Source organism: Xenopus tropicalis, chromosome 2, assembly GCF_000004195.4.
Source record: "Xenopus tropicalis strain Nigerian chromosome 2, UCB_Xtro_10.0, whole genome shotgun sequence".
Classification (NCBI taxonomy): domain Eukaryota; kingdom Metazoa; phylum Chordata; class Amphibia; order Anura; family Pipidae; genus Xenopus; species Xenopus tropicalis.
Window position 1 is genome coordinate 75,082,555 of NC_030678.2, and position 71,890 is coordinate 75,154,444.

Sequence of the window (71,890 nt, forward strand, 5' to 3'; positions counted from 1 at the left end):
ATATATACTAACCACTATAACCACTAATAATAACTGTAGATATTGGTATCACAATAGCTTTGGATATTCTGCTTGTTCAATAACTCATCCAGGCCCCTCTTAAAGGCATTAACAGAATCTGCCATTACCACATCTCTAGGAAGGGCATTCCATATAATGTTCTTACGGTGCCAGTTTCTGCTGCCATGCACTGACTGCTCTAACCATATATATGTTGATATGCTGATGCTATTAACCATTTCTGTGTTGGTATAATGTCCTGGGGATGATAATTGCAATGTCTCCATGGCAGTGAGTGCTATTAAAACATGCTACAAAACAACAGTGTCCCGATACTAATGAATGTATTATGTCCTTCATATACTCCAAAATGCACCCTCAAAGATAATTCGCACCCTCTTTGAACAAAAACTAAACCCACAAAACTTTCTCTATAACTTTATTTAAAGTAAAGAAACTAAAACTTACTTACCTGGTATATAGCTCCCTTATTTCATCAATTTCTACGTTTAAGCAAATGTTTGGTTTTCTTGAATATTTGGTGAAAACATACATTAAAGTGAGAGGAGTCTAAAGGGTGTGGTCATGCCCTGCAAATCCTACCTCTCATGCCCCCCCCCCACCAAAAACATCTTCTGCTGCCCATGAGTGCGACATTAACCTTAAGCCACATGCATTCCAATGGATCTTCCTCTGTCTTGTGAGACACAGATTTGATCCTGGGGGCTTATTTAAAATTGTTGCTATTATGAAAGATAGGCTTTAGTTTTTTTGCTAGAAAGGAAATAAGTAGTAGGCATGATGTTAGGGAGATTATGTAAGGCAGGTGAGTTCTGATAAAACAACTAGCTGAGTTTCCAAGGAGATAGACTATTTTCTAGGCAAAACCGCCCACCTTCCACAAGAAAAACACCTTTTTTTTAGCAGAAGAGGGTATTTCATGTAGATTTATACAATTTGTGTTGAACAAATGAAAAGACTAAAGGGGGCCATACACGCTAAGATCTGCTCGCTTGGCAAGGGACCGATATTGGCAGCTTAAATCGGCCCTAGTGTGGCCACCTTTAACTCATTTAAAAAGTGATAGCAAAAGTGCCTTCCATAATATGCTCGTTTGTGGCTTACACTGGCCAGTTGGCTGTCGTCTTAACACGCTGGCGTCATGCAAACAAGGTTGCCAAGCGAGCAAATCTTCTCCCGATATCCCCACCTACGAATGGGTGATATCGGGCTAATTTAGCCATTTGGCCCTGGGGCAAACGATCAAATTAGAACGACAGGTATAGGCGTCCGTCTTTCGGGAACCGCATCAACGAGCCAATGCAGTCCCTGATCGGACTAAATTATTAAACCTGCCCAATCGAGATCTGGTCAATTTCAGGCCAGATGTCGGCCAGGCAGGCCCGTTGTTTGGTCTAAGGGACCGATATTGGCAGCTAGAATCAGCCCTCCATAATATGCTTGTTTGTGGCTTACACTGGCCAGTTGGCTGTTGTCTTAACACGCTGGCATCATGCAAACATATAGATAGGCCCCTGTACAAACGAGTGTGCTAGCTATTCTATTCATAATATGTAGATTCACAGTCTATTATGTAAAACATACACCATAGCTATGTAAAATAGAAACGTTAATATTTTGGACAGGCGTTGTTTCAGTGTTTACTCCTGGATTTTGCTAAACTTGCTGTGCTGTAACCAGAGAATCCATATATTGATAGCTCTGTAGCACAGATAATGGAAGGAGGTCTCTGATATCCAACACACCCACTACTCGGGTCCCCACGCTTAGAGATCTCTGTGTCACGTGGGTCGCTGACACGCTCAATATAGACAATGAAATCCCATCTGCGGTTTGTAGCCACGCCTCTCCTGTCGTGTAACGTGACGTTACACCCCGGCCAATCCTCATGCTCCGTCAGGCTCTTTAAAAAAATTAGTCCCGGCGATGGTGTGGCAGTCAGCTGTAAAGGGATTAATCCGCCCATGTAAACACAAGGAGTGGATCCCACAGTTGGAAGCTATTTAGTCACTGTATGTAGTCACTGATTGGAGAATGATTTACGAACCGGCCGAAACGGCTGTTTATAACCAGCATTGATTTTTTCAAAGCAAGATACTTTAATCCTATTCTGATGCCAAGGGCAAACCAAATGGCACATTAAAAACGTTTGCGAATGCGTAAAAATGTTTACAGTCGGAAAGTATCGATTTGCAGTAAAGTTATGTTATATTGCATCGATAATCGATATAGGATCCGTATCGTCAAACTCAACGAACGTTCTTATCCGGTGTTGAGTTAGCCCAGAAGCATAAAAGAAAAGCTATAACCGCTTTAACAGTAATGATGCACTATTTTCCTGCTTCAACCTATGGCCATGCTGCATCACATAATTAAAATCTACTACAGTGTGATTCGAGTTTGTTGATTTAGGAACCTAAGGTTACGTGCGGTTCAGTTCGTGTATGTCCGTATTCTATCAGGGGTTATGACATGTACAGGTAATATACGTGAATACGATAAATTATAGATGAGGTTTCTCGACGTGATCACTGTCTACACCGGAACTACTTTTTCTGCCACCCCTTCCCCGCGGAGAGACACCTCTCTCCACGTTCTGCTCCCTACGGTCTCGCTGTGTCGTTCTGTGTCGGTTGGTTTCTCTCGCTCCTCCTATTCCCACCCTCGCGAGCTTCACAACCGGTGTCCTCGGGTCTCTTGCTTTCCATTGGTTGGACTGAGTTGCCCGGGCTGTTGACTCCTCTCTGCCGGTCGCTTTCCGGAGAGATGGAGTTCGTGCCCCCGCCGGAGTGCCCAGTTTTCGAGCCCACCTGGGAGGAATTCGCTGACCCCTTTGCGTTTATTAATAAAATCCGACCGATTGCTGAACGGAGTGGGATCTGCAAGGTCCGGCCGCCTCCGGTGAGTACCGGGATCCTTTCGCTATGGACAGGTCCGCTTCCCCTCTGTGCGTTTCATTATTCAGAATCCTACCTGCGGACCTCCAGTTGTTGTTAAAGTCCCAGCATCCCCTAATTGTGTTGGGAATAGTAGGAGCTGGAGGCCCGCAGGTTGCCCTGTATTCATGCTCCATCCATGTTAAGGTGAGTATGGCTTTAGGCAGCGCCTCACGGTAGTGTGCATCCATATTGGATCTAGTGCAGCTAACGAAGGGCATTTAACTCCCGGAAGTCTTTAATTGGAAATATTTTATTTTCTTGGCTTGGAAAAGCACACTAAGGCCGACAGGAAGTATTCAATATGGCGCCGGAGCCCCCAATCCTTTGTGTGTGAAGAGAGGGGGGCACAATGTCATAGGATGACAACAAGAGTATGGTTTAGCTTGACACCACGACCTTACAGCACAGGGCACTAAGGCTTAGTTTAAGCCATGCACTGGAGCAGAGTCTTGGGGCTGGGCAGATAAATGAGCCCCAGTGGATTTAAGTGACCACAGTTAGAAAACAAAGTAGTGCAGGGCACCCAGTTCTATGTGCAACCGTGTTACTAGTCATAAGTCCTGTACATGCAGAACAGGTCAACTACAAAATGGTGTGTAATGAAGAGAGCAAGGGGTTTGTACTTAATTGTGAATGCCACATACAATCATTTGGTTATTGTGATGACTGATTTTCAGTTATTTTCCAATGGAAGATGGATGCAGTGCCCAAGTGTCCTTAATATCACCCATCATGACTTGTTGGTGATTTAATGCACAGAAACCCTGAATCTAGCTGTTAGGAAAGTTAACACGGTGCTCCACCCTTTCTGCTCATATGTTTTACTCTCTTGCTTTCCTTATTACAAATTATTTCAGTAATTGTTTAATGTCTCAGTAACTTCTGTTTTAGGCTTTTAATCATTTTACTTAACATGAAAAATGCACAGCCACATTTCACTAATCTGTTTTAATTTTTTTTTTTTTAAAAGGTTAAATGTTTCCTTTAGTCTGTAATGATTGATTCTCCCCCTTTTCTTTAAAAACATTCATACTTATTCAGAATGGAGACAGCTATTTTTAAAAGGTTGGCCATCCCAGCATCCTGTGAAAAGTACATATCCAATTTTCCTGAGTTGTGGCATTTTCAATTTTACCAATGAATCTTGTCATTATTAAAATTGTAAAAACTTATTAGTTGAATTTTAAGGTTTTAAACTTATCATAGTAATATATGTACTGAAGAAATTGTCATTCTTGTAACAAATTATGACAATTTCATTTCACATTCTGATCTGTTGCAATTTAGACATATAAACACACCCATTTATTCAAACAGGTATATAGATATATATTTTTTTCTCTGTGAAATTTTAATATTTCCTGACATCACTGTAATAACCTGCAGTTGTTTCCAGTGGGTGGTGTTTGTGCTATTTTGTTCAGTTTATGTGCTTTTGTTTCCTTTAATGTGGCTACAAAAATGTTCCTTTTTGGAAGTGCAGCGTTGCTTTGTAATACTGTGGGGTGGAGATTATATTCTTGTCTTGTTCAAACAAGACAATAATAGTCTCTTATTATCCCATGGTATGTTTCTGTAATATTTAATGTATAGTTTTATCTGGTTAAAAATGAAAGTTGTCAGTGTGCACTAATGCTGTTGGAAAAATGTGGTGGAAGTAGAGTAGGTATTGTGTGTGTGTGACCTAGGCTCAATTGTTTGTTTGTCTTAGAAATGCAACCTCAGCACAAGATTAGTGCTGCTCCATCTTGTCATTGTAGTGATGTCGGATGGTTGGTCTCAATAAACTGTGTGAATGGGTTGTTGGAATCTGAGGTAGCTTTTAAATGGTTCATCTTACCATGCTTGAATCATCAGAGTAAAGTTTATAGAGCATGTTGGTTTGTCTGCCTTCTCCATTTTTCTTGCAGTAGCAACCACCATTTTACAGTCATACAGATTGGAAAGGCAGCTACTAATGCTACACTTTACATACTGCTTGCATAAAGCTGATCAACTGTAATGCAGTATTTTCATTTTTATACTTTAGACCACATTTTGTTTTACTAACCGAACTCCAATAATTATTGTTTATTTTAACCCGATTAGAAAGCTATCATTACTTTATTTCAGTTCAAATAGTCTTAAATTGTTTCTTTTTTGTTTCAGAGATATTATGAAGTGTTATTTAGGGAAATTGTAGGTTTCTGCTTTATTGAAAGTATTTTTTAAACTATTTCCAAATATTGTTGGTACTATGTAAAAAAAATATTTTATTTACATTTTTGTGTTCTATAATATATTTTCTGTGTGTGACATTGACCTATTTTGTTGTAAAGTTAAATGAGACTTAAAATGGCTTCTCTTCATTTCAAGCACAGACTGTGTAATGTTGGTTGCCTTAGAGCTTGGCATGAACTGAACTGTCAGCCATGTTTTAAAGGCACAATATATATAATATATAATAATCATGCCTTGAATGGAAATAGTGTTTTAAAGGCTTTTAATAGGTAAATGAGCTAGTCTTTCTTTCTGAGAATGTTTTTATCAATACTATAGTGCATCCTAAAGCATTGAACTGCAGTAATACTTTTTAATAATGTTTCATGTATTTTTTCCATACTTCTGTGTTTTTCCACTTTTTTCAACTGTTTCTGGTATTTTGTTGTATAATATTTTGGCACGTTGACATCCAGCATACACATCTGGTTTTGTTTTTTTGCTCTCTAAACGTATGGCCTGGCTTTATAAAGAAGTGTGGCTTACTGGTTACATTCTGTGACCACATTCCTGACCTGCTGCACCAATATATATTATATATTTTAACTGTTACATACAGCATTATTCTAACTGGCACAAATGACTGTAAAAGGTAGGATTAAGAAGTTTGAGTATGCAGTTAGTTAGGCTACTGATTTGTATTCTTGATTTCATTTTTAATGACTATTATCTGAAGGGCAATGTATTGCAGACAGGAACAGTGCTATCTGTGTTTAGATGTGATATTGCAATTTCTTGTCATTCTTGACATCACTTCATCTTATTATAGACATTGCCTTGTGCCAGCTTTTTTAAGAAGAATTTGTGTGATAATATCCTGGATTCAGATACAGAAAAATTGTCTCTGTATTGACCAGTGATGAAAGCATCATGCTTTTAATATCTGTGCATTGGTAGCAGGGCATATTTCTTTTATAATAAACGTACTTGTTCGCTTTGTTCTAATAATCATTATCTTCTCTAGGACTGGCAGCCACCATTTGCTTGTGATGTGGATAAACTGCACTTTACTCCAAGGATCCAAAGACTAAATGAGCTTGAGGTAAGGCAAAGTTATTTCAGGATAACCCAAAACTATGAATCCTTTAAATGTAATAAAAAATGAAAATACAAAAAGTGATTATAACCCGAATGATGTGCATGTTAAAGTTATATTAGAAGTATGTTGCATAATAGTTAACAGTATGGGTATAAAAAAAACCAAGGTTTTTTTTATTACTTTATAATCACATGAACTGTAAATATTCTTTATTATCCTTAGAAACCGTGCTTAGTGATAGTACCAATTTTAACTCATGACAAATGGTATCACGACTAACTGAAACTGTTTTATAATTAATAAGCTACCAAATACTAACTTTTGTAACGTATGAGGATATTAGAAGTAACCTCTGAGTTCCATGACCTTTATAAAAGCACTTGGGCCATCTATCTTGAATATGGTCATGGAAATCCCTAGTGACTTATACTTTTAAAACAGTGGGTACTTTACTATATAAACCAGCATATTTCTCTTTGTATTAAACAAACACATAAAATTCAAAATACAACAGAGGTAAAGTGGGACCTGCTCAAAAGAGCTTGCAATCTACTATCCTTTATAATATTATACCATTTGATTCACTTGTTTTACACAGATGAGTGTCTTATGAGCTGGAACAAGTTGTCAAGGAGTTGTAGAGTGGGGCTTTATTTACTAGAATAAAAGTATTTCAATATCCCCATGGAAGTGAAGATATACACAGTCTGCAGTAATTGTGTGTGTACAATGTCCACATGAGCTGACATTTTCTATCTTCCCTTAGGCTCAGACTAGAGTGAAGCTAAATTTCCTAGACCAGATTGCTAAATTTTGGGAGTTGCAGGGATGTACTCTGAAAATTCCTCACGTGGAGCGAAAGATTCTAGATTTATTTCAGCTGAACAAGGTGAGGAAAATGTTTGCTTGTATTATCTTTTTTTTTTTTTATTTTTTTTTTTATTTTTTACCCCCTTTTTCTGGGCCTTCAACAGGAAAAACAATGGTAATCTGTAATCAGCAGTGCTGTACAATAGATGGATGTATACATATAGACATGTGTACATATGTTGGGAGGGGCAAGATAAAGTAATGATAGGCTATATAAAGGCCCCCCATACACGGCCGATAGAAGCTGCCGATATCGGTCCCTTGGACCGACTCGGCAGCTTATCGGGCCGTGTAGGGGCAGAAACGAGGGGCCTGGCCGACCGATATCTGGCCTGAAATTGGCCAGATATCGATCGGTCAGGTTAGAAAATCCAGTCGGATTGGGGACCGCATCAACGAACCGACTGCCCCATGGCCGCAAATGTAATCCGATCATTTGGCCCCAGGGCCAAACGATCGGATTTTTTTTTTTAAGCTACTTGCTACCCGATATCGCCCACCCGTAGGTGGGGATATCGGGTGAAGGATCTTATAGTGTATGGGGACCTTAAGGGTACGCTACTGTAAAGAAGTGTGTTTTAAGAGACTGTTAGAAAAGATTAGAAGGAAGTTAGATGGAACATGGGAGGAAATTTAAGAGAAAGGGGTGTAGCTATAAAGAACACTTAAGGAACAGTAATACCAAAAATATAGTGTTTTAAAGTAGTTCAGATATAATGTACTGTTGCCCTGCACTTGAAAAATTGTGTGTTTCCTTTACAAACACTACTATTGTTTATACAAATAAGCTGCTGTGTAGTTGTGGGGGTAGCCATTCAAACGAAAATAGGCTCAGGTTACATAGCAGATATATACTATGCTGAATTTACTGGCGTTATACAGAGCTTATCTGTTATCTGCCATTTTTTATCTGTTTAATTTAGTGTTTTACTGTTTCTTAAGGGCTCTGGCAGATGGGCAGTCGCCCACGACAAATCTCCTATGTCGCGGGTGACTAATAATCGAAATACCATCCCACCAGCGAGTTTGTAAATTGCCGATGGGATGGCATACACGGTGCTGCAATTTCTGCAAAATCGCGGAAGTTTCCTCTGAAGGCAACTTCTGCGTTTTTGGGGAAATCGAGGCGCCGCATATGCCATTCCACTGGCGATTTACATTTTCGCCAGTGGGATGGCATTTCGGGGAGATTAGTCGCCCGCGACAAGGGAGATTCCCCCCCCCCCCCCGTCTGCCAGAGCCCTTAAATGTGTATACAGTGGTGTGAAAAACTATTTGCCCCCTTCCTGGTTTCTTATTCTTTTGCATGTTTGTTACACTTAAAAGTTTCTGCTCATCAAAAACCATTAACTATTAGCCAAAGATAACATAATTGAACACAAAATGCAGTTTTTAAATGAAGGTTTACGTTAAGGGAGAAAAAAAACTCCAAATCTACATGGCCCTGTGTGAAAAAGTGATTGCCCCCCTTGTTAAAAAATAACTTAACTGTGGTTTATCACACCTGAGTTCAATTTCTGTAGTCACCCCCAGGCCTGATTACTGCCACACCTGTTTCAATCAAGAAATCACTTAAATAGGAGCTACCTGACACAGAGAAGTAGACCAAAAGCACCTCAAAAGCTAGACATCATGCCAAGATCCAAAGAAATTCAGGAACAAATGAGAACAAAAGTAATTGAGATCTATCAGTCTGGTAAAGGTTATAAAGCCATTTCTAAAGCTTTGGGACTCCAGCGAACCACAGTGAGAGCCATTATCCACAAATGGCAAAAACATGGAACAGTGGTGAACCTTCCCAGGATTGGCCGGCCGACCAAAATTACCCCAAGGGCGCAGAGACAACTCATCCGAGAGGCCACAAAAGACCCCAGGACAACATCTAAAGAACTGCAGGCCTCACTTGCCTCAATTAAGGTCAGTGTTCACAACTCCACCATAAGAAAGAGACTGGGCAAAAACGGCCTGCATGGCAGATTTCCAAGGCGCAAACCACTTTTAAGCAAAAAGAACATTAAGACTCGTCTCAATTTTGCTAAAAAAAACATCTCAATGATTGCCAAGACTTTTGGGAAAATACCTTGTGGACCGACGAGACAAAAGTTGAACTTTTTGGAAGGTGCGTGTCCCGTTACATCTGGCGTAAAAGTAACACCACAGCATTTCAGAAAAAGAACATCATACCAACAGTAAAATATGGTGGTGGTAGTGTGATGGTCTGGGGTTGTTTTGCTGCTTCAGGACCTGGAAGGCTTGCTGTGATAAATGGAACCATGAATTCTACTGTCTACCAAAAAATCCTGAAGGAGAATGTCCGGCCATCTGTTCGCCAACTCAAGCTGAAGCGATCTTGGGTGCTGCAGCAGGACAATGACCCAAAACACACCAGCAAATCCACCTCTGAATGGCTGAAGAAAAACAAAATGAAGACTTTGGAGTGGCCTAGTCAAAGTCCTGGCCTGAATCCTATTGAGATGTTGTGGCATGACCTTAAAAAGGCGGTTCATGCTAGAAAACCCTCAAATATAGCTGAATTACAACAATTCTGCAAAGATGAGTGGGCCAAAATTCCTCCAGAGCGCTGTAAAAGACTTGTTGCAAGTTATCACAAACGCTTGATTGCAGTTATTGCTGCTAAGGGTGGCCCAACCAGTTATTAGGTTCAGGGGGCAATTACTTTTTCACACAGGGCCATGTAGGTTTGGATTTTTTTTCTCCCTAAATAATAAAAACCCTCATTTAGGGCTCTGGTACACGGGGAGATTAGTCGCCCGCGGCAAAACTCCCGAGTCTGCCTTCCCCCCCCGGCGGGATGGCAGACGCGGCAGGGCGATTTCGGGAAATCGCCGAAAAAGCCTCGCGAGTCTTTTTCGGCGATTTGCGCGAAATTGCGCCGCCGCGTCTGCCATCCCGCCGGCGACTTACATGTTCGCCGGTGGGATGGCAGGGGGAAGGCAACTCGGGGAGATTAGTCGCCCGCGAGCAGGGAGTTTTGCCGCGGGCGACTAATCTCCCCGTGTACCAGAGCCCTTAAAAACTGTATTTTGTGTTTACTTGTGTTATCTTTGACTAATAGTTAAATGGGTTTGTTGATCAGAAACATTTTGTGTGACAAACGTGCAAAAGAATAAGAAATCAGGAAGGGGGCAAGTAGTTTTTCACACCACTGTATATGACTTGGTAATAAGTAAAGTGTTGAGGATCAGTTCTTTGGAAGTGTCTTGGAGTACTTTGAGAGAACTAATCTCCTCGAAATGCCATCCCATGGGAAAGAATGTAAATCGCCGGTGGGATGGCATATGCGTTGTTTTAGTTTTCCGAAGTTGCCTCGCAAGGAAACTTCGGGTGACTTCAGAAAATTGAAACGTCGCATATGCCATCCCACTGGCAATTTACATTCCTGCCAGTGGGCTGGAATTTCGGGGAGATTAGTGGCCCGCGGTAGCAAAGATTTATTGTGGGAAACTAATCTCCCTATGTGACACCTCCCTAAGGCTGAAGACACACAGAGCTACTAAGTAGCAGGTACTGCTAAAAGCCAGAAAATACCCTGCCATAGACAATACTGAGAATTTCCTCTACTAAAACACCCACAAAGGCAATTATCAGTACATTATTGTCATAGTCTGTTTTTGTAGCCATGACAAGTAGCTGCTGCAAGTAGCACTATGTGTCTTCACCGTAAGGGCCGTGACAGGCGGGGAGATTAGTCGCGGCGCGACAAATCTCCCTTAAATGCCGTCCCACCGGCTAGAATGTAAATCGCTGGTGGGATGGCATATGCAGCGCAGCGATTTGCCAAAATTGCTTTGAGAGGAAACTTCGGCGATTTCAGCGCTGATTAATCTGTCGTGCGCTGACTAATCTCCCCATCTGTCACGGCCCTAAGATGTAGGGTGGAGCAGTAAAACTTTCAGGGTCAATAGTCAAAAATTAAATGCCAAATGATAATGATGAGCTAATCTTATTTTAGAATTATTCCCTAGGTGAAAGTGATGTGACATGGTAATTGGTCGCATATAAATGGTGAAGCAGATGGTAAAATTAAAGATTATCCAAAGGCACCAGGCATTAGGAGAGTGGATGATAGCAGAGAAATTAATAGTAAAATGTACTTCTGAGATGTAATGTGGTGTTGGATGGGAAAAGAGAAGCATTTCTGTCTGAGATAGGTTTGTATAATGAAAACACTAAAATGACAGAAATGTAGTTTCACCCACTGGAGGTACAGACAAATAGAGTTTGCACTCTGAATAGGGGACACAATATTTAGAAATTGGTCCCCACTGTGCTGTGGAAGCCCACTTCTGGTGCAGGTGGCCATGCTAGGCCACACACACACACACACATTATGAGTAAGTGTCCAGCTAACTTATTATGCACATTACACGATTCCATGTTATGTGTATATAGTGTTTTTTGCACTGGAGTGTCCCGGCTCAGATTTAATTAAATCTGTTTGACAGTTTATAAGCATGCCTCTCAAATTAAATTTCCGACACAATAAATTGGATAATTCATCGGGAGTTATTTATTACAGTTTTAGTGTACAATTATGGGATATGTTACCTGGAATCTATTATCCAAAAAACCCTACAAAGTATACCAGTACTATCTTCATTAGTATTTATTTTAAACCAATTTAATAAGCGCAGTACCATTGGGTATTTTTATTTTTGTCTTAATGGTTGTTTTTTTTTTTTTTTTTTTTTAGTAGCTTTAAAGGGGTATTATTGCAATTTGCTGAAATCCTATATCAATTGCTCTCTTCAGTTCCCAAATGGTTACGCAGTGTTGTTAAAAGAAGAGACAATACAACGCAGTGAAAAACTTGCCTCTGTCCCAACTTTTTTGAAAGTTCCCATCTCCTCTCCCCACTGCTCCGTATGGGGGTTTAAATGTTTGCACATGCACACTCGCGCGTGTGGGGGTGATCAAGGGTGGCGGCCTCGGTTGCCCGGACCGCAAATCTGGCGCTGTATATATAATGCTTTTTTGAGATGAAATAAAATGTTTGTCTGTTTTTTCAGTTGGTGGCTGAAGATGGCGGATTTGATTTAGTTTGTAGAGAAAGAAAATGGACCAAGATAGCTACAAAAATGGGATTTTCACTAGGAAAAGCCGTGGGTTCCCATATTCGAGGCCATTATGAGCGAATTCTTCACCCTTACAACTTGTTCCAATCTGGGACCAACTTACTGGTAAGAGTGTATAAGCCAAATCTTAATCACCTTTTCTAGGAAGTTCTACTTTTGTATTTCTCTGCTGTCTCAAGTGGGGGAGGGGGGGCACAGGAATTTTCCAATTTATGTGTACATTTACTCTATCCATATTTTAATTAGAGCCTTTGGGACAATATTAATTGTTTGCAGGCTTTCAAAATTGAGTTATGTTTACTTGTACACGTCACCATTTTTAGTGCTGTTTTAGATCAATATAACTATCCAGCTTCTTTTATCTTAGGCTCCTGTGTCTTGCTCGAAGCATCCAGGGACCACAGACAATAATTCTTATGATAAGGTATGCTAAATTACATGTCTCTTTTTTCCATCTTCTGCTTTAATTCATATCATTTTTTTTTTCTGGTCTCCTGCTGGACAAAAGAGGAAGAACTAGATTGCTTACAGATTACTGTAACTGGCTCATCAGTTATCTACCTCTAGAAATCATTCAGATTTAGGGCTCTGGCACACGGGGAGACTAGTCGCCCGCGACAAATCTCCCTTGTCGCGGGCAACTAATCTCCCCGAAATGGCATCTCACCGGCGAGAATGTAAATCGCCGGTGGGATGGCGTACGCGGCGCAGCGATTTCCCCGAAATTGCGGAAGTTGCCTTAAGAGGAAACTTCCGCGATTTCGGGGAAATTGCTGCACCACGCAATCCCACCGCGATTTACATTCTCGCCGGGGGGATGGCGTTCCGGGGAGATTAGTCGCCTGCGACAAGGGAGATTTGTCGCAAGCGCATAGTCTCCCCATGTGCCAGAGCCCTTAGAGAGCTAAAAGCAGGAAGTAGTTTTCTGGCTATAATGTTGGACATCTGCTCACTCCAGCCTCTCTAGATTACATTTTTGCCTAACTAACTATATGACAAATATTTTTTATTTTGCGCAGTCTATCTATTTTACCCTGTTTTCATTTTTATACTGAACTGTTCCTTTAAGCATTTGTTACTTTTACATTATTTTTTTTACTTGTTCAGTCCTGCTATAATTTGATGGTTTTCTTTTTAGCCTTCCTTATTTGCAATCTTTACATTGTTTTCTGTCAGAAATTTGCCCAGCAGATGCAGCCTTGTATCCACCTCTGTCATGTGATCCTGCAAGCAGTGGAAATGTAGTTGCTCTTGGTGGGCATTTTTATCTGCCTTTCTGTGCTTTTGCTTCCCTGATAAGACCTTTAGTCCAACGTGGCAACAAAGTATGTTTGTCACTGTAGGCAGAGAATGCACAGTGGTGCTTAAACTCTTTTGCATGCGATATTTTTGCATAAATGACCTAAAACATGTTCTGTTTTTTATGAAAGTCCTAAATCTAGATCATGAAAACCCAGTTAAAAAAAAAAAGTGCTTGTTCTCTGTATAATAAGAAAAATCACCCAAAGTTATACATTTGTGGGTGACAAAAGTATGTCAATAACTGCACCTAAATGTTACAACAGTTAATCAGCCCCACACATCAGCTAAAGGAAGTTTAGTCTATTACTCCTTACACAGCAGCTGTACAACTAAGAGATGTTGGCAGGATTTCTCATATGATCGGTAACTTTAATGTACATTAATATTTTAAAGGGTAGTTGTTTGGTGTCAGTATCATTAATAACTGTCCTCAGAAATCTCCTTTGTTTGATCCATGGCGCACTTCCACAAACCTGTGGTGTTAAGATCAGATTTGAATTTGGAATACCAAACTATCTGTTCTTTAAGGTAGGGCCTCTCACACTCCCCACTTGATTATAATCTCACGATTTAATCTCCCCTTCAGATAAACTGAAAATCCCCCAGTGTTTTCTCCCAATAATTAAAAGAACAAAAATAAAGTTTGTGATTTTAATTGGGTTTTTATTGCCTATTTGTAGGATTTGCATGAAAACAGATAATGTTTTAGGTCCTTTATGCAGAACTTTCAATCACCACTGCAATTGTGTTTGAGGGTGCATGTTGTAAGCATAGAAATCAAAGGCTGAATATGTGCTGGCCCATGTAGCACTGATGGCAATCCAGAATTTTGCATGTAGCAATATTTACTTTTGAAGGGACACTAAACATTCACTTAACCTTCTGGTATTTGAAAGATCATATTGAAAAGATATATTGAAAGATCATATTATAAATGAAACTTCCCAATGTCTCCCTGGAATTTTAAGTGTACATTGGTGTGCCTAAACCTAGAATTTTGATGTTTGCACATTTTATTGCCCTTATTCTTTCTTTCACTAAACATAATCTTGATCAGAATGGATGGAATGCAAAACCAAGGATTTTTCATTCTGCTGAACAGCATGCTAAATATTCTATATCCATTAAGTACAGTTACTGCTTGACTTTTTAACCTAAAACTACATGCAAGGTATTTTGTTATGCTTGTCTACAGCTATCTTTTTAGAGTTCTTTCCTAATAATATTTCTCCCATTTCAGACCTTTTTCATTGTGGCTTGGCTTTACATTAACAAATTGCTTGTCCAATAAACACTCTGCCTGTTTTACTTACAAAATATCTGATCTGCTTTTTTCTTATGCAGTGGAAGGGGGAAAAATAAGGGCCAGTTTGGGACAAAATGTGGACCTTAATCACTAGGAATGCCTTTTCCTCTCTAACCCACTTGGCCCCCTCCCTTAGGAACTGAATTTGGCTCTTGGCTAACTGAGCATGCATGGTTCTTCTAAACTCAGGCTACCAAACACACTCTCCAGTCTAGTAGCCAATGAACTGATGGCATGACAAATGGGGCCGGAAATCAGGCGCTGTGTGTGTGAGAGGAAAAGCTACCACCGGCTGAAAGCTGTTATTTGTTTTAGAAAAGTGTGATGGTACTGGTGAATGGAAGGGATATATGCAATACAAATTGTGCGGTTTGGTGGGGGAGATGTACCCAACTTATATACATGATAGGAGTGTAGTGTTTACATGTCCTTCAAATATTCCTATGATAATAGAAAGATGAATGTTGTGGGAAGCCTGATTAAATGTTTACTCACAAGTAGGGACTGGAAATCCCTGCTCCAACTCATCACTGCATATTGTTTGCTTTTTAAAGTTGATTGTAGTATGTTATAGAATGTCCTATTCTTAGCAACCTTTAATTGGTCTTAAATTTTTAGGGTTTTTGTTATTTGAAGTGTTTTTCTATATTTGTTTTATTTGCTGCCTTTATGAATTCTAAGCATTTACACATCTATGCAACTAATAGAGTCGATCAGCAGCTAAACTGTACTGATGTACTAAGGTAATTCTGCTTGCACTATAAGTAATGCTTTATCCATTTTATATTCTTGAAGAAGCCATTTCTTGCACCTGATCTCAAGGACAAGGAGTACAAACCACATGACATCCCACAGCGACAATCTGTCCAGCCCCCAGAAAACTGCACTCCTGCCAGAAGGGCCAAACGGATGAAATCTGAGGTAGTTGCCTATCTCAGTAAAGCTGAAATCATGAAGTTTTTGTGAAATTCAGTTGTACAGCTTGTCATTATTACCTTCTTTAAGGTTGTTACCATTAAAACTGAACCAGTGGAAGTTCCAGAACTAAGACCACGTGCCCTTCGTCGTAGAATGGGATACACCCCAACTAAGTGTGAAAAGGGTGAGTAGAAGAAAGAAGGTTTTCATTCATAAACCTAAGTGTGAAAGGGGACGTAACCTTAAATAAACCAATTTTATTCTAAAGTTTTCAATTTGGTCTTAATTTTTTGTTAGTTATTTTCAAAAAATTTGCATTTCTATTTTGCCCCTTTTTCTGGCCTGCAACTGATAATGCTGTCTGGTTGTTGGCAAAAAATTCACTGTTTTTATAAATCTTTCTACCCAGCTGCTCAGTTGTTCAGATTATCTTATAATATCACTGTGCACAATACACTAATTTAATATTATACAGGAATTGGACCCCTTATTCGGTAACCCATTATCCAGAAAGTTCCGAATTACGGAAAGGCCATCTCCTATAGACTCCATTTTAATCAAATAATTCACATTTTTAAAAGTGATTTTCTTTTTTCTCTGTAATAAAACAGTACCTTGTACTTTATCCCAATTAAGATATACTGAATCTGTATTGGAGGTAAAACAATCCCACTGGGTTTAATTACTGTTTAAATAATGTTTTCAGCAGACTTTAGGTAGAAGATCCAAATTACGGAAAGACCCCTTATTCAGAAAACCCCCAGGTCCTGAGCATTCTGGATAATGGGTCCCATACCTGTAGTGAACAAACCCTTTAATATGTATTTGTTGAATAAATCCTTAAATGTGCTTCCTTTTCAACAGAGGACAGTTTCCTTATAGTAAAGAAAGAGATAGTGGAACCAGTTATTGAGAAGCCCAAAGCACGGAATAAAAAATGTAGAAGCCAGGTGAGTATGTGACGTCCCACTGCATTCCTGCTATTTGCATGGTACTTATAAACTAAGTACATACACAAATACAGTAAAACACGCCTGTTTTGGTTGCCACTTACATTCAGTTGCATTGCAGGTGGATTTGTATGCTTGTCTTGTGTGTGGCAGTGGAAGTGATGAGGATCGACTTCTGCTGTGTGATGGTTGTGATGATAGTTACCACACTTTCTGCCTTATTCCTCCACTCCAAGATGTTCCCAAGGGAGACTGGAGATGCCCTAAATGCCTAGCACAGGTAACATACTAAAAACTTCTTAATTGCATCTACTTGAAAAGTAGCATTTTGTAGTAATTTGATCTTATGCTACAGTATAAACAACTGAAAATTTAGCAATGTTTATGTAGCCAGTCACTCTCTTACCTATATGTGTAACCTTTATGTCCTTACACTAAATAATGACTGCATTGTACACTTACATGACTGTCATTGATATTTCACTAAAATATCAGATTATTCCATTGGGTCTATTTTGTTGTTGTAGGAGTGTAGTAAACCACAGGAAGCATTTGGGTTTGAACAGGCATCCAGAGATTACACCCTACGCATGTTTGGAGAGATGGCTGATAACTTCAAATCAGATTACTTTAACATGCCAGTGCATGTAAGTATATTTGTAAGCAAATATTTTTAAAAATGATACCACAGAATGTGACTGGTAAACAGAGCTTACGAACATTGATCCCAACAGATGGTTCCCACAGAACTGGTGGAAAAAGAGTTCTGGCGCTTGGTGAGCACCATAGAGGAGGATGTGACAGTAGAATATGGGGCTGACATAGCTTCTAAGGAATTTGGAAGTGGCTTTCCTGTGCGTGATGGTAAATTCCGTGTTAAACCAGAAGATGAGGTTAGTGGTGGACTTTGAAAGGAAGAAAGATAATACATAGAAGATTAGTGAAATTCCTGTGTTTATAATTGAATTTACCTTCCTCAGGTATATCTGAATTGCGGGTGGAATCTAAATAACATGCCTATTATGCAGCCTTCTGTATTGGCACATGTCACAGCAGATATATGTGGCATGAAATTACCCTGGCTTTATGTGGGCATGTGTTTCTCATCCTTTTGCTGGCACATTGAGGACCACTGGAGCTACTCTATTAATTATCTGCATTGGTAAGTTTTTAACTCTTTCATACTTTTTTCTCTGGACTATCACATTTATTTCCTTAGGGCTTGTACTGATGAGTTTCTTCCTTTCCTGCAGCAGGGTTTTTTTTCTTTTTTGCTTTCCATTACAGGGGTGTATAGGAAGAAATGCATCACATTCTTACTAATGGGGCTGTAATAACACAGGCACACACAAGCACCAAACGTAGGTGGAATGCTGCAGTGGCAGTTTTTATGCACCCTATTAACACTGCCTATGCTTAAAATGGGGTGCTTAGCTTCTAAACACTCTCTATTTTCTGTTAAATTGTTCTCCGTACCCTAGAAATGAAGTCCTTTTTTTTTTTTTTTTTTTTTTTTTTTTTAAAATACCATTTATCTAATATTGAAGTCCCAGAACTGTGTCTCTAGAACAACTCAAGGATGGATGGCAAACTGTACTAAATTGATGCTGTTGAAACATTTCTTATCTTTGACCCTGGTGATTAGTGATGTGCAGGTCGAACCCGCCCCATCTCTGATGTCGTGGAGGGGGTGGAGCGAGGCAGGCACACATACATAAATAGCCACTGCCTGAGGCCATTATGTTGCAGGCAGGGAGGGCGGCTGGAAGGGCTCAGCCCAAACCCGCCTGAGGAAGTTGGGTGTCAGGCCAGCCCGCACATGACTACTGGAGAGCATAATCCATATGTTTCATTGAAGGAAGCTATTACAATTGATACAGTAGTTGCTAATATCCCACAGATGGTGCTATGAAATATATCCGCCAATTGTAACAGTCCGTACTTAGATTACTGAGTGACCAGACCGAAACAGGAATATTAAAGTTTAAAATTCAATACACATATGGGATCTGTTAACCAGAAAGCTCCAAATTAGGGGAGGGCCATCTCTCCTAGACTCCATTTTAATCAAATAATTGAAAATTTGTAAACATTTTCTTTTCCTTTGTAATAATAACAGTATTTGAACCCAGTTAAGATTTAATTAATCCTTATTGGTGGTAAGGCACCTATTAAGTTTAATATTTAAATAATGTAGTAGATTAAAGGGGATATATACCATACATTTTTACAATGCACTGAACCATGTAAAATAGAAGTGCTTTTATTTTAATACCTTTTGGGTTCAAATATTGTCCATAACTGCTTGAAAACTGTGCTCTACCCAGACCTTTTGCAAGCTTCCGGTTTAGACTCTTCGGTATGTGGCTGGGACCTTTGGCTAATAGATTTTAGTAACAGAGCTTTAGCTACTTAAAGTGCAGTGAATATACATAGGGTGGGCGGGGCTTTGCAATGTCCATCTGCTCTGCAGCAGAGAGACACAAAAGGAGGAAACTGGGAGGGGTTTACCCTGCTACTGTTGAGCAAAGCCTGTCAGTCAGTGCTGTGACCACTTCCTTTGGGAGACTGAAGAGACACTCCCATCTTTCATTTGGCTCTGGCTTCTGACTTAGGAGGTTATGTATGCAGCGCTCATATAATGCCAGTTTTAGGAGGTAAAATGCTTTCAAAACATCTTTGTTTCTGCATCATTTCACATTTTGAGGGAGGATGAATATTATAACGTAATATGAACTTTATATAAAATGTCTCCTTTAAAATATGGAGACCCAAACTAGGGAAAGACCCCTTATCTGGGAAAACACCAGGTTCCGAGCATTTTGCGTAACAGGTCCCATACAAAATTGAAAAATAGTACATAAGAAATAAAGACTTGTTTCAATTGCTTTATATCTAAAAACTACTGAACTGAAAAAAGGCATTTGAAAGGTGAACAGCCCCATTAAAGGAACAGTATACGCCTAAACACTTTTGCTAAAATTAACATAAAATATAACTTGTGTTGAAATTACGTTGTTGAAATTGTATTTCTTTAAAATATTTTTTTTGCCATTATAATGTACTTATTTGAAAGGACTGTTTTTAGTTTTCAGAGCCAGAACTAGGAGGAAGGAACACAAGACATATTTAGGGCCCAACAAAGGGTAGGCAGGTGCTGGCCTCTTAGCCCACCCCTAGGTTGGTATAGTGAATATGCCCAACTGCTGACTGTTAATATGCAATGGCTGTAATGAGCTTCTCAGCATAATCCCTTTTTAAAGGAGCAGTAAAACCAAAAAAATTAACTTAATTATCAGATGAGTTTTGTAGAACACCATTATATTCTACATCGTGGTGGGCAAACTTTTAGGCTCAGGGTCACATTGACTTTTAAAGTTTGCCAGATGGGCCGGGCCAGCACCAGACGCCATCTCCGCTCGTCAATCCCCTTGGTTTTGTGTCGCTGTGCTTACAATGCAGTCTTGACGCAAAGTCTTGTGTGATGAGACTTGCAGAATCAGGATTTTCTGAAAGACAGAAGCGTGAGGTTTGCTGTTAACTTTTCTGAAAGCATGAGTAGCGATCTGGGACTGCGGTCCCTGTTAGGAAAAGCAAGACACACCAATCCTCGGCAGGCCGGATTAAAAAGACCAACGGGCTGTAGTTTGCCTAGCCCTGTTCTAAATAGCTTATCTGCTATGTAACCTGAGCATTTTCTCTGCTGAATGGCTGCCCCCATTGCTACACATAAGCCTTTTTATATACTGCTATATAACTATAGTGCAGGGCAACAGTACAATATATTGTATTTACTTTTTTGGGGTTACTGTTATTGTAAGAGTATAGCTGCTCGCAAACTTTAAGGATCTACAGGTTCCTGTAATGATGTAAAATGGACAGTACTGTTTTCTAAAGCAATACAAAACCCATTATGGGTGTACAGTACAAAATGCACGTTTTTTTGTTGTTGTAATGCTATTGTTATCTTATAAATGTGATCTTTGGTAGGGGTGAGCCAAAAACTTGGTATGGAGCACCTGGATATGCTGCAGAACAGCTGGAGGAGGTCATGAAAAAATTGGCGCCAGAATTATTCATTGCACAGCCTGACCTCTTGCATCAGCTAGTGACCATAATGAATCCAAATACACTAATGGCTCATGGTGTTCCGGTATGTGACAACATTAAAAGACCTTATATTATCAGTTAATTTTGTGTGAAAATAACTATTAAACTGCACTTGGTTAACTATCCAAACACATGTTTTAAATATGGTTAAATGAAAACAGTCAAATAATTGTCCATTGTCATTCTCAGATTTATCGAACCAATCAGTGTGCTGGAGAATTTGTGATCACTTTTCCACGTGCATATCATAGTGGCTTTAATCAAGGCTTTAACTTTGCAGAAGCCGTCAACTTCTGCACTGTTGATTGGGTAAGTGCAAAGCCTAAATCAACTTATCAAATGTTGAAAGAGCATTTTCAAAAACTTACAACTCTATGTACTGCCTTTCAGCTTCCTCTTGGCCGTCAGTGCATTGAACATTACAGAGGGCTAAACCGATACTGTGTATTTTCCCATGATGAGATGATCTGTAAAATGGCCATTAAGGCAGATAAACTTGATGTTGTACTAGCATCTTCTGTACAGAAAGATATGGCTAGCATGATAGACGAGGAGAGAGCCCTGCGTGAAGCTGTCCGACAGATGGTAAGTATACACTAGAGCAGGGAACACACATTTTTGGGCATGAGCTAGAATTGTATGCATGCATTTTCTAATTTGGTTGTTTAGTGTGTGTGATATAATAATTGTATATATGGGTGATAAAATATATAAGGGGAGGGTTAAATCTTTTTGAATTCTTTAGCCATTTTTTTCCTTAGGGGGTTTTGAAGTCAGAAAAGATGGACCTTGAACTCCTAGCAGATGATGATCGGCAGTGTACAAAGTGTAAGACCACCTGTTTCATATCAGCAGTGTTCTGTTCGTGTAGCCCTGGGGCCCTTGTATGTCTTCATCATGTGGAGGATCTCTGTGATTGTCCAGTCTACAAGTACACATTGGGGTAAGGACAGAAGGATTACTGACTTATGTATTTTGTGAATTGGCATGGTACACTTTTTCTAGTCAGGTCTTCTGTTGAATAATTTTTTTCTTAGCAAGCTAACATAAGTGTTATTGACTTGTTTTAAAAGCCCTGACCTATTCTGCTTTGCTTTACGATAAATAGACATACATTGAACATGCAACATCACATACAAAAACAACTAGTACCTGAAAGGCTAGGTAAATATGGCCCTGCCCAACAAGCTTGCATAATAACTCATTTTTGGTTTTCTATAAAAATAATTTCAAGATGATATTTTTAAACCTTTCATGTACATACACTGTATATAAGCCTTAAAATTACCCAAATCAATGGTATTTGTATGAAGTTGGTCCTCCTTTCAGCTGTAACAGCCTCTACTGTTCTGGCAATGCTTTCCATAAAATTTTAGAATATTTTTTTTTATTTTTTTCATCATTTGAGAGGTCTTCTCTAATATTGGTGATCAGACCTGGCTTGTAAGTTAGCATAACCTGTTCATCCCACAGGTGTTCAGTAGGGATGAATAAGAGTGTAGGGGCACGTTAATCTATTTCTGTCATTGCTTATTGCATTATTGTGCTGAAAAAAGGAGCCTTCCCTAAACTATTACTAAAATGCACTGCTGCTTGTCAGGGGAGGGCGAAGGGAGCAGCATCACTACTGCAGAGAGTGCAATATCGCTTTCTAGATGAGCCAAAATTCAGATTTTAAAAATAGGAATTTTGGCACTTAAAGTTACCAGAAGCTGCTGCCTGAGGCTCTCAACTCACCTCATGTCAGCAGCACCCCTGCTATAATGTAAAAAGTACAGAATTATCAATAATTTCAGATGATGGAGCTTTACTTTTTACTGTACCTAGGACTAGATGATTATTTCTCCTTGTCCAACAACTTTATTATTGATATGCATCCAGACAGCTAGACCTCTCCTCCTACCAACTATCAAACTCAGTCTTTACCCAATGTGAAATTTTTCACTGTTTCAGGGTCCAGTGGTGTTGAACTTTGCATCTAACACTTGGGGGCACATTTACTAACCCACGAACGGGCCGAATGCGTCCGATTGCGTTTTTTTCATAATGATCGCTATTTTGCGATTTTTTCGGAAAATTGTCGCAACTTTTTCGTTACCAATACGATTTGCGCAAAAAAACGCGAGTTTTTCGTAGCCATTCCGAAAGTTGCGCAAAATCGCAACTTTTTCGTAGCGTTAAAACTTGCGCGAAACGTTGCGCCTTTTAAGTTAACTCTACGAAAAAAGGCGCGACTTTTCACGCAAGTTTTAACGCTACGAAAAAAATCGCCAGATTTTGCGCAACTTTCGGAATGGCTACGAAAAACTCGCGTTTTTTCGAGCAAATCGTATTGGTAACGAAAAAGTCGCGATAATTTCCGAAAAGTCGTAAAGTCGCTGAAAAAAATCGCAAAAAATACGAAAAAGTCGCAAAATGTTCGTTTTCCAATCGGAATTTTTCCAATTCGAATTCGTGTCTTAGTAAATCAGCCCCTTGGTATGCATGTGGTAGTGTTGGCTTGTTTACCTCTGGGCAACCATAAAACCATAAATACCTGACAGACAATTCTTCTACAATCATTGTTCCTACCCATGATGTGTTAGAGTGTCCGCATAATTTTGGGAATAACGTATGGGATACTTTTTAACCATATAGTGTAGGTTACTTAAAAAAAAAAAAAAGCCTTTTAAAAATATTGAGATTGTGTATTTTCCACAGGTATCGTTACACTGTTGATGATTTATATCCCATGATGAACGCTGTTAAGCTGCGAGCAGAGTCATATGACAGTTGGGCAACAGAAGTCATTGATGCTCTCAAAACTTCAGGCAATAAACAAAGTAAGCAAATTAAAGCAGATGTAGTTTGGATAGTGTTTGAGGCTGGCCTCTTGTTTAAGGGTAGTGACACACTATGTGATTAGCCGCCCATGCTAGATCTCCTCTAATGTGGATTACCGGTGGATAAACATATGCGTTGCTTCAGCTAAGTGAAGTAGCCGAAAGCTGCCTCTTAAGGAAACTTTGGGTTACTTCAGAAAGTAGTTGCATATGTCTCCCCACTGGCGATTCCCATTGTTGCCGGTGGAAAAACAAACGCAGATAAGTCAGGAGATCTATTACAGGGCAACTAAGCGCCTAGTGCAGTGCTGTCCAACTGGCGGCCCGTGGCCCCCCCACCTGTCTGGCTGCTTTGATGGCTTACCTTTGTGTAAGATTTAAATGGTATCAGCACTGAGATTAACTGCTCCCCTGCATGGTTCTCACCTCAGATTAAAGCTGTAATCCTCCTGTATTGTTTAAAAATGTAATTTGTGTTGTTCACACCTTTTAATACCTGCATTGTTCACCCCCTGCAGTGTTCACACCTCCGGCTCAGGCTGTAATCACCCCCATTGTTTACCTGTTCACACCTCAGACCTACACCTATGTAGGTGCTGCCTGGACTGTGCTGCCTGTGTGTATGGCACACACAGGCAGCATAGGGCAGGGAGGGTATGGCACACACAGGAAGGGTAGGGCAGGCAGAGTATGGCACACAGGCAGCATAGGGCAGGCAGAGTATGGCACACAGAGGCAGGGTAGGGCAGAGAGAGTATGGCACACACAGGCAGCATAGGACAGGCAGAGTATGAAGACTAGGAAGCACCTAGCCATTGTTTGGTATAGTATGCTTTATATGTTAGTTTTGTTAATTTGAGCCAATAAATGATGTTGTTTTTTATTCCACTTAAATTTTTGCTGTTTATTCTCAGGCATAGTATGGCGCACACACAGGCAGGGTAGGGCAGGCAGAGTATGGCACACACAGACCGCATAGGACAGGCAGAGTGCTGCCTCTGTGTGCCATACTCTGTTTGCCCTATGCTGCTTGTGGGAGGTGAACCTGGCAAGGGTTTGTTGTGGGAGTTTGTTAGCAGTTGGAAATAGCCATTAAATGGTCCCTAAGGTGTGTAATTATGTACTGGGGGTTGCTGTGCTATCCACAGGGGAGGAGGAGGCATATGGAATTTAAGGGTATATCTTAATATGAAATAATATAATTCTTTCACATATGAATGACGGTTGATATCCCCACAGTAAGGACCAAGCATTTGGGATTTTGCTGTGCTACCACTATTGTGATAAAATAGGTGTGGTTTGAAGTGGGTGTGGTTTCAAAAAGGGGAGTGATCAAAACTGGCTTCCATTAGCGGCCCTCCACCATGTATGCTAGAGAAATTCCGGCCCTCGGCACCGCAGAAGTTGGACAGCACGGGCCTATTGTGTCATTGCCCTAAATTATCAAGACTAAATAAGCAAATTTGCAGCCTAATATACCCTGTTATAAAACAATCTACTGGGCAGTAAGCACCTGAAAGATCATTTCACTTTACTTCAAGCCATGTTCAAAGCTTTTCTTTCATTGTTTTCTTAAGTGGATACAGGCTTGCAGTTATAACTTTTTGCCTTTTCAACAGTGAACATCCTTTCTAGCATCTCTTTGGCATTTCAGGTCTCTCCTGCCTGAAGTTATTAATTCAGGAATCCGAGGAAAAGAAATTTCCAGAAAATGATCTTTTACGCCACCTACGGGTTGTTGTACAGGATGCTGAGAAATGTGGAACATTGGCGCAACAGCTACTTAATGGGAAGCGTCATACCAGGTGACAGCATAGTTTAACTGATGTATTTAAGACATTTATAATGCAGGTATCTGGAAATCGGTTATCTAGAAAATTCTGAATTATGGGAATGGCATCTCCAACATATAATTTAAGCAAATAATTGAAATTTTTCTAAAAAAAAATTTCCACTAATTATAAAACAGTACCTTTAAACTTGATCCAAACTAAATTCAATAAATCCACATTGGTGGTAAAACAATTCTGTTGGGTTTTTTTTTAGCAATAAGGAATTTTTTAAAATAAGATCCCTTATCCAGGAAACCTCAGGTCTCAATCATTTGGTCTCTAGACTATACCTGTATTTGACTGAAAGAAAGCTTAAAGAAAACAGATGTTTGTACTAGATGTCATGTCTTAATATATAATTTTTTTTATTCCATTCAATTTATCTTTCCAGTTTTTAATAGTTTAAATATAATACTTAAAGGAATACTGTCATGGGAAAACATGTGTTTTTCAAGACGCATTAGTTAATAGAGCTTCTCCAGCAGAATTCTGCATTGGAATCCATTTTTAAAAGCACAGATTTATTTATTTTTTTTTATATTTAATTTTGAAAATTTACATAGGTCTAGCCATATTCTTTATTTCCCAGGGTGCCACAGCAAAGTGACCTGTGCTCTGATAAACTTCAGTCACACTTGGAGTGTCCCCTCTCCCCAGCAGTCAGTCAGCAGAACAATAGGAAGGTAGCATGATAGCAGCTATATTGCTAAAGGTAGATATTATAACGGCATTCGATAGTCAGAAATCCAAGTCCAGCTTGGGACTCCTTCAGTTACATGGGAGAAGAGACAATAGGTTATCTGAAAGCAGTTCTAATGTGTAGCGATGGTTCCTTCTGAAATCTCAGACTCTGGCACAATGCACTGCCTACACACCAATATAACAGCAACAAAAAATAGATTTGTTTTAAGAATACAATTTTAAATGGTAGTAAATTATTTGCTATGTAAACAGTGTAATGTAGAAATGAGAAGTACACCATAAAAATCATGACAAAAATTTAATGCAGTAGAATATAACATTAATTGCCTGCCAATAAGGCCAAATTTTGAAAGTGCTATGCATATAAAGCCAGTTTAGCAGACACTGCCGGACAAGTTTTTTAAATTGCCATACAAAAGTAAAATAGTGCCTTCACAGCAGTGCATATTTAATCATAAGAAAGACTTTATTTTCCCTTCTCTAGGAGATTTTTCTTTTCTCATTTGGCAGAAATGGACAGTTACTTGGTCAGGAGTTCATATTTGGTTGAGCAAGGGGTTGAAAGGAAATGTAGAAGCATTGCATAATGCTGTGTACAATATATTTTAGAATATTAAAATATTAGAATGTTGAGTGGTGGGCTAACTGCTGGATTCAAGTATTAACAATAGTCTGTCTGCATTTTATCATGTTGATTTATAATTCAGAACAAATTATCTCCATTAATCCTAACTAACCACCTCCTCTTGTTTTTTTCTGTTATGAATGTTGTAGATCATAATGCTTTTGTCCTGGTTAGTCCTTTATTTGTGTTCCATTTTAACAGAAATTTTCTCTTTATGTTATGTTAGGTTCAGGTCAGGTGGTGGGAAGTCGGCAAACCAGCTAACTGTTGCCGAACTCAGGTCTTTTGTAAAGCAGCTTCACTCTCTGCCCTGTATTATCACCCAGACACCTCAGCTTAAGGTAATTTGAGTGTCTGAAATCCAGTGTTTTTTTTTCTTTTTTTGAGGGGAGGGGTTCTAACTCTCCTTGGTCTAAAATTATTCTGCAAGAAAGTTAAATATATAAAAAACATTGTACTTTAGTTAACATTGTATCCTGCTACTCTAGTTCACCCAACTGTCCTTATGTGTCTTGTGTATGCACACTTCACATTTTTGTCCTGTAACTTAATTTTTGCTACTTTGTGTCCTGAAGGATCTGCTTTGTCGTGTGGAAGAATTCCAGTTACAAAGCCAAAGACTTCTAACAGCAGAAATGCCACAAGCTTGTGAACTTCAAGATCTGCTTGACTCTAGTTTTCAGTTTGACTTGGACTTGCCACTGGTAGATATTCGGGAACGCCTTGAACAGGCTAGATGGCTAGAGGAGCAGCATCAGGCATGCAAGGATCCTAGGGCACTTACATTGGATGTCATGAGGAGACTTATAGATTTGGGTGTGGGTCTCTCTCCTCACCCTACTGTAGAAAAGGCAATGGCCAAACTTCAGGAGCTGCTTACTATGTCTGAACATTGGGATGATCGGTGTAGAAGCCTTCTCAAATCCAGGTCTGTGACAAGTCTGTTATCACTGTACTAATCCCAGCATTGGATGCAAAGTGGGGTGAAACTTCATGTTGCACATTAATTGATTTAATGTATTTCAAATAGGCCCCGGCAACCACTTGATTCCTTAACATCAGCTTTAAGAGAAGTGGAAAAAATCCCAGCTTTTTTGCCTATTGTGGAATCCTTAAGAGATGCTGTACAAAGGGCTCATGAATGGTTGCAGGAAGTGGAGACTGTACAGGTTAGAATCATTTCACAGTTTATTTGTTATTTGACAGATTAATGTCATTTTGTTGATGATTTTTTTCCCACTTTTTCTTGCAGGCTGGGCCCAGGGTTCCTGTGTTGGACACATTGGTGGAACTTGTCGCCCATGGACGGGCAATTCCTGTTCATCTGGCACCTCTGCCAAGGCTAGAGGCATTAGTGGGAGAAGTCCATGCTTGGACTGAATGTGCAGCCAACACTTTTTTAACAGCCAACTCCCCATACACACTGCTTGAGGTAAAAACAAAAAACAACTTAAACAGATACTGACACCAGAAATTAAAACTTTTTTTATAGCTATCATAACACTGTCTTTGCATGCTATTTTTAATTTTGACTTAAAAGTATTTGCCTGATGCTTTATATTATGTATCTGAACGCCCATTTTTTTTACGGGGGGGCTGCTATATTTGTGCAGCAGGAGTACTTTAGCATTAGAAGCTATAACGGACAGGCTGAAAAGGGACAGTCAGGTTGGCAGAACAGTCAGGTTTTGGAACTTAAATGCAGCCCAATCAGGGAAAAACAATCAGCATGACCTATAAGTAATTTTTAATGTACATTCACATTTTTAAAAGTATTTTTTTTAGTGTCAGTATCACTTTCATTTTAAGACTCCTAGGTGATACCAGGTGCAACATTTTAAAAACCTATAAGATTTACCTTTACTTATGAATTTGATTTTTTCTGATTTTAAGATGAAATTATGATTTTTGGGAAAAATGGAGATCTGGCTTGGGTCTGAAGTGGGTACAATTTGCCATGGGGGGTGGGGGGGATCTTAGCATGTTAGCACCTATTCACATAGAAACAGCAATTTCTGTGTATTTCAATTTTACCTTGATATACAGTACTTGTTTCAGCCACTAGCTTTACCTTTAGACATAAGATTTTAGAGAAAGTTCTGGGGAAAAAAAAGCACAACATCCCCACTAAAGCAGGAGGATTTGTGCAAGGCATCAGTAGGCACCCAACAGTTGGGATGAGCAGGGAAGTAGACTCTTTGATGGTATAGGCAGAACGTAATTGCTTGAATCCCAAACATATTGTTTACATTGAGACAATAATAAATGTGCTTACCTTTAGACATTACAGTAATTATATTCTCTATTTTATTGTGTTTGTACCACCTGCCATCACTAATTATTCTAAATGTCTATTCATATGTGAATATGATAACTCTGGCCATTTTTCACATTTATAACTCACATTCTAACAGATTTTTTCAAGATACATTGCGAAAAGAAATGAAGAGCCTTTTATATAATTCCCTCTTTAATGTTCTTAAGAACAAAGTATTGATTTTATTAAAGAGCTTGCAGCAACCAATATTCTCACCATCAAAATATAAATTGAGATGATATTCCCTTCTCTCCTTTTTGTAGGTCCTTTGCCCTCTTTGTGATGTTGGTACCTCTGGCTTTAAAAGGAAAACAAAGAAACTTAAAGAGCAGGTGTCCTTAAGTGGAAAGAAAAAGTATATGAAGCCAGATGGTCTGCAGGAACTGGAAAAAGCATTAAGTGAAAGCAGAGACACTGCCACAGCGGTGAGGATCAACCTTAAACATTTGCTGTTCCAGGGCTGAAATCAAGTAAGATAGATGTTTGCAATAGTTGAAGTCATCCACAGACTAACTCGTTTTTGCACTTGTTCTTTTTAGATGGCAGCCTTAGGAGAAGCCCGACTACGTGAGATGGAGGCCTTGCATGCTTTCAGGATTTCTAATGAGAACAGACTTCTATCCCATGAGGAACAGAGTGACTGGAAGGTGTGCGTCTGCCAGGGAGAACCAATGGCTCCTATGATCCAGTGTGAGCTGTGCAGAAGCTGCTTTCACGCTGGTTGTATTACAGCTCCTCGACATGGAGCTCAGGTCTGGCTATGTCCTCAGTGCCACCGCTCTGAAAAACCTCCTTTGGAGAAGATCCTGCCTCTGTTAGCTTCCCTGCAACGTCTGCGTGTCCGTCTGCCAGAAGGAGATGCCTTACGTTACTTGATTGAAAGGACAGTCAGTTGGCAACATCGCGCACAACATATGTTGTCTTCAAACGACCTGAAAATGGTGCAAGAGAAAATTAGCTCGAGCCAGTTATACAACAGGTGGCAAGCAACAGCCGGGCATTTGACAGAGACCAATGATGTAAGACTTATTGCCTTGTTTCAAAATATATTTTTATCTGTCTCGTATTTCTTTTTAAATTGTTCCCTTAAACTAATTATGCAGGTATCGCAGAGTGTAGGGGCCACATCATTCTCTCTACCTCATGAGTGGGACAACAGAAGCATTTATATCCGATCCCCATTTTCTCCTGGACGCAACTGCATCCCACTGAAAAGTAAGTTTGTTTCTCACCAGTGCATAGGGCGATAAAGACAAAGTTTAATGGGCAATGCCCCCCAAGTTGTTTAATGCCAAATACAAGGCAAAATAGACATTTAAAGCATAACTCTATTTTTTCCCTATAGGTCTGAATGCTGAATTAGATGAATTGTTAATGGAAGCTCAGCTTTTGCAAGTTTCACTTCCTGAGGTCCATGAGCTCTATCATGCACTTCTGACAGAGCCTTCTTCCACACAAGCCCCAGAATGCAGCTTACCCAATGTTACCCATAGCAGGGAAAAAGGACCTGTGAGACAGCAGAGAGCAGATCGAAGCCCAGTATTAACAGAGGTACTAACACATTGCCTATTATACAAGTAGAAAAGGATCCTCTCTCATGAATGTTTCTCTTAGGTTATAATGGATAATACATTTTGTGGTTGTGTGGTAATGTTTTATTATTTAATCCCACTTGTAAGGCTGTAAACTGCATACGGAAAGAAAGATCAGATAGTACAGACCAAAAGTTGAAGCGCCGTCGTGAAGGAAGAATGAGAAAGACTCCTACTTTCCTCAAAAAGAGGGTTAAAGTAGCTAAACCAAAAGACTTATGTGGCAGAGAGCTACTTCCTGAGGAAAGCAGAGCAAGTGATTCCCAATCCTCCTTTACATCAGATGAGTCTGATGATGACGATGCATTTTGCCCTGCAGACAGATGTATGGAACCTGAAGGTGATGAGGTGAGTAATTGACATCTCTAAGGGTGAAAGCCACTGCAGGAATTGAAACAGCAAAGCCAAGAGAATAATATTCTTAAGAATAGTCTTTAAAGTGGTACAGTAATGTAGGCAGCAGTTTTCTAAGAACATATTCAGTTAGTGTTCATTTTTTATTTTCTTGTGAGTTAATAACCCTTCCAGCAGCAGTTTGGAAGTCTGAATGGAAAATTAACAGGAGATAAAGAGAAAGATAAGCAATAGAAATAACTATAATGTGGAACATGAACAGTAAACAGTGTTTTGATTGCTGGTCAGTGACCTATAAAGTAAATAATAAAGAAAAGATGAAAGCTGCTTAGAATAAATCCATCTATAACGTAAATGTAATAAAGTCATATAAATGAAAGACTTGTACCTAAATCTATGCATAAATTTATACACTGATATAAAACATTATATACAAACACAAATTATCCTGGACTACAGTAATCCCAAGGTCTAGTTAGTTTTGTGTGTGTGTATATATAAATTATATGTATATGACACGCACATTTTTTAATACTATATAATAAAGTCTATTAATATATTTTATCCACATTCTTACTGAAGATCTTGTGGAAGGGTTGAAATTAGAATGTTGCCGTTTTTAACTCAAATTATGTAATTAAAGTCCTCAGTCCATTATTACGTCAGTAAGAAAACATTTATTAAAAAGTAATTGTAGATGTTTGTCCTTTACAATTAGCACTGTGCTCCTGTTTCTATAGTCTAAACCAGTGCTGTCCAACTGGCGGCCCGCGACCCCCCTCTGTGTGGCCCCCCACCTGTCTGGCTGCTTTGATGGTTTTACCCTTGTATAAACTTTAAACGGTATCAGTACTGAGATTAACTGCCCCCCTGCATGGTTCTCACCTCAGATTCAGGCTGTAATCCCCCTGTATTGTTTAAACATGTAATCCCCTGTACTGTTCACACCTTTTAATCTATGCATTGTTTACCCCCTGCAGTGTTCACACCTCAGGCTCAGGCTGTAATCACCCACATTGTTCTCTTGTTCACACCTCAGGCCTGCATGGGGCAGGGAGGGTATGGCACAAACAGGCAGCATAGGACAGGTAGGGTATGGCACACTCAGGCAGCATAGGACAGGTAGGGTATGGCACACTCAAGCAGCAAAGGGTAGGCAGAGTATGGCACATAGGCAGCATGGGGCAGGGAGGGTATTGAACACACAGGCAGGGTAGGACAGAGTATGGCACACACAGGCAGGGTAGGGCAGAGTATGGCACACACAGGCAGCATATGGCAGGCAGAGTATGGCACACACAGGCAGGGTAGGGCAGAGTATGGCACACACAGGCATCATAGGGCAGGCAGAGTATGACACACACAACAGGCAGCATATGGCAGACACAGGCATCATGAGGCAGGCAGAGCATGACACACACCGGTATCGTAGGGCAGGCAGACTGCTACCCTATGCTGCCTGTTGGAGGTGAACCTGGCAGGGGTTTGTTCTGGGAGTTTGTTAGCCAGTAAATGGTCCCTAAGGTGTGTAATTATGTACTGGGGGTTGCTGTGCTATCCACAGGGGAGGAGAAGTCATATGGATTTTAGGGTGTGCCTAAATATGACATAATATAATTCTTTCACATATGAATGATGGTTGATATCCCTGCAGTGAGGACAAAGCATTAAGGTTTTTGCTGCACTACCACCATTGTGATAAAATGGGTGTGGTTTGAAGTGGGTGTGGTTTAAAAGGGAGAGTGGCCTCCATTAGCGGGCCTCCACCATGTATGCGCGAGACATTCCGGCCCTCGGCACCGCAGAAGTTGGACAGCACTGGTCTAAACTATAGAAGCATCTCAGACTTTGTCAGTATCGTAAATATTCTTTCATCTTTTGGCTCCATTCAATAATAAGTCCAATGGAGAACTGTAATGTCCAGATCAGTGTAAATATGCCAGGACAGTGGAGGAATCAAGAGCAGAATGTTATCAGACCTTTTGTAGTAATAAATTGGTGTTGTGCTTTACTTTCCTTTGCAGGTTGACTGGGTACAGTGTGATGGGAATTGCAATCGTTGGTTTCATCAGGTTTGTGTTGGTCTTTCTGCGGAAACAGCTGAAAAGGAGGATTACATTTGTACACACTGTAAGGAGATGACTTGTGCACGCAAATAAGAGAAGAGCACCCCTTTTAGTTTCAGAACAATATGGATTACTTCCTTGGCGCAGGACTTTGTTAGAGAAAAACACTCACAGGAGCTTTTGGATCCCTTTTTTTTTTTTTTTTTTTTTTTTTGTTCCTCGAGGCACTTGTCTGGATTCCTTTCTGACCTGGCTCCCGTGCCATTTTCTTCTCAGACCCTCCAAACCTGCTGCGCCTTCCACAGAACTCAAAATAAAAAAATAATTGTTTTGGACAATTTTGTATATTTTTTCTTAATACGTCAGCTGTTACATGTTAAAGATCTGCTGGCTCTCAGCACAAATGAGTTTGATATAGGTTATTGTTAAGAAAGGAGTTTTGTCCCTTTCATACCTCACTCCAGGGATACATGGTTAGTGCAGCAGCCAAAGGGGGCCTGAATGAAGTGTGAAAATGTTGTAGCTGCATGTGGAGATCCAGGTTCATCTCATGAAATACACCTACTTTATATATTAATTTAGTTTATTTTCTGTAGGACGATTTGAGCAATAACACTTTTTTTTTTAAGTTCCATATGTTGGAATGAAAGTCGAAATATTTGATCTTGGTTTAAATGCCTTCTCGGTGCAGAGGGTTAATGTACAGAAATGTTGGGTTGAATAGGTGCTTAGAGCAGCCAGAGTGTTAAACATAGCAGACTGAGCTGTATGTCGGCTTCCCTTAAATCCCATTAATTATTATTTCTTGTTTGTTCTTTGCTTTTCTTGTAGCTTGTATGATGACATTTTGCAGTTTATATTGTGGAATAAAACCCCTTGGTTACAGTACATTCGGGCTTGTGCATTTTATTGTATTCAACATGAAGACCCTGGTTGCTGTTCAGTGAAATAAATGATCTTCTAAAATATTCCGCAGCCGTTGCATGTCATTAGCCACTTTATCATTAATCTAAACTGGAAAAGTAACACCAAAAAATAAAAATATAAAAGTTATTACAGTATAATTCACTGTTGTGCTGCACTGGTACAACTGGTGTGTTTGCCTCAGACTACCAAAGATTATATAAACTAAGCTGCTGTGTAGTCATGGGGTAGCCATTTAAATGAGAAAATGCACAAGTTACATAGCAGATAACAGCCCCATTAAAGTCTACAGAAATTATCTGTTGTCTGCTATGTAACCTGTGCCTTTTTCCAGCTTCAGTAGGTGCCCCCATGGATATATAGCAGCTGGATTATATAAACTATAGTAGTGTTTGTGTAGCAAACATCCCAGTTAAATCCGTGCCTGGCAACAGAACATTATATTTTAATTACTTTAAAACCGTTTCATTTTTTTGGTGTTACTGTTCTTTTAAAGGGAAAATATACCTTCCCGACACCCCCTTCATTTTTGACATTAGCTTAGTTGGACTTATGTAGAAAAGGTGAATAAACACTATTTTTCAGAATTAAAAACAAATGTGAAAAAAGATTTTCGTACGAAATTATCGGTGCGTGTATGGCCAGCTTAAGGCCAAATGGCAGAGCGATATACCAGACCTGAATAATGAAATGTGGGACGATGCTCTTGACCAGATTCCCGAAACAATGTCAGTCAGACAGGTTTATCCAAATTAAATATATTAACCGTACTTACACCCCACAGACTAGCAAAGATATATCCTCAAACATCAGACCTGTGTCCTAAATGTAACATAGCAGTAGGCTCGTTTCTCCATGTATTTTGGGAATGTCCAGTCATCCAGCAACTATGGTCAGCAATACTGAAATACATTAATGAAACACTGGCATTTCCCAACATTCATTCTCCAAGGATATGTTTATTGGGGGTGCTAGAGGATTTGGGATTATCAGCATATCAAAGGTTGTGTTACTTGCAATTGCTATTTTATGTTAAAAAAGCCATATTGTTAAATTGGAAATCTACAACTTCCCTTCTGGGAAAAAACTAATTAATGATGTGCTACCTAAACAAAAATTGGTCTACATTTCCAGAGGCTGTCCAGCTAAGTTTAAAGGAACTGTAACATCAAAAAATGAAAGAGCTTTAAAGTAATAAAAATATAATGCACTGTTGCCCTGCACTGGTAAAACTGGTGTGTTTGCTACAGTAACACTACTATAATTTATATAATAAGCTGCTGTGTAGCCATGGGAGCAGCCATTCAAGCTGGAAAAAAGGAGAAAAGGCACAGGTTACATAGCAGATAACAGACAAGTTGTGTAGAATACAATAGTGTTTTATCTGTTATCTGCTATGTGCCTGTGCCTTTTCTCCTTTGAATGGCTGCCTCCATGGCTACATAGCAGCTTATTTATATAAATTATAGTAGACTTTCTGAAGTAAACACACAACTTTTACCAGTGCAGGGCAGCAGTACATTATATTTTAGTTACTTTTATACACTTTAATTTTTTGGTGTTACTGTTCCTTTAATGCGGTGTGGGACACCTGGTTAAATGCACAATCTGGATAAACTTGCCAGGCTCGCTAAAAACTTGTATACCCTGCTTCTTCTCTCTTTCCTTCTTCTTTTATATTTATTCTTTTCTAACTGCTGTTATTAAAATGTTAAAACTCTAAATAAAAACTTATTAAAAAAAATCTCTGGGAATACTAGCCAGGGCAGGCTTACATTGTTTTGTTAAGTTTTAGATGACTCCTCACAGCAAAATAGCTGCTTAAGTGCTGTGCATAATAAAACATGTTTTCAATATAGTTAGCCAAAAATAAAGGCTGAAGTGAATAGACACCAAACAATACAGCCAGAACACAACATCCTCCGTTACAGCTCTCTAACATGTAAGTCATGACTAGAAGGTGGGCCATATGGGGACATAACTATTCAGTTAGTTTGCTTTTGATCCTGAGCAAAGGTTCAAAGGAAGAAGTAGTGCTTTGGCTGTTATGTTAGACATGTATTTGCTTCAGCCTTTCTAGATTACATTTTTGGCTAACTATATTAGAACATTTGCCTGTGTGTTTTTGTAACATTCATAGACATATGGGTATTTAATCTCAATTTTTAGCAATACTGGGAGATTCAATTAATATAACTAAACAATTAAAACTGAAGAAAAAAGACTAAAATATTCTATAAAATGTAATTCTACAAAAATGCAATTTCTGGTGAGGAACAAATCAGGACAGTTCCACATTTAGTCCCACTTAAAATGGCTCAAATCAGACACAGATGTATCATCACGTGCACATGAATAGAACATTGTTACTCAGCATTTTGAAGGAGATTTTGCCCTATTTAAGACGAGGTGTCTACCTGCACCGGAATGAATGAGATATGCTCCGGTGCAGGCACATGTAGCCTAAATACGCATAAAAACGCAAGACTTTGCATTCTCTCACGTTTTTATGTATATTTTGGCTACATGTGCCTGCGCCGGAGCGTATCTCATTCGATCCGGTGCAGGCACAGTTAAGAGGCAGATGGTGGTATTTTTGGCAAGCGCTTCTCTGCTTGCCAAAAATATACGTCAGATGGCTCGTCTGACATTAGCCTAAACCTCAGACATTTAGTTGGTGTGCTCCTGATTGTTGAGGTGAGAGTGAACACCATGGTGAGATCAAAAGAGCTGTCTAAGGCCTTCAGAAAGAGGATTAATTGGTTTTGGGCAAAACCAAAAAATATTTTTATATCTTTTGGCTTCAATAAACTTCTGGATAAGTGCCACAAAGCATAAAATCTACACTTCTGGTTTATGAAGCACTGGGCAGCTTTTAAAGCCATTCTTTTGGTGGAGGAAAGGTGACATTACTGTAAAGAGCTTTAAATACCTGTATTGGCCCAGATTTTAAGGTACAGGTATGGGATCCATTATCTAGAAAGTTCCGAATTACAGAAAGACCATCTCCCATAGACTCCATTATAAGCAAATAATTCTAATTTTTAAAAATGATTTCCTTTTTCTCTGTAATTATAAAACAGTACCTTGTTCTTGATCCCAACTAAGATATAATTAATCCTTATTGGAGGCAAAACAATCCTATTGGGTTTTTTTCAATATTTAAATGATTTTTTAGCAGACTTATGGTATGTAGATCCAAATTATGGAAAGATCCCTTATCTGGAAAACCCCAGGTCCTGAGCATTCTGGATAATAGGTCCTATACCTGTATAGCTATTCCCACTAAAACAGGTCCTGAAGTAAGCACATTTCATTTTCTACCTCCTCAAATGTGTTTTCTGGAATGTGGTTTTCCTACTCATAAAAATGTTTTTTCTTTATTTTCAGTCTTGTCTAACTCCCATTTCCTTTGTGTGGCCCGACTCACTTGTCTTTATACACATACACCTCTTATTTTATAATAAAATCATGTTCCAGCTGCACCAGCAAAAAAAGGCTAAATATATTGTACACAGAAATACTATGGGTGTTACATTGTATTAAAAAGAATATATACTACTATATAAAATGAATGCTAATCCTAATCACACAGGAAGGCATAGAACAATATACTGCTTGCAAGAAAACTACGAGGCGACTATACTTACCTACAAGTCATGGTACTGACACTAATGGTAGCTGGTATCTAAATTAACCCATTAAACTGAACATTGTGAAGAGACAGTCTTACTAGAAAAGGAAACAATTGTGTATACTATGCCCTTGTGCCTTACCCCTTATCTGCCCCACCCTAAATTTCCCCCATCACCTTATCATTAGTGTTTTTTGTGTTCCTTTTTATGTTAAAACTGAAAACCTAAATGAAAGATATTTAAAAATACACTTTATATAAAAGTGTCAGTACACTCTATGTATAGCACCTGGTTCAGCTGAAAGCCTAGAGAAAACCCAGTGGGCCCCTGCTGACCCAGGCCCACTACCCTCTCTGCACCTCCCCATCAAGGCAGAAGTTACGTGATACAGCATGTACACTTGCAGGGGTGCATATGGTAGGAAGGGGGCCTTTCAAATTGCAGCCCCAGTCCAGACGCTGCATTGTACAATGACATTCTTGACAACATAGTGCTTTCTTTTTTTGTGGTAGAATGTGTTTGCCAAGATGGGAGTGGAAGAACTTAATTGATTGCACAGAATTCAACCCCTTCTAAATACCAATGGGATAAATTGGAAATCCACCATTAATGTTCCAAAACTGAGATTCTATCCCCAGTTTAATCATCAGTTGACTGCAATATATTAATGTTATCCAATATGTTGACAGATTTATCAAAATGTGAGAGCTCACCACAGAAAAATTTAAATTTTTCATTTCTCTGCTCAGTATCACATGCAGATATATTTTTGAAAAATTCTCTTTATTCATTTTTTTTTACATAACAAACTAAATTGGTAGTATAAGAAATAAGGTACTTATGTGGACATTCACCTCAGACAACATTAATAGCGCTAATGAAGGGAGGTAAAATTGAGGTGCCAAGGTGACCAGATATCTAAATTGTCACCCAACCTGGCCATCAAATACAAATTTTTTTGGATACAGTTAAATCTGCGCTGTAGTTGTAATAAAGAAAGTTTAGAATCTAATTGAGGGCAATCACCCACCAAGCTGCTGCTAGTATCTAAGGACCTACAAACTCATGTAATATTTTTCAAGGTGAGGCATGATACAGAAGATTTATGTGAAGGTTCAATTAGCGTGTTAAAAATATTTGTGGCCAGGTACAATAAAAAAAAAAAATGTGTATTCTAACTGAGGAAAAAGTTAGGACACCCCACCCCCTAATAGCTAGTATTACCCCCTTTGGCTGAAATAACTGCAGCGAGATGCTTCTTGTAGCCATCTACCAGTCTCTGACATCAGTCTGAGGAATGCAGAATTCTTTCAGCTGTGAGATGTTTGAGGGATTTCTTGCATGTACAGCCTGTTTTAAGTCACCCCACAGCAACTCCAGGACTATCCATTTGTTAGTTTTCAGCCAGTCCTAGGTGGATTTACTGGTAGGTTTTGGGTCATTGTTGTGTTGCAGGGTCCAGTTCTGCTTCAGCTTTACTTTTCCCTTGTCTCCCCTGGCAGCATTCACCAATGGATTAATCACCCCTGCAGGCCAGCGGACAGGACCTCCCCCCAAAAGTTCTGCTTCCTCCCTGGCCCTTTGTCTTTTTTTGTCCTGTCCCAGCCAGTGGTAGGATTGAAGTTTGGGAAACCTATCTACCCTCAGAAGATCCCGTGAAGAGTATGGATGCTTGACGAAGGTTTCCTAGTAAGCTCCCCTTGTTGCAGGGGTTAGCATAGGAGTAACGTAATGTAAGAGTGCCTCCCATGTGTTGGGTTAGGAACTTACATGGCTCTGGTTGTATCCTGGTGAGTGGGTGCAAGGAGTTGCCTAATTCCTCCCATATGGGTTAGGAAGGGTGTAGCGTTCCCCCGTTCTGGACTCTTCTGGCTCGCGTAGCGCGTGGAGTGAGTCAGTTATGCTCAAGCTGTGACATCATTGGAAGTCTGCGGGCACCATCGCAAGGATTGGAACGCGAAGCAGTCTGCTCTGCTATAGAGAATGGAAGGAGGTGTCTCTCTCAGGCAGCCGGAGTGGTACACCATGTTGCGAGTGGCACATTGTATGCACGACAGGTGCGGAAGGTGATGGACATTACAGGTTTTGGTGCCAAAAAAAAAAAAGGAACATCGGCATTTGAACCAGGAAACATGTATTCACTGTGCATGAGCTGAGGAAGCTAGGATGAAATTTGGTTATGCCTCCATTGGCTAATTATTTAGTTGCACACTTCCTGCCTGGTCCATCTGTCAGTTGCTATGTGTGCTGTGAGACTGTGGTGTCCAGCTACAAGTTAATGGCTGCTATGGATGCTGTATCTTGACTCTCCTGAATACTCGGCTGGAGCTCAAGATTTGTGTTCTCTCTCTCTCTTTCCCTAGTGATTCCAATGGAATCTGGTGTGTCTTGGAAAGTTTCTCACCCCAAAGGGAAGAGGTGAGGATGGTGGTGAGAGAGTAAGCTAACATCTAGTATAGCACGGGTGCGAATATGAGATATATTGTTTATTCTTTAGCCTTCCTGCCCAAGATGCAAGGAAGGACAAGTCACCTGAAAAACCTGTGGTGCTTGTGGAAACAAAGCAAGGAGCTGGTGCTGGATTGGCACAGGAAAGTCAGTTATTTGTGGAGCCCTTGGCTTCGGTAATTAAACAAGCAGTTATCTAAGACTTTCAGGAAGTATCCACTTCCAAGAAACCACCTAGATATTCTAATTCAAGATATGTGGATTCATTGTCGGATATATCAGAAGGTGATTTGTTGGCTGATTCTGGCATACAGTCGCAAGGCTGTTTTGAAGAAGGGGAAATTGATTCTGATGAAGACTCATCTTTTGAGATGAGTCCTTATTGAACCCTTGATAAGAGCAGTTAGACAAACTTTAACTTTCCCGATAGAGATGGCAAATAGTGATGAGCGAATTTTTTCGCCAGGCATAGAATTACAGCGAATTTCCGCATTTCACCATTGGAAAATTGTTTTGCGAAACTACAGAGAAAATCCTCCACCCAAAAATTCAGCGTGAAAAAAAATAAATATCCCTTCAACGACCAAGATTCGAGATTTTGGGACACCCCCCTCAAGAGAGGTTCACAGGATTCTATTCCAGGCTGTTTCTGATAAAGAAAGTCTCAGGCTCCTTCAGACCAGTGTTGGATATGAGGAAGCTAAAAATGTTCCTGGAAGCAAAGAAATTCAAAATGGAGTCATCTCATGTCCATTATGCAAGCAGTCTCAGTGGACGATTGGCTAACCAACATAGACTTAAAAGACGCCTATTTTCATGTGCCAATAGCAAGACAACACAGGAAGTTTCCAAGGTTTGCAGTAGACCAGGGGTGGCCAGACTTTTTCGTGCGGCGATCGACTTCTGACTCCTCTCCACGTACATACGTATACCCAATAAATGCAGGGAACTGCGAACTTCCGCATTTGCCATCTTGGACGCAGTCCACCAGAAATCCATGGGGGATCGACTGGTGGACCACGATCGATGCTTTGGCCACCCCTGCAGTAGACAATCTACACGTTCAGTTCAGATGTCTTCTTTTTGGTTTTTCCCAGTCTCCGAGAGTGTTCACGAAGGTACTCGTAACTCCCATTGCAGAACTAAGGAAAGAAGGCATTTTGGTTTTCCACAATCTCAATGACATCTTAATAATGGCAAGTTCCAGAACAGAAGCAAGAACTCATACGAAGAGAAAAGCAAATTAGTTTCAGATGGATCAAAATCTAGTCAGTCTTCCGTGGGACAAGCAGTTGAAAATTATCAACTTTATAAAAGATTTCAGAAGACAAAGGTCAGTGTCGGTTCAGCAGTGCCTAAAAGTGCTGGGGACAATGTCCTCAACCATTCAAGTGGTAAAATGGGCAAGGTGGCATTTAAGGCCCCTACAATTTTTTCTTGCGATTGGACACGTTTGCAGGGCATTAACTTTGATCTTTCGGCCGCACGAAAGATCATCAGATCTTCCACTAACCTTCTGGGCTGAAAAAGGCAGATAAGGAGGTAGAAACAATAGGATTTCTACCTCCTTCTGCCGATTCAGCGCTGAAGGCAGATTTTGGTCAGGTGCCTTCTATGGTGCCAATCAAAATCATTTAACTGGCCCGATCGGTGAGTTGACCGATATCAGCAGCTTCCTGCGATATTGGTCGACTCGCTGACTTGCCATACACGCACCGAATATCGTACGAAACGAGGTTTCGTACAATATTATCAGTGCGTGTATGGCCAGCTTAGGGCAGACCATGCACGCACAGCCCCCTGTGAAGGAGTTCTCCTTTTGAGTGGATAAGATAAGCGATAAATGTAAGTAGAAGTCTGTGCACATGTTTTTTATGGGTATTTGCTGTTTGATTTAGATATAGTAGTACACCAGCAGCACTGTGAATTTATTAATTGAGTGTGCTATGAATAAAGAGAAGAGAAAGCCATAAAAAATATACTCCCAATATCCCTGCAAATTGACATAAGGTTTTTTGCACAGATAACCCTTTTTGAACATATTTGAATTGATTAGGGTTTTGGCTGCTACAAACAGAGGATTGTGCAGCGAAGCAAAACACGCTGTTACATATCTGGTGCTGGCCTGGCCCGTCTGTCAAATTTTAAAAGTCAGTGTTGTCCCTGAGCCAAAAAGTTTGCCCACACCTGCTTTAGACTAATAACAGTAACCAATGACTTTGGGTTAATTTCACCCATCTTGTCCAAAGTTAGACCATCTCACATCATACCTCCCAACTGGCCCGATTTTTGTGGGACAGTCGCTATTCTGACAGCTCAACCCGCAGTCCCGGATTCTTACTGAAAAATCCCTCATTTCCTTTTGATCTCCTGCACAGAAGCTAAAAAAAGACGAGCGTCACCTGCACTTAGAAATATTGTTTCTCGCTTTTAATTAAATAAGAAGCTTTTGGTAGAGAGCCCAGAAAGGTAAATAGCCCCACCTGCACTGAGATACAATTATAACTAATAAGCTAAACAGGTCTCTTGGGGAAACTGAGACTTGCAGCTTAAAGGGCAATTTCAGCTTTTTCAGCAAAACTGTAATAATACATAAAACAGGACCCCAAAACCGCCAGAAGTGAGTAAAAACTTTAAATAACCTGCCAAATTTAGTCAAATGGAAGTCTGGTTGCAAAAAAGGGCGTGGTAAAAAAAAATTGCCATGCTGCACGTGGCATTTGTTTTTGTCCCTATTACCGTTTTCAAAATGTTGGGAGATACAGTGGTGTGAAAAACTATTTGCCCCCTTCCTGATTTCTTATTCTTTTGCATGTTTGTCACACTTAAATGTTTCTGCTCATCAAAAACCGTTAACTGTTAGTCAAAGATAACATAATTGAACACAAAATGCAGTTTTTAAATGAAGGTTTACGTTATTAAGGGAGAAAAAAAACTCCAAATCTACATGGCCCTGTGTGAAAAAGTGATTGCCCCCCTTGTTAAAAAATTACTTAACTGTGGTTTATCAATTTCAATTTTCAATTTCAATATCAATTTCTGTAGTCACCCCCAGGCCTGATTACTGCCACACCTGTTTCAATCAAGAAATCACTTAAATAGGAGCTACCTGACACAGAGAAGTAGACCAAAAGCACCTCAAAAGCTAGACATCATGCCAAGATCCAAAGAAATTCAGGAACAAATGAGAACAAAAGTAATTGAGATCTATCAGTCTGGTAAAGGTTATAAAGCCATTTCTAAAGCTTTGGGACTCCAGCGAACCACAGTGAGAGCCATTATCCACAAATGGCAAAAACATGGAACAGTGGTGAACCTTCCCAGGAGTGGCCGGCCGACCAAAATTACCCCAAGAGCGCAGAGACAACTCATCCGAGAGGCCACAAAAGACCCCAGGACAACATCTAAAGAACTGCAGGCCTCACTTGCCTCAATTAAGGTCAGTGTTCACGACTCCACCATAAGAAAGAGACTGGGCAAAAACGGCCTGCATGGCAGATTTCCAAGGCGCAAACCACTTTTAAGCAAAAAGAACATTATGGCTCGTCTCAATTTTGCTAAAAAACATCTCAATGATTGCCAAGACTTTTGGGAAAATATCTTGTGGACCGACGAGACAAAAGTTGAACTTTTTGGAAGGTGCGTGTCCTGTTACATCTGGCGTAAAAGTAACACAGTATTTCAGAAAAAGAACATCATACCAACAGTAAAATATGGTGGCGGTAGTGTGATGGTCTGGGGTTGTTTTGCTGCTTCAGGACCTGGAAGGCTTGCTGTGATAGATGGAACCATGAATTCTACTGTCTACCAAAAAATCCTGAAGGAGAATGTCCGGCCATCTGTTCGTCAACTCAAGCTGAAGCGATCTTGGGTGCTGCAGCAGGACAATGACCCAAAACACACCAGCAAATCCACCTCTGAATGGCTGAAGAAAAACAAAATGAAGACTTTGGAGTGGCCTAGTCAAAGTCCTGACCTGAATCCTATTGAGATGTTGTGGCATGACCTTAAAAAGGCGGTTCACGCTAGAAAACCCTCAAATAAAGCTGAATTACAACAATTCTGCAAAGATGAGTGGGCCAAAATTCCTCCAGAGCGCTGTAAAAGACTCGTTGCAAGTTATCGCAAACACTTGATTGCAGTTATTGCTGCTAAGGGTGGCCCAACCAGTTATTAGGTTCAGGGGGCAATTACTTTTTCACACAGGGCCATGTAGGTTTGGATTTTTTTTCTCCCTAAATAATAAAAACCCTCATTTAAAAACTGCATTTTGTGTTTACTTGTGTTATCTTTGACTAATAGTTACATGTGTTTGATGATCAGAAACATTTTGTGTGACAAACATGCAAAAGAATAAGAAATCAGGAAGGGGGCAAATAGTTTTTCACACCACTGTATGTCCACATTGTTAAAAGTCTGGCCCTACAATGCACAAAAGCTCTTCCCTTTTAAATCAAGATGGCAATCACTTTACACGGGACAGTCCCGATTTTTTCACCCTGTCCCGCTGTCTCGGATTTGTCTTGAAATGTCCCGTTTCCTTTGGCTGCGTCCCCCGGCTCTTCTTCTCCCCATGACGTCACACTCACGTCTCTCGGGAGCACCACTTCTTCTGCTTCTTCCGCTCAGTTCATTTAGGTGAATGCGGTGCAGAAGAAGCAGCGCTCCCGAGAGACGTGAGTGTGACGTCACAGGGAGAAGAAGAGCTGGGGGCCGCAGGCGAACACAGTAGGCGGGTGGTGGGGGGAGCAGGGGGACGACGTTGCGGGGGAGCTGAAGGATCTTGGGGAGGACGCTGGAGGAAGTTAAGTGGGAGCTGGGGGATGCTGGGGCTGACGCTGGGAGGGAGCAGGAGGGACTACTAGGGGGGAGTTGGAGGATTCTATGGGGGAGCTGGAGGAAGCTATGGGGGAGCTGGAGGATGGTGGGAGGGAGCTGGAGGATGCTAAGGGGGGAGCTGGAGGATGCTGGGAGGGAGCTAGACGATGCTAAGGGGGAGCTGGAGGAAGCTAAGGGGGATTTGGAGGATGCTGGGAGGGAGCTGGAGGATGCTAAGGGGGGAGCTGGAGGATGCTGGGAGGGAGCTGGAGGATGCTAAGGGGGGAGCTGGAGGACACTGGGAGGGAGCTGGAGGATACTACAGTGGGGAGCAGCCCATAGTATGGGTGTGGTTTTGTAAAATTGCCCTGTTTTGGGGGCGTGTCCACAAAGTGGGCGTGGCCTGAAATTTTTTTGACGCGCTACGCACAGCAGATATTCTTGTCCCTCCTTATACTTTTCAAATGTTGGGAGGTATGTTATTGCACACAACAATACGGTTCCAGTTAGTAGACAGGAAAAACTGAATTACTTCTTGGCCAAACACTGAAACATGAGGCTCTGGTGGCAGTTGGGATAGCGGACAACCACAACTTAAATACTCTTCCCCCCCTCACAAAAGTAGGGTGTCCAAGCAGCGAAAATAAAAATTGTGAGCAGCCGCCTGGATAACGTACACTAAAAACAAGTCACGCAACACTGACGTACAGCTCTAAGTCATCATTCCCTGAGACAGCTACGTGCTGCGTAACGGCGCTCCCATACGTTAGTGTGACGCCAAGTCACGCGAGATTAGCCTTGTGACATCTCACTTCGCTCTCAGGAAGGAGCCGAGGAGCTAAATGTAACGACGCTGCGGGATTTTTAGTCGGTGATTCTGGGCTGCCAGATGTATTAAGAAAATCGGGACTGTTGGGCGGTATGATCTAGAGTAAGTAGGAATTAGGTGAAAAAGGATCCAGCATTGGAATATAATTACCCTCCTGACATGAACAACAACTGATTTTTTTTTTTTTACCACTGATTTGTATTCTTTCATGTTTCTGTAGGACATGAGTATGGTTGCTACCTGGCCTGTATTAATAATGCTAATGATAAAGACTGATCAGTAGTCCGGCAAGAAACCCTGTTTTCTCCTTGCTTTCCTTACCTGCAGCTTGTTTGTTTGGGAGATATACAGTAGCTGATTATATAGAGGGTTTGTCAGTGAACTGCTGATTTGTTTTGATTGTTCTCACAGAGATCTGGATGTAAAATGTTACATCAGTTTCAGATTTTGACATTTTTAGCGAAATAACAAAATCCATAAATATTTGCTAATTTAAAAATAAATAAAAATGTAATAATATTAAATTCAATGGTAGATGCCTTATCAGACTTGAGGTTATGCAGTCTGCATCTGATTTCTGCAACAAGCAATTTAACAATCGGTAGCACTTTCTTAATGAAAAACATTCAGGGAATGCCTTCTATCTGCACCATGGCCGCTCCATTGACTACAGAGTCTGCTGCCAATGCTTTACATGCTTTATGGAGACTTGTATAAAAATGCATATACAGGTATGGGATCCCTTATCCGGAAACCCATTATCCAGAAAGCTCCAAATTACGGAATGCCCGTCTCCCATAGACTCCATTTTAATCAAATAATTCAGAATTTTTAAACTGATTTCCCTTTTCTCTGTAGTAATAAAACAGTACCTTGTAATTGATCCCAACTAAGATACAAATAATCCTTATTGGATGCAAAACAATCCTATTGGATTTAATTGCAGTTTTATTGATTCTTTGGTAGACTTAAGGTATGGAGATCCAAATTACGGAAAGACCCCTTATCCGGAATACCCTTGGTCCCGAGCATTTTGGATAACGGGTCCTATACCTGTAGTCTAGTCTTTCTCAGACTTTGCTAAGACATATGAGTAGTGGCTTAGGGGAGTACCTCAATGTGAGGTTTGGGGAATGTGCTATTTTGCTCCCCTGTATACTCACGGGAGCCTTGCTTAAATGTCATAAATTTATCATTTGTAAGGAATGCCTATTTGCCCTCCTAAATACTTCTGAGAGCAATTTGAGCTTGATATTATTGGAAATATATCTGAATTACTGTTAAAAATATAGTTTTATATGTGTGTGTGACTTTGTTATGAGTATAAGTAATACTAATACTGTGGTAGTTTTTTTGTTAATGAATAGGAATGAGTTTATATTTTTAGTAGTGGGTTGGTTCACTTGTGATATAAAGTTTGTATATATGTTATACAGGCTTTTGGAACTTTGCTTGCTTCTGATGAACTGGCTGCCACAGAATGCATAAAGCTATTTGTTGATTCACTCTCTATGTGTGGTAATATTGTACTATATATATATATATATATATATATATATATAAAATCTAAATGTTTAAAATGGACTGAAATATATGTTTCTCTGTTTTTGGTGAACCATTATTTCTATTAGTATTGGGAGAAAATGAGTATCTTAAAAACATATATAAGTAGATGTTTTTTATTTGATCTTGGAAATGAGCATGTCTTGGTATGTTTTATTAAACCTAAACCTAAAAAAACTGAAGTGATACCAGAGAGCTACTTGATGCAGAATTATCGATTATTGGAATTATTGATTCTTGCTATACTGGATCTAGTGATCTCTAATGACCCAGAACGTACTGCAAATGTGCAAGTGGTTGAACCCCTGGGTAGTAGTGACCATAATGTTATTTCAATTGAAGTTTGGTGCAAAACACAAATATATGCTGGGGCAGCTAAGATCCTGAATTTTAGAAAAGCAAATTTTAGCTTCTTAAGGGCGGTGCTTCAGAGCATATATTGGGACATTGTTTTCTGCTTAAAACACAAAACAGAAATGGTTGCTTAATTTGGAGGAAGAAGTTAATAGTGGAAAAAAAAGGAAAACATTTAAGAATTATAAGTCAGATGGGAGAGAAGCTGCATTTAATGTATATAAACATATAACAAGTGTTGTATGAGTGCATTGCGGCAGAGGCTAAAACTATCCTCAAAACATTTAAGTATATTAATAGTAAAAAGATGCAGGTTGAGAGTGTGGCCACATTAACTTATAGTAACATTATGGTTACAGTGGATACAGAAAAGGCAAATGTGCTAAACCAGTTTTTTTTCTTCAGTGTATACAATAGAGGAGCCAGAGTGTCAAGACCCACCCAGTAGCTGTTGGCTCAGCACAGACTACTCAGTGGTTGACTTAGGATATGGTGCATGAAGGTTTACTCAAGATTTATGTGAACAAGGCACCAGGGCCAGATGGAATACACCCTTGGGTACTGAGAGTGCAAGGTTCAGTTTTACAGTGGCCTCTGTTTCTGATATTCTAAAACTCTCTTTCATCTGGTATGGTAATTATGGATTGGAAGAAGGCTAAGGTTATTCCTACATTTGAAAAGGGATTAAGATCTCAGCCTGGCAATTATAGGCCAGTAAATTTGACATCTGTTGTGGGCAAGTAATTTGAAGGCTTGTTAAAATTATGTTCTAGAGAATGGCATTATGAGCAACATGGCTTTATGAAGGACAGGTCATGTCGGACAAATTTAATTGCTTTTTATGATGAGGTGAGTAAGAAACGGGACAGTGGGGGTGCAGTAGATGTGATCTATTTGGATTTTGTCAAAGCATTTGATACTGTGCCTCACAAATGACTGCTTTCTAAACTAAGGTCTATTGGTCTTAGTGAAGATGTTTGCAAACAGAGAGGAAACTGGCTACAGGATCGGGTACAGAGAGTGGTTGTTAATGGTACATTCTCTGGTTGGAGTAAGGTTCTCAAAGGAGGCCCTCAGGGTTTTGTACTGGGTCCACTTTTGTGGAGGCACTGTTGATCTTATTATATCTCTCACAGAACCAAAGAACCGATCATGAGAGGGACTCTTTATGAATTAGCAGAAGACATCCATAGCCCAGTGCAATTCATACCCAGGGGGAATTTCCAGTCTATTCAAATTATATCTGATAGAGTATAGGTGTCAAATATCGATCAGGAATGCAATCGTATTGCATCCTTACACGGGCCAATCAGTTGCCAGGTAGGCAGGCAAAATATGCCTTCATATGGTCCAGTTGTTTTAGAATATATGTATGTACATTTCACAATGCATTGTGTACGTTTTACCACATAAATGTTTACATTTCTAATTTCCAGCTTAAAGGAACAGTAACACTAAAAAATAAAAATGTTTTTAAATAATTAAAATATAATGTACTGTTGCCCTGCACTGGTAAAAGTTGTGTGTTTGCTTCAGAAAGACTACTGTAGTTAATAGAAATAGCTGTTGTGTAGCCATGGGGGCAGCCATTTAAATTGAAAAAAGGAGAAAAGGCACAGGTTACATAAGAAGATAACAGATAACTGTGTAGAATACAATGGGAATCTGCTACTTATCTGTTATCTGCTTAGTAACCTGTGCCTTTTCTCCTTTTTTCAATTTAAATGGCTGCCCCCATGGCTACACAACAGGGTATTTATATAAACTGTAGTAGTGTTTATGAAGCAAACACACAACTTTTACCAGTGCAGGGCAATAGTACATAGTATATTAATTATTTTTATACACTTTAATTTTTTGGTGTTACTGTTCCTTTAAGAGTCCCTATCCATCCCTCTTTCCAAAAGAGTGCAGGAAAGTCTGTTTAACTTGCATTTTCGTAATTCTACCCTAGACATTGATTCAATGGCCACTTGCAAGCCTTTGTCATCTGGGCAGGAAAGTGCCCTATCCAGCAGCAGCAGCAGAGGAGAAACCGATGATTTGGAACTTGCTGAACTAGGTCCTCTCCTGGAAGCTAGAAGAGAAAGAATTGGGCAGACCTCTTCCTCTGTATGTATTAGAAACACGTGTTGACTATTTACTTGAGCACAAAATCAAGTTTTAAATTAAACTTTGAGCATCATGCAAATAGCCTGTGTTATGCCTATGTACCAAATATTAGTAAGCCAGCAATTTATGTACAGTCATGTGAAAAAGTTTGGGAACCCCTCTTAATTCTTTGGAGTTTATCATTGGCTGAGATTTCAAAGTAGCAACTTCCTTTTAATATATAACATGCCTTATGGAAACAGTAGTATTTCAGCAGTGACATAAAGTTTATTGGATTAACAGAAAATATGCAATACTGTATGCATCATAACAAAATTAGACCGGTGCATACATTTGGGCACCCCAACAGAGATATTACATCAATACTTAGTTGAGCCTCCTTTTGCAAATGTAACAGCCTCTAGACGCCTCCTATAGCCTTTGGTGAGTGTTTGGATGGTGGTATTTTTGACCATTTGTCCATACAAAATCTCTCCAGTTCAGTTAAATTTGATGGCTGCCGAGCATGGACAGTCTGCTTCAAATCATCCCACTGATGATATTCAAGTCGGGGGACTGTGACGGCCATTCCAGAATATTGTACTCCTCCCTCTGCATAAATGCAAATAAATGCCTTTGTAGATATCGAACTGTGTTTAGGGTCATTGTCTTGTTGGAATATCCAACCCCTGTGTAACTTCAACTTTGTGACTGATGCTTGAACATTATCCTGAAGAATTTGTTGATATTGGGTTGCATTCATTTGACCCTCAACTTGAACTAGCCACACAGCCCCACAGCATGATGGAACCTCCACCAAATTTGACAGTAGGTTTTTTTTTCTTGGAATGCGGTGTTCTTCTGCCATGCGCTTTTTGTTATGACCAAATAACAAAATTTTTGTCTCATCAGTCCAAAGCACTTTGTTCCAAAATGACTGTAACTTGTCTAAATGAGCTTTTGTATACAACAAGCGACTCTGTTTGTGGCGTGAGTGCAGAAAGGGCTTCTTTCTCATCACCCTGCCATACAAATTGTGCTGAATTGTAGAACAATGTACAGATACCCCATCTGCAGCAAGATGTTCTTGCAGGTCTTTGGAGGTGATCTTTGGGTTGTCTGTAACAATTCTCACAATCCTCTGCATATGCCGTTCCTGTATTTTTCTTGGCCTGCCAGACCTGGGTTTTACAGCAACTGTGCCTGTGTCCTTCCATTTCCTGATTACATTCCTTACAGCTGAAACTGACAGTTTAAACCTCTGAGATTGCTTTCCCCTAAACCAGGGATCCCCAACCTTTCTTACTCGTGAGCCACAGTCAAAAAAGACTTTGAGAGCAACACAAGCATCATAAAAGTTCATGGAGGTTCCAAATAAGGGCTGTGATTGGCTATTGGGCAGCCTCTATGCACACTATCAGCTTACAGGGGGCTTTACTTGTTACTGAGAGCAACATCCAAGAGGTTGGTGAGCAACATGTTGCCCCCGAGCCACTGGTTGGGGATCACTGCCCTAAACCATGATACTGAACAATCTTTGTTTTCAGATCTTTTGAGATTTGCTTTGAGGATCCCATGCTGTCACTCTTCAGAGGAGAGTCAAATAGAAGTGCAACTACTTGCAATTGACCACCTTAAATACCTTTTCTCATGATTGGACACACCTGCCTAAATTCAAGGCTTAGTGAGCTAATCCAACCAATTTGGTGTTGCCAGAAATCAGTATTGAGCAGTTACATGCATTAAAATTTACAAGGGTACCCACATTTTTGCACAGACAGTTTTTCACATTTGATTTAATTTCATACTAAATACTGCTTCACTAAAAATCTTTGGTCAGAAAACACCCCAGTACTCAGATGTTCCTGGAAAATAAAGGACATACCACTGTTATCTTTTTTGTTGAAAGTGGAGTAAATTATTACTGAGACTGAGAGGGGTTCCCAAACTTTTTCTTATGACTGTATATTGCAACACAATGATAATAAAACCAGCGAATGGTTTATGACTCACCACAATATATGTGATGCCCATGTTCATATGCCCTGACAAGGGGCAGTAGATTGAAGTCATTAATAAAAGGGACAGGCACTTGGACCACATCTCATTGGTTGTTCTGAAACTTGATGTCATGTTATGTCCTTTCCTACTTCTATCATTAGGTGGTTTGTAGCCTCAGCAAAGTGAAATGTTGCAACATAGGGGCAGATGTGGCACTAAACTAACACTTTTTATATCATTTACCTTGTATACATATGCAAAACAGATACTTTAGTTATCAGCACTAAATCTGCTTGTGGTTCTTTTTTAACCCGCTCCTCAAAAAGTTAAATTAACAGAATTTGTGACTTTATTTGGTATTTACTTTCATGCTGTAATCTGCAGGGAGATGAGAATCAGGCAAGTAAAGTGTCTCCGGAAGAGGAGGAAGAGGAAGAAGTGAGGGTTTTAACATTGCCTCTTCAAGCCCATCATGCTATGGAGAAGATGGAAGAATTTGTGTACAAGGTAAGTATACACACAGGAAAAGTTACTCGGAATACAAGGGGTACAGGTAACTTTTAGGAGCTGTATTTTATCAGGAAGGTGTGTGTGTGTGTGTGTGTGTGTGTGTGTGTGTGTGTGTATGTATATATATATATATATATATATATATATATATATATATATGAAATCCGGCACTGTACTCTGCAATATCTTTGTTACCCTGGGTTCCTTAGTAACCTCTCGGACCATTAGATGCCTTGCAGTTAGTTATTTTTGATGGTCGACCACTTCAGGGTAGGGAATTTCCTACGTTTGTACACAGTCTGTTTGGCTGTTGATTGGTAGAGTCCCAACTCTTTAGAGATAGTCTTGTTGATACCCATAAAGCTGGAGAAGGTTACAACTCTTTTTCTGAGTCTGTCAGACACCTCCTTTGTTTGATCAATGATACACATCCACAAATAAGTTGCATGTGGGATCAGGCATTGCTGGATCCCCATTCTTTAAATAGAACAGGGTCTCTCACTAACACCTGATTGTCATCCCATTGAGTGAAAACACCACACTCTGATTTCATCTTCAAATTATATGATAATCCTAAGAATTCACTTTTGCCACCTGCAGATATGTTATTGGATCGTTTTTTTTAAGAAATACATGACCAAATATAATAATTTCTATCAATTTACTTAACTCCAACACCTGGGTGCCAGGGTCTGTGTAAAGGGATTACCATACCCATGCCCAGTCCTGCAAAATCAATACATTTTATATAGGTAAACTGTTCCTTTAAAGCAAGCAAGTTTCAAAACACAAAGAGGACACTTAGAGGACATGTTAATTATTTATGGCTTCCCTCTGACTTTTGCTTTTTTTAGACTTGTAAGTCCTGTTATGAATTAAAAAAAATTTTTTAATCCACTTAAGTGATTGGTTAGGAAAATGCATGTACCACTAGTTCCTCATATTAAGTTACCCAGTATAAATGAGATTGTTCAGCTGCTGTAGCTTTTGCATACTCTCAGTATTTGTAATATTATATAAATATATATTTATTACATAAATATATATTTATTACATAAATATATAATATAATATATAAATATGAGAAAGCAAAATGCTGTGTAACAGGAAGAAGTAAAGGTGGCTATACAAGTTAAGTTCCACTGGTTTGGCGAGGTCGCCAAAAGTGCAGATCTTTTTCCTGATACACCCAGCTAATGATTGAATTACAACAACAGGTATAGCAGCCTTCAGAGTGAGGACTGCGTCAATGAGCCGATGCGATCCTGAAGTATCTATCATGTATGTGTGCTGTTGGTTTCACAATGGCTAATAAAAGTCAGGGTAAAATTGATTGCAGTACTTAAAAATGACAATATTAGTTTTAGGATAATCCAAAGGCACCTAGAAAATTAAAGGCTTTATTTATATGAAAAAGAAAATGGAAATGTATGCTGTTTAATTTGATATCTTTTTGATTTGGTACCAGTGTTAAATCCTGCATAGATCACTTCTTACATGCAGCCATCCCATGCAAGGAATTACCTTTTTTACTCAGGTAGAAAGACTATATAACTTTAAGTCGTCTCAAAAAATGTGTGGGTCTTTGTATTTGGTAAAGAATTATTGATAAACATTTAAGCATGTACAATGGGAGATTACAGGAGAGATGCAAATGACAGGGGATGCATAGTCCTTGCCATGTTCCTAGATTAGAATAAAGATTTGAATGGTTCCCTGATGACCGTCCATTTATTCAGTGCTGACATCATAACTTATAATGAGCATGCTGGACCATCATGGTGATTTGCAGATTTTAGTATTAATTTTATGTTACCTCATGGGTTATTTTCCTTACTGAACATATACTTCTCTTCTGTCTACAGAAGGGGTATGGATACATTTTGAGAGCACTGTAAAATACATTCTTATCACTTATAATCTGAACAGTGTTTTTTTTTTTTTATTTGATTAGGTGTGGGAAGGCCGCTGGAGGGTCATTCCATATGATGTGCTCCCTGATTGGCTGAAAGATAATGACTACCTTTTACATGGACATCGTCCTCCAATGCCATCTTTCAGAGCGTGTTTCAGGAGTATTTTCCGTATACACACGGAGACTGGAAACATATGGACTCATTTGCTAGGTATGAAATTATAAATAAGCAATTAACAAAATTAAAACCACACAAACAGCATGTTTGTAGTGAGATTTGCATGCAAATGAATGAAGTCCTGGGTAGGAAACCGTTTCACTTGCTCCCAAGGAGGTTCATTAGATCTCAACTACAGACTGGTTTCGATATTGGCGCTTATAAATGTAGTGCAGCGTTTTCTGAAGCCAGAGAACATTCAGTACAATCACCTGTGTTCCCATGTTCCTGTTAATGATGCCTTTGTTGTAAATTATATATATATATATATATATATATTATATATCTTGAAATTTATATATTGTTGCATGCAGATTAGCTTTCGTTGCAAGTGACAAATAATTTACACTAATTTGGTGAGTGTGAACTGTAATAGAAATATATCTACTTTGCAGGTTTTGTACTTTTTCTTTCTCTCGGCGTTCTAACTATGCTCCGCCCCAACATGTACTTCATGGCTCCTTTGCAAGAGAAGGTTGTATTTGGAATGTTCTTTCTAGGTGCTGTATTGTGCCTCAGCTTCTCCTGGCTTTTTCACACAGTATATTGCCACTCTGAGAAAGTATCTCGCACCTTCTCAAAGTAAGTGGAGGGTAGAAAATGGGCTCAAGAATTTGCCAAATTGATTTGTATTATGGGTGGCAGTATATCATTTAGTATTTCTTAAAACTATTATTCCTTACGTAAAAGCTTGGGGTGTGTTTTGCATGCCCTGTTGGGATTCCATTCTTACATTTTTGTCTTGAATTTTATTTTCTGATATTTTTAACTGACTATGCCCCCATTTATATTCTACCACAACTTTGCAGTCTATTGATACATACTTTTTCGAAATTCCTTCTTGACCAGCACCTGTACATTTTTTGTTTTTTTGGATTAGCCCTTTAAAGAGAAAAGGGGTCAAGGCACATGGCCATGTCCAGTTAAAAACCATTCCCCTGATCTGCCAAAAAATTGGCAATCTCCCTTCCCTTTTGGGACCTATGAAACTGGTCTATCAGTACTTCCACCTGTTTTCCCCTAAATCATGGCCCTGACCCCAATTCATTCATTTCAGATCTCTTAATACAACTCATATTGTCTGTTTGCTTCACTTATTCACTTATTGCAAACAAGGAAGTGACAACAAATTTCTATTCTTCAGGTTGGATTATTCAGGGATTGCTCTGCTAATCATGGGAAGCTTTGTGCCATGGCTCTATTACTCCTTCTACTGCTCTCCACAGCCACGTCTCATATATTTGTCTATAGTCTGTGTTCTGGGTATTACTGCAATAGTTGTAGCACAGTGGGACCGTTTTGCGACACCTAAGCACAGGCCAACAAGAGCAGGTAATGTGTTTCCTAAACAGCTTCATAAAGCCCAGCATTCTTGGGTTAGGATTATTTCTGTCAGATGTCATGCTCTCTACATTTGTGCTTATGTAATGTGTACACGTGTATTAGTGGGTGTTGATGTATCCTGTTTGTAATGAAAGATGTCTATATTGCTTCATAGTAACATGTTTTGTTTTGCAATTAAAGGTGTGTTCCTAGGGCTTGGCCTCAGTGGCATTGTGCCAACCCTTCATTTCACAATTGCAGAAGGCTTTGTGAAGGCAACAACAGTGGGACAGATGGGCTGGTTCTTTCTTATGGCTGTCATGTATATAACAGGAGCAGGGCTTTATGCAGCACGAATTCCTGAGCGTTTCTTTCCAGGCAAATTTGACATCTGGGTGCGTATGGAAATTTTCAGAATACCCTTTGTACACTGTGTCTTTAAAGGCTAGTAAATTAATTTAAAAAATAGTAATGATTGTGCTTTTGGTAAAACAGATTATAGATACTCAGTGGCTTAGGTTTGGTTGTTAATAAATATGTGTGGCCTGGGCCAGAGGTATTTGAGGCACCTTGGTATATCAGTATCATAGGCTCTGTTAATCTTTTCTAGATAGCATCTTTGCTGTTCTTTTCCAGCTGAGTGCAGGCAGCACTCGGTGCTTTCCCCTCTATTCCTATGGCTGTGTGCAACATTTGCCTTTAAACATCAGCCAACCTATTTTATGAGAAACTAAATTTTAAGTGCTCAAACTGAGTTTATAAGTATTTAATTTTGTTTTAATATTTTGGAACAATAACATAATATTCACTCTGCATAACAATGAATATTTTTTTTTTTTCCTTTCTCCACAGTTCCAGTCCCACCAAATATTCCACGTCTTGGTGGTGGCAGCAGCATTTATACATTTCTATGGCATTTCCAACCTTCAAGAATTTCGATATGCATTAGAGGGTGGTTGCACAGATGATTCACTTTTGTAAACAGCAGTAACAGATTAAGACTTACTACATCTGGTGACCTACAATGGTTGTGCAAAAAGTGAGCAAGACTGATCCACTAGCCACCCTTTTCTAGATCAATATATAGTATGTTCTTAAAGATCATTGTCTCTGCTAACTCCTTGTTTACAGTAGGAAGGTGCCTAATGTAACTAAGAAAAGAGGAGGAAAAAGAGCTGGGATTTTTTGTACATACTTGAAATACCTCCTGGGACAAAAGAGATGCCATAAGCACTAGTTGTATATTTTGGTCTTTGATCAAAAAATTACAAAATGTAAATTCCAGAAATGTAAGCTGAACAACCCTTGGGAGTCATATTTGAATGGAACATAACCTTCAATGAGGTGCTTGACATACACATTACCCGTTATAAAAATCAGAGGCTTTACACAAGTCACCAACTTGATCAGATCTACACATTCCTCAGAATAGAACCTTTGGTATGTTACTGCTACTGCTGCTGTTCTGGAATAAATCATTTTTCTCTCCCAAGGTTAGAAGGTTTCAGAATTCGGAATATTCATTTGGTGTTTAGGGTAAAGTCTCTTGTGGATGTATATAGGGTAAAACTCTACCATAAAATGTGATGCCTTAGTTATTAATTAAAGTGACTTAATGGCTTCTTATGGTATACAGTAATCTGCCTAAACCAAGATGTTATTAGCATTAACAACTTTATAACAAGGGTTTATTATTTCTTTTTACTTTTATTAGTATTTTTTGCAGATTCAGTTATGGTTCCATTTTTTCTAATATGAGACACATCACATATTACAGAGGATTCCTTATATAAGCAGCTATATATTGGGCTTTCAGGTGTACAGCTTTCTTGGACATGCTCTCTGAAAAGTATAGTTGGGTTGTATATTAATAAGGAGTATCTAAGCATATGGAGTAAACATCTTGCACTTTATAATAAGTATTTTTGTACATTGATAAATATATACAAATTTGGTCTGAACACTGATGCTGAACCAACACAATTCTTACCAAACCTGTGTTCTCTGATGGAAATCCTTTTCTGTAGCTATACAGAGTTTTTCAATAAACACCATATCCCACCAGTGAACAGTGTGTGACTCGACACTGCAAATTTCTGTTCTCTTACAGTGAAAATGGTCATATTTTGTATCATCAAGTATCTTGGTGACTCAGTTTATTTAAAAATATATAGTATACTAACAGACACCGTGCTGCTCCATGCGAAGATAAATATTAAGTCTCCGTGATCCCTAAACTGCTTCTGATTTTTGTTTTATATAATTTACTGTTTAAAGCAAGGTAAATGGCCGATACCTGATTTTCTGTTACAGTGTATTATTTGAAAAAAAAAAAATTCAGTGTGTGAAAACCTCATTCAACAAAACAATTCCAAACAATGACCATGGAAGTTGGTCAGTGGTCAAAAACTGCTTAAATTCATTTAAGGTATTATAGGATGACTATCTACAGCTTTATTGCTCACAGTTAAAGATCTGTTACATTATGACCGTTAATATATGTATAAGATTTTTTTTATCGCAGGGTATTGCCTTTAATATCACATAGAGCCATTTCATCCAGTATTGTGGGTTCAGACCACACATATCAGAGCTGCTTTAATAAATGGGCAAAAAACTGGAGGGCCCACTATTAGCTTTGTAACTCATTTGTAAAAATGAATGAAGCATTGGCAGGCCATTTATTTTAAAATTCTGGACCAAATCAAGATGCTCCAATCGTTGGCCCTAGGGCCAGTGATCAGTTCATAATAGGCTCTTGTGTAGGCTAGTCAGGAGATGACTACATCACGTGCCAACCCATTTTCAAACACTTGCATGGACAGATAAACTGGCGATTCAGTCCACAGGGGCTAAATCAACTCTTTAATTCTGCCCCTGTATGGCCAGCTTCACTTCATATAAGAGTAACTTGAACCAGTTTTGTATTACATGCAGAATTCTCTTTTCCTATGCTTGTAGCTACTATAAGTATGATACATGTGTACCATTGATAATGCTGTTTAATAAGTTTGGGTTATAAAAAATGACCCACTTTTTTATTGCATTACAACTGTTCTTGCAAAATTACATTTGTACTACCCTTGAGAAAAAAAATCTTATTTGCAGCCTGGTCATTCCTCCATTTTGCAATGCCAACCTCATTCTATTCACTTTTATTCTTAACTTTTAATTTAGATTAACAAATGTTGTAAGAAGTTTTCCGGCTACGAAATTGGACCAGAATTGACAGATTTACAGAAACCAATAAACGTTTAGTATGAGCATGTAATTGTTTCTTCTTAATTTCTTTAAGATAAAGGTGGGCGTCATTCTGTACCATTGGGGAGCTCCTCAACCAATATCTGCAGTGATCATCAATCAAAATAGTTAAGATAACCGATATAAGGCAGGCTGACATAGAATCATAATTAAGCCACATGGGGTTCATTCTTAGTCTGTGGATAAACTCAGGCTGAGAATCAGCCTCTATGCTCTGAACAGCTTTCCGATGTGCCTGCACCTGGAGCCACTGTTTCGGACTGGGTGCAGGCACACAAAGGGGCCGTTTCATTAATACACGAGTTCGAATCCTGGATAGGAAAAATTCGGATTGGATACAATAATTTCTGAAGATCGCAAATATCACGAAAACGCTTACGAAAAAATTGTATTAGTCATGATAATATCGTATTGGCGATCCGAAAGTCACAAAATTTTCATACCAAACTAAACAGCGGCAGAACCTTTCCGAATTTTTCTCCCAAGAGTACAATAAAGTCGTGCAAGCCCGGAAAAAATGGCGAAAATACACTCGGAGCGTACATGGAAATGCTGTTTGGAGTGTAAGGACTGATTCTCAGTCTGTTTATCGGCCTTGTGTGACTGTAGCCTAACTTGTTATTAGAGCTAATTTTTCTCTCACAAATAATTTATAAACAAGCACATATATAAAAATCTGTAAAGGTATGTGTATATATGCACTGGGTTTCCCTTGGATGGGTTAAACACCTGTGATCAAGCCTACCTAACTTATCTTTAGTCTGTCAACCAGTGGCAGTCTCTTGTAACTGGTTGTCCTTGACATGCATGAATAATAGGTTCCATGGAGGTAGGCTGCCTCCTTACCTCTACTTTGTAAATTCATCTACCTGGAGAATAGCACAGGGACAGGGTAAACAGGCAATATCATAATTCATACATCTGAAACATAAACTTGTAAATATTAAATTAATTTGGATATAAAAATGGCTAAAAACATCACAATTAAAATAACCTGACTTGCAATCTTACACAGTTTTATAAAATCTCTACACGTTATGTCATGTTATAACATGCTGTGTACAGTATGTTATATGACTGACAATAATAATACAAAAATGAAGTACACAAAAGAATTATTCATGCCCCACCTAAAAATAAACTGGTAAAGCCAGGTGTTTATTAATAAATTCAAACAGCCTGCTTCTAGTTTATAAACTATCACAACTACCCTAGTGGTCAAAATGCGTATTTCTGAATATTTGAACTGAGTGCCCACATAAAAGAGAAAAAGTGTTTAATCTCCTAAAATTCATAGGAATGCTGTGTGTATTGGTGTATCCCATGATTACACTATCATCTTTTATCAGTGGTGAGAGAGAACACAAAGTGCTATGCCCAAGACCAAGTATCTTCGGTATGCATGGTACGTTAAAACAAAAATATCTTTGAGACATACAGTATACAGCCACATTTTGAGAGAGCTCTTTCTGGTTACAGGAAAGCCTGTGGTGCACTGTAAGCAATTGGGTGCAGTTCTCCTAAAAGTTTTTCCCCTTCAGACCTGCCTGGTTTTTTTAGATTTGATTATACCTAAACTGCGTCAGGTCTGTCAATTTTAACAGGTTGGCGTATGACCCAAACTGGCACAGCACCTAATCTTAACAGGCTTGTTTGAACAACTTAAACAGCTATCTTTGATTCATTTTCTCAGAAGAGGGATGCAACAGCAAACGTTTACCAAGAGGCCATAGGAAACTCTGGTGACTTCTGGCTGTTAATCCTCATACACAGAAATGGCAAAAAGAGTATATACAAAACAGATATTGTTTTTTTGTAAATGCACCTCCAGCTAATCATTTAAAATTGCCCCTATCATTATTCTGAACCTGATTTTGTGCAATATTAAAGGGAAACTATTCATAGGATTTACTTTGACACTAAGGACACTCATACATACTAGGTTACAGTACCCAATGAGTGGACAGAGGTCTGTCATTTACTCCCACAGTAACTCTTGGTCGATGTGCTTGACTAACAGAATTTTGCAGAAACAGATTTTACCAGAAAATAAGGTGTCTGCTTGCCACTTTGGAAAAGTCTTTTATTTTGATGGAAGGTTGTATATTCTAATCAAAAGTGTTAATTGTTCCATGTAGGCATTTGTCTGGAACAGTTAGTATACATAAGAATAACAGGTAGGGTTTGGCGGCACATCAGGACCAGTAGACTGGGCAGTCTCAATCCAGTAATTGTGTTGCGCTGCTAAGGCAGATGGCAATGCCATCACCAAGCCGCACCAGCTCTGTAACTTCAACTCCATCATGATGAGGCCTATTAGATACCAGAGATTCCAAATGTTACTCAAACTCCAAATTCAAACTTCTTCAAACAGTGCAACAACCCTCCTAAACTGCTGCCACCCTTTGACAACATTATATTAACCATAGATTTATAGAATCGAGCACATAACAAAGCAGGTTATTTCTTTTTAAATGTTGCAACATGGGCATAAACATTTAAACTACCTGGATTCCCTCCCCCAAAGCACATATCCATCCATGTCCTCTATACATTATAGCAGTGATTCCCAACATGTTGCTCACCAACCCCTTGGATGTTGCTCTCAGTGTCCCCAAACCAACTAGTTATTTTTGAATTCCTGACTTGGTGGCAAGTTTTGGTTGAATAAAAACAAGATTTACTACCAAATAAAGCCTTCTGTAAGCTGACAGTGTGCATAGAGGCTGCCTAATAGTCAATTTAACCCTTATTAGGCACCTCCATGAACTTCTATGATGCTATTGTTGCTCTCCAAGCCTTTTTACATTTGACCGTGGCACATGAGTAAGAAAGGTTGGGGACCCCTGCATTATAGTACAGTCATTGCATGGTGGGAAAACATTTTCAGTATAGGAATAGCATTACTATGCCTACCAGTAATACACATGAGTGCATATTATTACTTTGTATCCAAATAATATATATTACACTATAGTTAATATAATATAAACCAACACCTATAGTATATGTAATAAAAAGTTGTTCAGGTGCAGTAATCCATATCTGCCAGTAAGATTTTAAACAAGGGACCAATAAATGCTACATGCTGATTGGCTGTCGTAGATATTTAGACAGTAGCATACTTGGCACCTTTTTTATTTTACATTCTAAATTTCTGTAAGAAATAGATACAAAGCATCAGTATAGAGATACTGTTTGAAACTCCATGAATCAATTAGACCAGTGCATCCATCTTGTTAATCCACCAATCTACACTATGAAGGAGTGTTTGTCTTCTGTTAGATTTTAGTCACATGTAGCACACATCAGCTGCATATGAGTTTGCCTATTTTCAGCAATATGATGTCTGGGCAAGGGCACTTTAACATGTAAACCAGATATTATCCAGAGCACACTGAGCATGTGAGTGTCACTGACACTCCAAACAAAATCCAAGACAGTGACCCCCTGTGCACAACTTTGAAGGCCTGGATCATTACTGTTATAGATGTTCTAATCTAAAACATTAGGCTGGTACAGTGAGTTCAGAATACAAAATATATACTGAATATATACCGTATACCCATATTTGTTTTTAGAGTTTAGTATCCTTTAATTATCTTATATCTGCCACTATAGTTGTCATATTTTCCAAATTATATCCTTGCTCTCTGAGTAATGTTCTTGGGAAAAATAATAATAAGCATAATGTCTATAATCTGTTACTGTTCTGCTTCTAAAGTATTGGTTGCAAGTAGCCAATATTATTGCTTTATACTTTGTGGTTGGCACTAGCTACAATTCACTTTAACTTGCTTTGCCACTTCTCTGTTAGTATAGTATAATGTGCTTTAGATTCTGTAGCCGTGCCATAATTAGCAGTGATTAAAGTACTAGAATTTTGAGTACTTGTATGATGTATGGAGATTGGTATTTTACAGGGCAGTTGTTGCTGCTTCTCTGCCTGTATAATATCCCGAAGGCCCTGAAGCCCAATTGCTCTATTTAAAATATACTGGAGATGCCATTAGTCACTGTTCCTGCTGTATATTGTATGGGTATTGCCAGTAGCCACAGTATGTTGGAGTGGTTCTTAAAGCATTTGGAACATCCTGGTGCCATTACTTTAAGCTTGCTAACAAAGGAACAAAGTCTAAATGACAGTCACTACAGCTGTAAATATTTATCCATGACTCTGACATACAAACACATTTCCTCAGACTTAATGAAATCAGCCTTGCATGGGAGGATGCTGCCCTTATTTCTAAGTTCTAGCTGCCCTTATTTCACAAAATAAAACTTGAGCATTTTATACTTTTATTTTGATTGAACAAAATAAAACATTGTTTTTTTTTTGTTTTAGGATACAATGTGTACTTAAATACAAAAATGTATATTATGATTTGTTATGACAATGATTAAGCACATATAGTTTACACGAGAAGTGCAACATTATTTTTAAATACCCTTTTTTAAAGAGGAAGTTCATGTTTAAATAAACTTTTAGTATGACGTAGACAATTTACAATTGGGTATATTTCTTTTTTGTTTGTTAGCAGTTTAAGGGTAATAGCACACAAGGAGATTTGTTACTATCTTTAAGCTACTATCTATGCGGGAAACTTATCGCTTGAAAATGCTTTTCCATTGGCAATAATGTAAATTGCTGGTGGAAAACAAGCACATAGCTTTGGGTTTCTCAAGTAACACACAAAGGCAACTTAGGGCTACTTTGGTAAGCTGTAGCAACTGTATGTTTCCCCACCTGCAATTTATATTATTGCTGGGGGGGGGAAACTAGGGACAATTGCCCAAAGCAATTCGGGCATTTTCCCCATCATTCTAGCCTAATTGTGGCAAGGGACATATGCACCTGATGCAATTGCATCAAATATGTGCAAAGCATACAATTGATGCAAATTAGCCATATTTGCACTGAAAATTTCCAGAGTCAGGATTGTGCATATTTCTGGCATTCAGCAGAAAGATAACACCTGCATGATTCTTCAAGTAGACTGTGCCTTCAGGCTTCAGGGTTCCTCAGCCTCAGTTGGTTCACTTGAGTATGATTTGCAAATAGGGTTGCCACCTTCCTCAGCTCCTTACTCTGGGCAGGGCTGTGCTGTGACATCTCAGGGGTTGGGGAGGGCGGTTGATGTCACGGGGCAGGTGGCCGATTGCCACTACAATCTCAGTGAATCCTGCCCCGTTTTCCATTTTGGAAAACCAGGAAGGCAGTTTTGACCAGGGCAGCCCTTCTGACAGGGCTGTCCATGTCAAAACTGGGCAGGATGTATGCCAAAATCAACTATGCTGAAGTTTAAGGAGCATTTCAAAAACAATCATTTACATTACTGTGTCATTCATTTGAAAGACTGCCAATTTTTGTGTGACCTCAACTGCAGTTGCATCCATAAATGAGCCCTAAAAAGTTTAGGCAATTAAATTAGGCTTAGGAATATTGATATATCGGACTGGTGACTTTTTGCAGAATTAAAGTAAAATACATTGCTCTTTAAACACATCACACTTTATTAACACACAGCAAAAACTATGTATACACTCTATATACCTATTTCTGCAGAAATAGGTATAAAACAAGTGTGTAATTTATTTTATATTTAGGTGTGTAATATATATATATATATATATATATATATAGATATAGATAGATATAAATATTAATTGAGAACATGAATGCCATTTCTGTACAATGTTCACTTTCTGTTTAATAGACGAAGCAGCTGTCTTCTTGATATCCTAGTAAACTGAGATTTGGTTTACAAGCAAGTTGGATCATGGCAGGAGGACCACAGAGTAAAATGAAGACATCGTCTGCTGGCGATGGAAGGTGTGCTCGAATCATTGCACAGTTAATTAATCCTTCACTGTACTCCCAACCTTATTATCAACATAAAAGAGAGTAGTAAGGGTAATTAGTTATATGGAATTTGTATAGTACAGGTATGGGACCTATTATCCAGAACGCTTGGGACCTGGGCTTTTCCGGAAAAGGGATCTTTCCGTAATTTGGATCTCCATTACTTAAGTCTGCTAAAAATCATTTAAATATTGAATAAACCCAACAGGATTGTTTTGCCTCCAATAAGGATTAATTATATCTTAGTTGGGTTAAAGTACAAGGAACTGTTTTATTATTACAGAGAAAAAGGAAATCATTTTTAAAAATTATAATTATTTGTTATAATGGAGTCTATGGGAGATGGCCATTCCGTAATTCGGAACTTTCTGGATAATGGGTTTCCGGATAAGGGATCCCATACCTGTACTTTGCATATATTTAATAACTTTGCTGTTCTATTGGGTACAATTCTACTTCATGCTCTGTTTTCTGTTGTCGCAACATTTTCCCCAATTAGTTTACTCCTTCAAAACGCCAACATCTCCCCAAATCCTGCAAGCAAGATTCTTTAAACAACCGTGTTTTCACCTTTAGGTTAACTTTTAGTATGCTATAGAACTGTAAAGCATTCTGCCGGTCCGCTGCTGCCTTAGGTTGCGCTGGCTGGCAGATGCACGTTGCTTACCCCCTTCGCTTCCGGGCTGTTGTGCATCCTAGTAGACAGCGTTGCGCAACTGCGCATGCTCAATGATCTTGACATGCGCAGTTGTGCATAATGAAGCCTTAGACACCATCTTGGTAAAGGTTTTTAAAGGTTCCTGTTTCCTCATTTCCTTATTATTTTTGGTGCCAAAAACTGCCTATTTATTTGTTTCCTCATTCTCTCTTTGCCCAAACTGGCTTATGGTTGTATCAGTACCTGCTCAAACTTATTTAATTTTGAATTTCTGGTTTTGACTTCGGCCTGGTTCCTGACTACTTTTCTAGCTGCCCGCCTCGACTTTTGCCTGTTTCCCAACTACGATTTTGCCATGAACCTTGCCGGTACCTCGTATTTTCATATCTGTACTCTGAAAGTTTGCAGGGTCCCAGCTTGGACAGCAGCAGAAAGTTCCAGGGCCCCAAAAGGGTGTCGGTGAAGACTGGGAAGGGCTGGGAGCCCCTGCTGTACTGTAAGAGTCAGATTTTACATCTAGCGTCTCATACAGGTTTCTGTCTAACTAGTACGTTACAAGAACTACTCTTACAACACAGTAGTCATAAAAATATAATAATGGTAACAGGAGAAACTGTATGCTTAAACAAGGAGGAAAGGCTAAGTCACTTGGGGGTGCCAAAATGTTAGGCACCCCCAAGTGAATTAAATCGCCTACCTTTTACCCCAGGCTGGTGCCCCTGTTAGGAGAGAACAGCACCAGCCTGGGGTACCCGCAGCGCTTCCTCCTTCTGGCTTCGCTCGTGCGCGCGGCTTTTCACACTTCTTCGCATGAGATTGTGCGGAGAATTTTCAGCAGAACGAAGCAGGAAGGAGGAAGCGCTACAGGTACCCTGGGCTGGGGCTGTTTTCACCTTTCCTTGTCCTTTAAGTGGGGGTCTGATGGCACATATCAGTATATAATTAAAATCTCCTACAAAAAACAGCATATAATTAGCCACCCCAAATCAAAATCACCCTTCTACTTCTAGTAAAAACCCAATTCTAGTAATATAACTACTAATGCATGGGTCAATCAGGAGGAAATTCAAAAGAAACTTGAACATGTAATGGTAAACAAAGGTCCAGGAACGGATGCTATTTATCCCAGGGTATTAAACAAGCTTAGCTCTGTGACTGCCAAACCTCTTCACTTAATTTTTCAAGATTCATTGAGGTCTGGTATGGTGCCAAGGGACTGGATAACTGCCAATGTGGTGCTGTTATTCAAAAGGGATCCTGTTCTCAGCCTGAAAACTATAGGCCTGTTAGTCTGACATCAGTGGTAGGAAGGGGTAATAAGGGATAGGACACTTAAATACATTGCAAGTCACAATGTAATAAATTGTGCCAGCATGGTTGTGCCAGACTAATTTAATTGCCTTTTATGAGGAGGTGAGCAGGACTTGGACTTTGCTAAAGCATTTGATACAGTACCGCGTACAATGAGAAATATTGGCCTGAAGCATAATATTTGTAATTGGATAGAGAACTGGCTGAAGGATAGAGTACAAACAGTGGTGGTAAATGAAATATTTTTTAACTGAGCTAGTGTTGTTAGTGTAGTACCACAGGGGTCAGTCCTTGGTCCATTGCTTTTTGCTTAGAGGTGGACATTGAAAGTACTAATACTATATTTGCTGGTGATACTAAATTATGCAAGACTATAAGTTCCATGCAGGATGCTGCCGCTTTGCAGAGCATTTGACAAAATTGGAAAACTGGGCAGCAAAATAAGGTTCTATGTTGAAAAGTCCAAAGTTATGCACTTTGGTAGAAATAATTTTTAGTTATACGCTAGTAGTGTATAGTAGTTATCCTTAATTAAGAAGGATCTAGGAGTTTTTGTTGATAACAAGTTGTCTAATTCCAGGCAGTGTCATTCTGTGGCTACTAAAGCAAATAAAGTGCTGTCTTGTATAAAAAAGGGCATTGACTCAAGGGATGAGAACATAATTTTGCCCCTTTATAGGTCCCTGGTTAGGCCTCACCTTGAGTATGCAGTGCAGTTTTGGGCTCCAGTCCTTAAGAAGGATATTAATGAGCTGGAGAGAGTACAGAGACTGCAGCTAAAATGGTAAAGGGGATGGAAGATTTAAGCTATGAGGTTAGACTGTCAAGGTTGGGGTTGTTTTCTCTGGAAAAAAAGTCACTTGTGAGGGGACACGATTACTCTGTACAAGTACATTAGAGGGACGTAACTTTAGTTTGAAGCAGCGTAGGTGGTTTTTCACAGTGAGTGCAATGAGGTTACAGAAGGAATGCTCTTCCGAGTGAACATTTTAATCAGAAAATTTGAGTTAAATGTGCATACCCAACATGATTGTGACATTTGCTGTTTTATAATTTAAACTTAAAATGATTGTTTCACTGTCAGGATAGCTTTATAATTCATGCCATGAGTAAAAAATAAAATAGGTACAGGTATAGGCCCATTATCCAGAATGCTCAGGACCAAGGGTATTCCGGATAAGGGGTCTTTCCGTAATTTGGATCTCAATACTTTAAGTCTACTAAAAAATCAATTAAACATTAATTAAACCCAATAGGATTGTTTTGCATCCAATAAGGATTCAACACTACTCGCTACTAATACTTCTCAATCTCTCTGCTGCTTTTGACACTGTGGATCACCCTCTTCTCCTCCAGACTCTCTGCTCTCTTGGTCTTCGTGACACTGCCTTATCCTGGTTTTGCTCTTATCTCTCAGATCAATCCTTCAGTGTCTCTTACAATGGGGAATCATCTTCTCCCCTGCCTCTTTCTGTCGGGGTTCCTCAAGACTCTGTCCTGGGCCCCTTACTATTTTCTCTCTATACCTCCTCACTTGGCAAATTAATCAATTCTTTTGGCTTTCAGTACCACCTCTATGCTGACGATACTCAGATCTATCTTTCCTCTGCTGATCTCAACCCAGAGCTTCTAACTCGCGTCTCTTCCTGCCTGTCCGCTATCTCCACTTGGATGTCCCAGCGTTACCTTAAATTAAACCTCTCTAAGACTGAATTGGTTCTCTTTCCCCCATCCAACGCCCACATTGTTCCCGAGGTATCTATAACGGTTAACAATTCTACCATCCCCCCATCTTCCCAGGCCCGGTGCCTTGGGGTTATTCTTGATTCTGCCCTGTCCTTCACTCCTCATATCCAATCACTTATCAAATTATGTCACTTTCACCTAAGAAATATCTCCAAAATACGATCATTTATCACCCAAGATGCTGGCAAAATTCTTATTCACTCGCCTGGACTACTGTAACTTCCTGTTAATTGGCCTTCCCCTCCAAAGACTGTCCCCACTCCAGTCCATAATGAATACTGCTGCCCGGCTCAAATACCTCTCCAACCTCTCCTCCTCTGCCGTGCCACTCTGCCAATCCCTGCACTGGCTTTCCCTATCATCCAGGATAAAATTCAAACTAATGACTCCCACAGCAGTTCATAACTCTGCCCCATCTCTGAACTTATCTTTAGGTACCATCCAACCCGCTTGTTACGCTCCTCTACTGACCTGCTCCTCAATTCCTCTCTCATTCCCTCCTCACACGCTCGCATTCAAGACTTTGCAAGGGCTGCCCCCCTTCTCTGGAATTCACTCCCACAAACTGTCAGACTTTCTCCCAATCTCTCTGCCTTCAAGAGATCTCTAAAAACGCATTTATTTAGAGAAGCTTACCCTAATCTAGTTTAACATGACCTCAGTGTGCCGCTAAAAGCAATACCCTGTGCCACACCTCTCACAACTCTGTCATGCCTATTCCCACACCTTGTGTCTCAACCCTTTCTCCTTGTAGATTGTAAGCTCTTTTGGGCAGGGCTCTCTTTACCTCTTGTATCGGTTATTGACTGCTTTATATGTTTCTCTGTATGTCCAATGTATGAAACCCACTTATTGTACAGCGCTGCGGAATATGTTGGCACTTTATAAATAAATGTTAATAATAATAATTATATCTTATATCCACAGGAGTGAATAGAATGTGCTTGAGTTTTTATGTATTATGTTCTAAACCCACATTTTGATAAATCTACCCCTTACTGTCTGTTTTTCCAGAATACCTTTCTACTTTACTAATCACATGCAAAAGAAATCCAAAAAAGTGGATTTGGTGCATCCCTATTTTTCAAGTTACATAACTACTACTAATGTTTGATGCTGCCATGCCCCAATTTATGGCAATGTCCATTTATTTTTTCCTAGTACTTATTTTCTTGGCTGCATCCAGACACTGGGCCCCAGATGGATGGAGCTGGTCTATAGTAGCTAGTTTCAGGTAGAGTTCCTCTAGGCTAGGTTAAGAACTCACTTCTTATGCATACAACTTAAAAATGATATAATCATACCCTCAGGAGCCGTTTCCACAGCAAACCAGACTTTAAAGCGTCCAGAGTGTTTACGCTCTAGCTCCTGGAGTTCTTCACGAAGAATAATATCATTCTTTGACTAAAAAGGGATTCAATTGATATAAGAAAAAAAGCAAGAAATCAAAACACTATTACATGACTAGGTGTTAAACATTGTTACAATGGAATATTAAAAAAAGATTACTTTAAAGGGGACCTGTCACTCGAAGAAATAATTCAAAATCCTATTTTTGTTGTTTTAGTTGAGCAAAATAAATGTTACACTTTAAATAATTTCCCTGTATCTTTTTTTACCATTCTTTTGGAACCTAAAATTAGAGCATTCTGGCAGCCACCATTTCAGACGTAGAAGCAGGGAAAGCTATATATGACTGAGACTGAGATGAGATGAGATTTTTATATAGATTTATAACTGGTATGGATATTTTAATAAAAAAAATAATTCGAATATCATGTTTTATTTGAAAAGGACTCGTAAACAGACTTGGGTGACAGGTCCCCTATAAATATGTAAGTACTACACTAACCTTGTTGGCAAACAGTAGGGAGCATTTAGTCAGATCATCAGGGTCTTTTAGTATTGTCTGTATTAGCTGTAGCATGGGGGTGATACCTGCAATCATATGAAAAATGCAAGGAATTTTAGTACTCATTTTTTTAAACCTCAAAACAGGATTCAAGTGTATTGCAGTCAGTTTCAGAATTCTCAAACCTCAGATGGTTTGTTACATTTGTTTCACAGAGACCTAAAGCCTGAGAACTGGCGATCTAATTGGTTGGCAGCTGCCCATTCTTAAATGCTACATTATATGCACAAAAATAAATGTTGCCCTGGACATTACAAAGAGCAATAAACATCAGTAGAGCAGAAAAGAGGGTGGGAACTGCCAAGTTCCTGTTGTATAGTGACACTTTTTAACTGAAGAATTGTGGTCATGTTGCTTTTATTACACTATGAGAATTGCTTTTAGATGCTGTTATATTAACAATGTCATCTCTTAGTACAGGGTATTAAATGTGGATGTATATGAATGATATGCCTTATTGTGTTCCTATGCCTTGGTAATGGAGAAAATGAGTAAGTGAATGGTCAGTACTGACAATTTTTAATTGGTACTCATGATATGGACCACAAATTACTGTTTGTCCCTTAGGGTTGGCATAAAATTATTTCTATATTGTATCTATTTGGGGACACATTGTATTATTTATTAACTGATCACTGTGTGTAAGCACTGGAGGGCAACTTCTCCCCATCCTGGTTTTTATATCTTACTCATATTGTTCCAATTCTGATTTGCTAGAAACTGGGGTCATTACAAGGTTTTTATTCATACCTGTTCCTCCTGCAATCATTCCAACCTGTCGGGCAAATTTCTTCTCAACAGGAGACTTCTTGTTTATTTGAATTCCAAACTCACCTAATAAGCACAATGCAGTCTGTTGAAGAACTTTACTATAATACTGGTATGTACATAGTTGACACTAAAAGTGTTTGTCAGCTCTTAACTAAATCAGCAACCTGTTGTTCTAAGTATGGGTCTAAAATGGTACTCTAACCAACTGAAATCTGATTGGGACCTGCTCAGATATTTAAATAAAAAATCCTGTTATCAACTGCAAAAGCCATATCATATATATATATAGATATACAGTATACACGTAAAAAAAAAAATGCTGATGCACACCAAAAAAAAGATACTTATTTTTTTTAGATCGACATTTTGGTCCTCACCCGGAACCTTGATAAGTATATAAGTATATTTTTTTGATTAAATTTTCCTGGTGTGCATCAGCATTTTTTACATATATATATATATATATATATATATATATATATATATATATATATATATATATAATGCTTTTTTCCCTTTAACCTGTCCTTTAACTATATATCCAGCACACACACAATGATGGATCTTTCAAGGCCTTAACAGTCATGGAATTCCCTTGAAAGCTACACACACATGGTAAC

General features: G+C 39.3%; 3 protein-coding genes across 6 annotated transcripts in view; 2 read left to right on the top strand and 1 right to left on the bottom strand.

Annotated features, from left to right (window-relative positions):
- The first annotated feature begins 2,413 nt into the window (after positions 1-2,413).
- Positions 2,414-34,008, top strand: kdm5b (lysine demethylase 5B). 2 transcript variants are annotated; one of them, XM_002939638.5, is made up of 28 exons: positions 2,414-2,922; positions 6,184-6,261; positions 7,025-7,147; positions 12,159-12,329; positions 12,592-12,648; positions 15,628-15,753; positions 15,838-15,934; positions 16,615-16,700; positions 16,822-16,980; positions 17,228-17,347; positions 17,435-17,593; positions 17,681-17,862; positions 20,691-20,853; positions 21,000-21,119; positions 21,201-21,395; positions 21,572-21,753; positions 23,511-23,632; positions 25,287-25,437; positions 27,018-27,132; positions 27,367-27,719; positions 27,822-27,960; positions 28,044-28,223; positions 29,372-29,533; positions 29,648-30,127; positions 30,212-30,323; positions 30,454-30,659; positions 30,788-31,048; positions 33,079-34,008. In XM_002939638.5, the coding sequence occupies exons 1-28, from the start codon at positions 2,788-2,790 to the stop codon at positions 33,211-33,213; spliced, it is 4,569 nt and encodes a 1,522-aa protein (XP_002939684.2). In that variant the 5' UTR covers positions 2,414-2,787; the 3' UTR covers positions 33,214-34,008. The 2 variants fall into 2 exon arrangements, with proteins under 2 accessions (XP_002939684.2, XP_017946994.1); XM_018091505.2 differs by lacking the exon at positions 2,414-2,922 and adding an exon at positions 2,929-3,104.
- An 11,697-nt stretch (positions 34,009-45,705) lies between these two features.
- adipor1 (adiponectin receptor 1) lies at positions 45,706-59,019 on the top strand. 3 transcript variants are annotated; one of them, XM_012960345.3, is made up of 8 exons: positions 45,706-45,876; positions 49,646-49,803; positions 52,168-52,290; positions 54,248-54,419; positions 54,821-55,007; positions 55,570-55,757; positions 55,950-56,143; positions 56,601-59,019. In XM_012960345.3, exons 2-8 carry the CDS (start codon positions 49,657-49,659, stop codon positions 56,727-56,729), a joined length of 1,140 nt encoding a protein of 379 aa, XP_012815799.1. In that variant the 5' UTR covers positions 45,706-45,876; positions 49,646-49,656; the 3' UTR covers positions 56,730-59,019. The 3 variants fall into 3 exon arrangements, with proteins under 3 accessions (XP_012815799.1, NP_001007928.1, XP_012815798.1); NM_001007927.1 differs by lacking the exon at positions 45,706-45,876 and adding an exon at positions 48,831-49,011 and having other exon boundaries at positions 56,601-59,014; XM_012960344.2 differs by lacking the exon at positions 45,706-45,876 and adding an exon at positions 48,836-49,011.
- Positions 59,020-69,790: 10,771 nt separating this feature from the next.
- cyb5r1 (cytochrome b5 reductase 1) overlaps positions 69,791-71,890 on the bottom strand; it is a 9,517-nt gene continuing 7,417 nt past the window's right edge. The window contains exons 5-7 of the mRNA XM_031896354.1: positions 71,250-71,333; positions 70,440-70,525; positions 69,791-69,991 (exon numbers count right to left, since the gene is read on the bottom strand). Coding sequence (XP_031752214.1) covers positions 69,851-69,991; positions 70,440-70,525; positions 71,250-71,333 — 311 coding nt within the window. The 3' untranslated portion in view covers positions 69,791-69,850. The remainder of the gene's footprint in view (positions 69,992-70,439; positions 70,526-71,249; positions 71,334-71,890) is intronic.

What these genes read in the sequence shown, in the direction of transcription:
- kdm5b (XM_018091505.2), top strand. Translation starts at nt 2,946, where the DNA reads ATGGACAGGTCCGCTTCCCCTCTGTGCGTTTCATTATTCAGAATCCTA. An exon ending in CCAAACGGATGAAATCTGAG is followed by an intron (nt 15,754 to 15,837) that starts GTAGTTGCCTAT and finishes ACCTTCTTTAAG; the next exon opens with GTTGTTACCATTAAAACTGA. An exon ending in CCCAGACACCTCAGCTTAAG is followed by an intron (nt 27,133 to 27,366) that starts GTAATTTGAGTG and finishes TGTGTCCTGAAG; the next exon opens with GATCTGCTTTGTCGTGTGGA.
- adipor1 (XM_012960344.2), top strand. Translation starts at nt 48,969, where the DNA reads ATGCAATCGTATTGCATCCTTACACGGGCCAATCAGTTGCCAG. An exon ending in GTATCTCGCACCTTCTCAAA is followed by an intron (nt 55,008 to 55,569) that starts GTAAGTGGAGGG and finishes TCTATTCTTCAG; the next exon opens with GTTGGATTATTCAGGGATTG. An exon ending in CAGGCAAATTTGACATCTGG is followed by an intron (nt 56,144 to 56,600) that starts GTGCGTATGGAA and finishes CTTTCTCCACAG; the next exon opens with TTCCAGTCCCACCAAATATT.